General features: G+C 39.0%; 1 protein-coding gene across 1 annotated transcript; it reads right to left on the bottom strand.

Moving 5' to 3' along the window:
- Window positions 1-24,294: 24,294 nt before the first annotated feature.
- RNF182 (ring finger protein 182) lies at window positions 24,295-51,023 on the bottom strand. Its single transcript, XM_005525262.2, has 3 exons — window positions 50,919-51,023; window positions 30,538-30,618; window positions 24,295-25,237 (listed from the first exon to the last, which is right to left on the bottom strand). The coding sequence occupies exon 3, from the start codon at window positions 25,030-25,032 to the stop codon at window positions 24,295-24,297; it is 738 nt and encodes a 245-aa protein (XP_005525319.1). The 5' UTR covers window positions 25,033-25,237; window positions 30,538-30,618; window positions 50,919-51,023.
- Window positions 51,024-70,602: the final 19,579 nt, after the last annotated feature.

Genomic DNA, 70,602 nt, shown 5'->3' with positions numbered 1-70,602 from the left:
ACATTAGCCAATACTGTTAAAAAGCATAATAAAGAAATATGTGAAATAGCAAAATACAACATAAAAGTAACTTTAAAGGAAAATGGGATCAGTGGAAGTGGGCTAATGTGGTTGGATATGATGCCACCCTATTTCTCTTCAGCCAAGTAGGTGGTTGCTCCTATCTGGCTTTCTGTCACAATTTTGGTGCAGCACATCAGAATTAAACCTGGCACATGCAATGGGTATTAATTGCACAGGATTATCTCCAAGGCAATATGACAAGACCTTTATGCTGAGGGTCAGGGCTGCTGAAGTTAGCACTGCTTTTATAAGTGCCCAGCCATGAACTGGGTAGTATGCAGGTACAGTATACACATGAATAGAAAATATTCATGTGAAAAATATGCAGAAATTATAAAGGCAAGAGATGCAATTTCAGCTGCACTAGTCTTCTGCTTGTACTGTTTTTTTTGGAGGATTAGGTTGGGGCAAAGCTGCCAGTTACAACTAAATATTTCCTCTTTTTATTTTTTTCCTTTAAGATATGAGAACTGGAATCAATATTAATCAGTAATTCACAGACATGCTTTTTGTTGGTCTTTGAATCTACATATAATTTTCATTTGGGCTCTAGGGCTTTTTGAAGGTTTCTGCAGACTTTTCCACATTTTCATTTCAGCTAGAAACTCAGTTTACGGAGCAGGGCAAACCTGTGACATGCTCTGTGCAAAATGGCTCAAACTGGGTGTTTGCTTTCAAAATGGGCTTTCAACACCATTAGTTTGTTTCTTTCACTGCCGCTCTCTTTCCAGCCATCTCCATCCTAGAATTATCTTCTATTAGAACTATGGAATTTGTTTGGCTGAATTTAATCTCGTTGTTGGTTTAATGCTATGTTAGTGTTAAACCTTCTCTGTTTCTTATCCCCAACAACGTTTTAAGATGCTTAAAACTAAAAATTATGTATAACTGTAATAATACAATAAATGTAATTATTGTAATATAATCTTGTACCTAAAGACAAAAATGCGGAAGTCCTAAATATCTGCCATGAGTCTGAGTTATAGCAATGACTGATATTGTAGGTAACACTGTTGTTCTTTGGCAACACTGATCAGTGTTCAAAGAGTTTTAATGCTGTGGATAGAGGGAGGAAATTTTGCCAACATAAATCAGAATAAAAACTCATAATCTTGTTTACAAAAACACAGACAAAGGGGAATAAGGAACCTTGTTTTCTTTCATGTAACTCCTCAGTGGGATTTTTTACCCTTTGGCAAGGGCCAATACCTTTGGCTGTAGTTGCAGTTTAGGAAATAGCTTCCCTTATTTTAACTTTGACCTACCTCCTAGCAGCCTCCAGTATTTGCAGATGTCTTTAATTCATCTAGATTAGAGGCTGGCTCTGGACCCAAGGCTCTGTGGTTGGTAATTATTAGTATATTGCAAGATACTGTTAAATGTACTGTCTTGTTGGATACAAATGATTCTTTTTGCCTTCATGGAAAAATGGAAACTCCGTAGTCTGGAAATGAAGAATTTCTCTTTTTGAATTCCATAGGAACTGTTTGTTCTGGGCTGGTTACGGAATCATCTTCTGGACACTGCAATGTTTCAATTCATAAACCTTTAGCTTCTAGACAGATGCCTGTTACCTGACACTGAAGACCCATAAAGACATGGCCAACCCAATGTCCTTGAAGACATGCAATCAAACTTCTTCTGAGCCTGGAACCATTATTTTAAAGGAATGACCAAAGACTCTACAAACTCTGAGAAACACCGATGAGGTCCACAATGTACTTTCTGAAATACCAGTTGCCTTTGTAGAAGTCACACAGATTTAGTGAGGGCTCAGAAAAAACAGTCCACCCAAGGAATGGTGCATAGGCAAGACAGATGCAAGCATAAGTTACTTAAAATACCCTAGAAGTTATCTAATGCTTTGTTTCTTCTAATCATGACTTAAATATGAGACCTGGTCATAGACTCCCTGGGGACGTGACATAAATGCCAGAAACTGACTGTGTGTCTGGGCTGAGACTGGTTGCTCTACAGAGCACTGTAGGCTCATCTAAAAATAGGGAATGTTCCCCTCTACAGCTGACATAAGGAGTGATCTCTGCTGGGGTGCACTTGGGAGTGACTCACAGGAGGACTGAGATAGAATTAACTTAATAACCATAAAAATTGCATAAATAAATGCCTGCATATTTAGGAAAAAACATTGAGGTGTCAACATCACCTAGAGCTTTCCAACAATAAATATTGTGAGGGCAAAAGACCTGGAAGAAGACATCTTTTAACTTGATAGCAGTGATAAATAACTGCTTAACTATTCAGAAAGGGAAAGGAAACTACCAACTAAGAGTGAATCCCCATTTCTTTAGGATTCTGCTAGACCACAGTTCCTTTTTAAATAAAATGCAGATCGCTCAGAAAATAAAACTTCACCCCCTAAGTGCAAGGTATTATGAATTTATACTGTGGCTGGAAAAAGTAACATTTCCTTTTGTTACTGACCAATAGTCTAGGTTATAACATTTTGTTGCATTTCCAAATGAAAGAAAGCAGTCCAAGAAAAGATTTTGCATCAGCAAGGTCATTTGGGGACGTAACTGTGTGTGAAACATGATACATTTTTGGCAATATGTGAAAAGATTTCAGTTCTGGGTGCCTAGTTTTTTTGAGATAGGTCCTGCTTGTGTAGAAACCTTTCTCCCCTGCACTTAAGTGTCAAATTTCATTGCATCAAAAAAAAGTACACAACATAACAGATTGCAAAAATGCCATTGAATAATTTTTAATAATAGCAGAAAGCTAATTGCTTGTCAGCGGAAAATACCTTTTCCAGAATTGACAGAAACCCTACAGAATATCCATGTTGTTGCTGTTAGGTTCAAGATGGTTGATTTTGTAAAAATCTGACAAAAGTAATTTTTGCATTCATCTAAATACATTTAGGTAAGGTGCAGCTGCTGAAATGAGTACCTTATTGATGTGAAATGCTGCTAGAGTGCCAAAATGAAAAAAACAGGTTTTAAAAAGATGAAATTACTTCAGTATGACTTGGCCATCTGATGAAGCAAGGTACTCTGGCTTTTGGAAGAGCTTTGTATGAGTTTATGCACACTGAAGGCTTTCATTTTACATCTTTTCACTGAGAGTATTATGTAGATATGTACTCAGCCTGCACTAACACTAATGAATATCCTTTTTGGAACCACTGTGAGAAATGGCATTATTATAATTCCCGTATTGCAGATGTAAAACCCCTAAATTATAGTTGCTGACTTTTTTTCAAATATTTTCATCAACAAGGAAAAGCCCCTACAATTCATTAAGATGAGTAGAAACTCATTATACATTTAAGTTATCTCACTATTGTTAAGGTTACTGTGAGTGTCTGAAGAAGTTTGACATTTTTTGCTTTATATGCTTTTCTCCTGAAGGAATGGCAAATGATGTATGTGCATTTTTTTAACTAAAACAAGGTAAAAAGTTACTTTGTATTTAAAACAAATGAAGTTAGGTTTAAAACAAAGAAACCCTAAATACTGCTCCTAAGGAAGATCACTCAGCGGGCAGTGCCTGACAAAACTAGTTGGCCCAAATGACTAAATCATTACATCTTTCCAGATGACAGTGCTGTATTGACAAAGAACATTGCCCAGAAGGTGATTTAAAACTTTCAGCAGAGCTAGTTTCATGAAGTATTTAGATTTTGTATAACTCTAATCCAAATAAACACTTTGAAACGCAACAGAAGCTGATAGACATAATTTCTGTCTTAGGAGAGACCCTAACCTAGTGAGGACCCAGCATTTTGTGTTATACCTTTTCTATAGCTCTTGATGGGAAAATTATCTCAATATTTTCTTTCCACTGTGAGTCTTTTTCTTCCTATTTTGAGATAATATTGAATACATGAATAGCTGGAAGAATAGATGTAATTTCTTGATTGATAGAAACACAGAAAATCAGGGGAATCTCTCACACACTGATACCACCCATCTTTACAGTGTCAAGAAAGTCACTTGAAATCTAAAGGCTTTCCATGGAGTTTACATTTGGCCTTTAGGCTCTGGAACTCATTGAGTTCTCAAACTCTGAGACATCTTATCTGTCGACTCTATGGGTTCAGTATAAAGACCCTCATTTTCCCTGAACAGGACTGTGCTTGGGGAAGAATCTCTCTGATATAGAAATGTGATTCCAGCTTTTCGTTTGCCAAGTATATTTTTAACTATTTATTTTTGAGTGGCTGCTCTGCACTTCGCTTTAGTGTTATTTTTATAAAGATAATTTGTAGCTGTGTAAAAGGTGCTGAGGATGCACTTCCAGAACGCTTTTGTACATATGCAAAAATAATGAATAAATAAATAAATGCTCCTTTCACATGACCTCATCAAGAGCAAAGCCAAATTCTAGCAAGAGAAAGCCAGCTGAGCAGAATTTTCCAAGTGCCTGTATTACAACATTATTTCTATTCCCATTGCAGGGCCCTAGTCACAGACTGGGACATTACGATACTAAGTGCCACACAAAAATAAAAAGGATGTCTTTTTTCCAAGGCACTTTTATAACAGCAGTGGTCGAAACAGGGCAGCGTCTGTCAGTAAGACCTAGGAACATTTTTCTGAGTGTGGAAGTGTGTATCAGCAGTTTCTTTTTACATTGGCTTGAGGACAGATGGGGTAGGTGTGATGACATCTGAGGTTCCATTTCAGATGCCGTGTAAAAACTCTTAAATGCTTCAGAAGAACCAAGCTGTATACTTGCTATACTTTGAAGAGGTAAGTTAAAAACCAAATGCTAATCAGCCAGCTATGCAGAGATGAAGTGGGGACAGTCAGCTCAGGTTTTCAAGTCAGCATTGCTGAGGCATTTTGCTTATGTACACATTTGTGATCTTGTTTTCTATGTCTACAACCATCTGAAATTTTGCATAGCTGCAGACTGAACATCTGCATAAATCTGAATGAAAGATTCAAAAAACAAATAAGAAGATTATGTAGCAAAACCACATCTTTGTTGCAGCATTTTCAAGCTCAGACACAAAAAATCAGACATATTATATAAAACAAACAATATAAAATTGTGTTTTCAATATATATAATCCATCTGGACATTAACTTTATCACCTCTATCTTCAGGATTGAACTGAAGGCAGCCTAGTACTAGGAGCAAGGACATCATTATGAATTGTTAAGCTAGTACTGAAGACACTGCATAGTTCCAGTAAATGGACAGTGAGGACACATATTTGTGGAGGTAAAGGCAAATGGACCTCTCTCTCAGATCTCAGAGTTGTGGTGATACATTGCTGGAGCCCCAAAGTTTCACTAGCTTGAAAGTGACAGCTGTGCTTTCATTGAGAGAAAAAGATTTTAGCTTTTGGATCCCTGTGGCAACTGACAGTCCCCAGATTTGCAGGAGTGCAGGAGACTTCAGGGTCCTATACACTGAACTTTTCTTCATGTGGTCATGCCCTGGCCATTTCTGCATCTCAAGTCTTTTGTGATATCCCTCCAGGCTGTGATTGTGCCCTGCCCCTTCCTTGTGTATGCACATGAAGTTAGAGAAATGCACATGACCTGAGGCTGCATGGGAGGAAAGCAGGCACATCTTTTGTTTACCAAGTGGAAAAATAAAAAAATCTCTTATTAGGTGATTTTATGTATTGATTTTCCCTTGGCAAGAAGCACACATTGTTGAAATTACACACACACACACGTCTTGCTTTCTTCATCTGCTATGACTTCGGGGGAGTAACATTAACAGAGAGGCAGAAAAATGGATCTGGGATCTGGGAAACTTAAGATTAGGGAAGAACTAGGGAGAAGAAGGGGAACTGCAGCTTTAAATGGCTGCCTCTTCTCTTTTCATTCCTAGTACGTGGAGTCCTAAGTGACATTGGGCCCCATTTCCAGAAAGTACAACTAAATGCAAGACAGTTTACACAAAATCTCAATTTTTACCTGATTGGGTAAAAAGGAAATAGTTTTGGATTGACCAGAACGAGAATGTTTTTGTCCATCTGAACCAAAGTATTTCATGCTAAATCAGAGGAAAATATATCTGGGCTGCCAATACTGTGTTCTGCATCAGCCAGCTTCTCTCTAGATCGGGATCTTTGCCTTGATTAAACCCTGGTACTATACCATAATGTGCCTGTAGACTGCATGAGCCCTGACAAGTTTGTTAGCTGGAGTGTGTTTGGAGGGCAGGGGATGAGGGGAAGGGGACCCTTGGGCAGTTCAGCTGGGCACTATTCCATTTGGGTAGTGTTGAAACTTTTCAGTTAAATTGAAATGCAGCTGGAATTGGCTTTTTGAATGCTAGAAGTGCAGCTGGGAAGTAACTGGTGGGTTAAAACTGCAGATGAAAAGCCGTGGGCACTTGCGGCAATTAAACAGTCTGGAGTCTTTCAGAGAATGAGCAAAATACTACACATTTTAAATACAGTGAAAATATCAGGCAAATATATCTCTGCAGCTTTTTCCTGGCACTTTATTTCATCAAACATCTAATAATACTAGTGTGCATACCCTATATATAATTTTTTCCCAATTATTTTTCTTTTAAAAGAGTTAATTTTTAAAAATTGTGCTTGAATTTAATAACTCACAAGCCAACATCAGCAGGCCCCTATTTCAGGGTGTCAATTAGATGGCTACTTTTGCACTGCTGGGTAGCTGACAATATGCAGTTAAATTATAACAATGTACAGTTAAAATCACTACTGGCCTCCTTTGCTTCTTCCTCCATTAGCTTCTATTGTCTTTAACATATGCCCTGGTAATTCTTCCACTAATCTGAATAAATAATAATTACAGTTCAGAAATCCTTGTTATAACATTGCCTAATTAGTCTCTGTATATGACTTAAGGTTTAAATCATGAAGATAGAAGTGAATATAGGATAAACAAAACCCTCACACAAAACAGCTTTCTTTCTGACATCATAGAAATGTTTCTCAAGGAATTATGGAAAAAAAAATTTAAAAAAACCCATTTTAACATATTTTCCTGCCATCTCTTAATTTATTGACATTTTTATTTTGCTCTCTTGGGTCTTAAGTGGAAGATGGACCTTGTCTTGAAATGTAGGTAACGTTTTTATCTTTAAGTAATCTCCTACGAATGATGCTGCATGCATAAAACACCCAACATCCAACAGAACAAACAAAACTCTTCTAATGTATTAAAGTCAATGAAGTTACACACAAATGAATTTGGCCCAATGAAGTATTCTGGAGAACAGAGTGAAGCCTATCAGACTACGTACAAGAAAATGGAATACTAGAACCGCACAGTTGGACAATTGAATTCTATTTTCATTTCAGCTCAACAGCTTCTCTCTTGGTATTTTCTATTCTGCATAGCTTTTTATACGACAGCCATCACCACAAGATCTGAGTACCTTCCAATAATGCATTAAATAGTGGGACTAACATCTGGTCCAAGTTTGTTTTCTCATCTTCTCTAATGCTCTGGGAAGTTCTGTTCATAATAAATAATTATCGTGAGGAAAAGCATTTGTCCCTTAAGACACCAAAGAAGAGAAGCAGTATTTTTTACACAGATAATCAAATACTTAGGGGAAAACACACTTCTTTTCTACAATTCAGAAATACAGCCTTATATGCTTAAAAAGGACTTTCCACAGATGTCTCAGGAAGAATATTTTTCAACACTAATGCATTCCTAATGCCCTCTGTACACAGAATTATGTCAAGGCAAAATCTTGGGAGAAGAAGATGTGTTGTCAATTTGGTACAAATCAAAATGGCTCACATCCTTGTGGAAGATGCTTGGCCATTTCTGGGTGGCAAGTTGAGAGCAGAGCAGGAGGGGAGAGTTTAAGGTTTGGATTGTGGCTGATCCAGGGCTAGCTGGAGTAGGCAGCAGGAGTCTCCACATGGCTTCTCTTTCTCCAGAATTGGAAGGAGTTGAGTAAAACATTCACACAAACGGAATCAGAAATAAAGAAGAACTTGGGATTTGAACAATCCCCTTATGAATGAGCAATGTACTTTGCTCATGACACAAAAAGAACTCTTAAAAAAATGGAAAAAAAAAAAGAAGAAGAAAAGATCAGAGAGAGCAGAAATACCATGTTGCACAAAGTGGCTTAAAGCCATGCATGCATTCAAACCCCAGGCTCAGTTCTTTTGATACATCTAACAGATAAATAACGCTGTTGTTTGATCATCTACATTTGAATCTTATACTTCAAATTCAGATGAATCTTAGCAAGCTTAGGAGTTGTTACTCCCTAATTTGAATTCAATTGAGTAACATCTGTGCTGAGAAGCTAATTGCACAGATTTTTCAGTGGTCTTTACATGAAGTATTTCCTCTTTTCCATTCAAGAAATGAAGCTTTTGTTAGCTTTGCAGATAACCATGGTTCAAATTCATGCCTATCATTAGCATCTCCTTTCTGTTTGTTGTTGTTTTTCCATCAGGTGTTTATGGAAGTTTGATTCCATCTTCTTACACAGCAATGCAAGATAACAGCCCCAGTTTCTGTTCCAGCTCTTTCATCACATGTTGCCCCTTCCTGAAGTGTAGGTGCTCCTGCAAGTCCCATCTCTGTTTCTGCAGAAGTTTCTGTTGACTTTGGATTCTCTGTGATAAAATATTTTCCAGTATGATTTTTCAAAAACCAGTAATTTAAACAAAAAATAATAATAAAAAAATAAAGGTAGAACTGGGAATATGAAATACAATCTGAAATACAAGATGAAGTTGCCTCCAAACTGAACTGTCTTGGAAGAGTGTCTGGGTATTGGTCAAAGCTTTGATGAACTGACTTCTTAAAGGGTGAATTGATACAAGTTTTTTCATCAGGCTGTTCACACTGAATAATTGACAGCTCTGAAGGTCTGTGTGTGTGTTCTGCTAACAGGCAGGATAGGTCCAGATTCTGAGAAGGTGGTCAGGGGGTCAGGAATATTGGTGACACAAATAAATGGGAGCTGGAGGAATAACATGAAGGTAGTGAAAGCAATGGCTTTCTACATAGTGCTGAAAAGAAACTGTAAGCTCACCTCAGTTACACTACTGGAACTCCAAAGATGCCACAGAGCACAGGAACTTGCCAGAGACTGGAATCTTGCAGTCAGTAATTTCAAATGATATGTGAAGTATAGTTTAGAGAAGCTGTGATTTATTTCAGTAGATCCCATACCTCTGAATCCTGTATTTTATCACTGTACCCATACACAAGACCAGTCTTTGTAGACATTTGTGATAACTGCTATACATATTGTGTTCAAATGGGATCAGGCCCTGCTGTTTGGTAACGTGAGTCTCCTCCTCTTAACTCCCAAGGGAGCTGCAAACACAGAATAACACCCAGCTCAAAGTTACACACTTTTAGCTTGGTGTGGTTTTCCTGTTTATTATTCTCTCATTTTTTTTTAGAAAAAGACATTCTTCTCCTTTCTCTAAGAAATGTAATCATTATATATTCTAGAAATAAAGAGCCACTGCTGCATCCTGCATTGTTTTTATCTGGGAGTTTTCTGGTAAATGAACCGGACCAAATTCTTGAAATAAACTGTATTCAGAAGTATAGAGCTAAAGGGAGGAGCATTTCAAGAAACAATTAGAACCCATTTTCAAAATGCAAAGACATAAAAATATACAAAGCAGCCAGCCTAAATTGGCTTTGATCCCCTATGCTCCAGCACCGCTTTTTGATCAGTGGCTTTTCAGTGAGGTAGAAGGAAGTTTTTATCAAAAATATTCCTGTAATTTAGGTGCTGTAATGACCAGCAATCTACAGGCTTTCTGGACTCGGAGAGGTTAGATAACCACCTTTTTGTTCAGGTCCTCATTCTCTATATCATTTTCATTCTAAGCATCTAAGACAGAATGTCCCAGAAATCTATGGATTGATTTCTATTTGAGCTGATTTAAACAATGCTAAGTGCTACAAATGTGTCTATTACTATCTTTAAACATCTCCATAATGAGCAGGAGTATATCAGTGATTTACACCTCTTCTGTTACCTTCATCCACACTAAAAAAGGACTCCAAAATCATCTCCATCTCTTGTCAAAAGTGTTTTGTTTTCACATGTTCCATAAAAAATTTGTTGATTATTTGTAAAATGCAAATGAACTGTGGCCAGGTAGATAGATTTATCTTACCATAATATTATGACAATTTACTTAATCATTTTATTGTGTGAACTGTGAAGATTGCTGCTGCTGTGGAAACATAGCAGAAAGCTTCAAGAATGCACAAAGGCAGTCAGCACTTGTGGAAGGTAAAGATGTGATGCTTTGTATTGCTGCTGTAGTCTTAAGGGGGGAAAAAAGGGATAATCTAAAAAAATCCCCCAAAGACTCATTAAGAAGGATTTTATTTGCACATTAGTGTATTGTGCTAAATTTACTTACTAATTTTGATGTCAGCAGTGACCAGTACTAATGAAAAGCTTATGCAACACCAGCAAATTTAGTGAAATAAAAATACAAATAAAACCCCACATTTTAAGGAGTTAGATTACACCAAACTATAATTAGTAATTCAGGATTACACAAGACTATAATTAACAGTTCAGTGTTACAAACACTATCAAAAGGCAACTGATGACACATTTGCAGTATACACAAACACCATTGCTAGCAAAGTTTTGATACCATATGTTTTTTTTTCCTTTTTCTAGTAGTTCAAATGGCTTAGGTAAACTGATGTCAGTAGGGAAATCTAGCTAGGTTAATGCTATCTACTCTGTTCCAGTTCAAGACAGGTTTAACATGCTGTTTAAATTCACCCCTATCTAAAAATAAATTTCCTAAACATATGCTTGACAGTAGCATGTGCTAAGACCCCATTTCTTACAGCAGCACACACATGAATATTTTCCTGACTTAGAGCCACAAGGCTCTAACCAAGGCAAATAAGAATTCAGAGTCACCTCACTAACAGGAATCTTGTAATGTAAACCACACTTCTCTCCAAAACAAATCCAATCAAAGGAGGCCAGTTTTATTCACGTGGAGTCAGGCCTTATGGAGACACAATTGTGAAGATTCAGAGCTGATCTGGTTCTATAAAATTGTGAATTCTCCGCCTTTCATGGATGTTCTAATTGTATTTTAGAAAGATGGCAAGGGATACCAGTCTTAACTGGAAGTTATTAATTATGTAAGCTGAACAACAAATTAGATGCATAAAAGGAGCTAATTAAAGACAGCTGGAGGCCAATGGCAGGATTACCTAATGTAGTAGACTGCGCAAACCCCAAATTCAAATAAATACTCCACAGGGAAATGCTAACCCTGATACCTTTCTAGATTCTGCTGTAGGCTTTCAATACAGCTGACCAATTCATAGCACCATTTACCTGATAGAAGTGGCAGGGCATGTAGACCTACTTAGCAAAGTAACTTAGAAAGATAAAAAACCTCAGTGCTTAACAGGGACCAGCCTTGCTGCAGGAGGACTCACCCATGAAGACTCACCTGACTCAAATCTGTCTCCATGAAGACCCAAACCTGTCTCCACCTCCTTTCCATTTCTCTTTGCTCAGGGTGAGCTGGTTGGAGAGCATAGGCTCAAATATCACCATTATCAGTAAGGTCCATTTTTATCTGTGGGATTGGATCAGGAAAGAGGAATACCTGTGTCAGATGGATCCCATGAGACTGCAGTGGAAGCTTTCAGAGGATCATGCTGTTACAGTGCTGGCCTCACTGATTTACTGCCTCAGCTTGTACAGTACAAGTCTCTGATCCTAATTTGCAATGCAGCATTTGTATGTGTGTGTTGCTGCATCATGCTGCAGCTTTTGTGCTTCCTGTTTTTCCACCACTTCTGGCTCAGAGATGACCCCATTCTGGTGAGCAATGACACAGCTTCAGCCAATCATCCCTGTGCCCATTGAGTTGTAGCTGCCTGATACAGGTGGGGAAAGAGACATCAGAGATTCCCAGATTGGGAAACCTCCATAGGTCACCGTGCTAGAACAGCAGGTCCCCTCAGCAAATCTAAATGAACTCTCTGCTGCCTTCTCTAAGACACTTTCCTGAGTGTTGGATTTCTAGGTTTACCATTCATGCACCCCGTGGTTTGTGGCAAATGGAAGTTTACCCAAGACCAGTTTGTTGAGGCTCCTTTTTCAGCACCATGGAAGTTTTGGGTAAGAGCAGAACTCACCTGTGTGGCAGGCAGAGCTTCCCTTGCACCTCCTTCTGGGATCTAACAAGGTTCTTTGGGAATGCACTTTGCCATCCTCCCATTCATTCTTCACCCCCTGCTGCTGCAGCTGCAAGGTGCATTTCTTTGACTGTGTCACCATAACATGATGTTATGTTTTTAAAGCATGCTGGTGGGTTTTCACTGCCATCCAGTAGACGAAGGAGGCATCCTATACACTCACACCCCTACCCACAGAAAAGAAAGGAGAAAACCCCATCAGTGACTTCAGTAACATCAGGCACTTCATGTACAGGCACATCTTGGTGTGGTGCTGTGCCTGAGGATAGATGGAGTGTACAGCTTTTCACACCTGAGGAAGCTATATGCTCCTCCCTTGGTTTGGGGAAAGGGAGCACTCTTGATACACCATTTTAAATTTTTGTTCTCTCTCTGTTAGCCTGCAGCATTCCCAGAAAGACTTCGCACTGTAACAGAGCTCAGATAGATCACTGGTCCTATCTCTGTCTGTGTTCTTTGAACATGAGCTATCATCTCTGGTTTGCAATTAAGATGCTGTAGTGGGACTAACAGCAGGAGCTTCTGGTACACTGAGCTACTGAAGCTTTTGCCAGCTCGAAGAATTCAAAGGTGAAGTCATACAGCAAAGCAACTGGAAAAAAAACACTCACAAAAATCTCTTTCAACAGTCATGTGTTACAAAAACTAAGTAAAGCTGAAAGAAGAAATTACATACTGGAAGTATATTTAACTTGCTGTTTATATGGAAACATATTGTCTATGTTTATGTACATATTTATATGTTTATTCTGCTATATGCAGTAGATAAATTGTTAACTGGAAAGGATTTTAAATGTATTAATGACACTGCTTTGATCTGTTCTTTTCCCTTTTCTCTAAACCTTCTGGTATTTGATGGTGGGAATACAGGAGTAACTTGTGACTTGCCTGCAGCTAAATTACCTATCAAAATTTTTTGCACAAACACATTGGTGGTTGGGGTATCTGGGTGCAGGGAGAAACACTCATTGCCATTGTAAAGTCTGAGCACTATTCTCTGTGCTAAAAGAATAGATTCATGGATCAAGAAGAGTTTCACTCATATCAAGAACTTAAAAGAGGCAAATGTATTGCTATTCTTTGAATATACCAACGCACCTTCCCTCACTGTGTCCTTTAATGTTTGAGACTCTGCGTGGTGGCTTTAGATTACTTTTGAAATGCAATTTTCACATTCTTGTTTGCTTTTACTGATATCTTAATACAATATAAAGCGCTTGCCAGAAACAATCCTTCTCTGTTAGACAAAGGCACCAAAGTAAACATTCCTTGATTTGTGCTTGGCAGCTGTTGAAGTAAACCCATGTCAATAGGAAACTTCTTTTACTACAGTTTTACTGAAAGAATTGGTTATTAAATGAATCCTAGGTGATTGAGAGGCATGCAATTCCTACAGTGTATTTTTTATAGTAGATTTTTCCCTTTATGCTTTTAGCTTCACCTTGGATTTTTCTTTTACCATAACAAGTATAGAATTTTTCAATCATTCACAGACAATCATGGTGGGAGCAATGGGTAGTCCTGCATCTACCTTCAAGTATAAAAAGTGCTTTGATCAGGGGAACCACAGAGAGTTGCAGAGAGCTGATCAGTCACTAATTCCCTGCTCCTACCCACTCCTTTTTGAAAAATATAAACATATCTGTCTTTTCCCTTCTTCCTGATATTTCTTCTATCCTTCCTGAATTTTTAAAGAGGACTACTGATAGGTCTGAGATATCTTTAACAGGATCTTTAGCCTAGGAAAAACTCATCTGACATGCCTGACTGGAGAGCCTCCAAGCTAACCAGTGACAGTCTCACTTTTTCTTGCCCAGTTTTACCTGTCACTAGCATTAATTTTACAAGCCATTTGCTCAGAGACAAATTTTCCTTAAGGAAGACTGATGCATAAAGAGTCTTTCCAGAAGGCTTTTCAGTTCAGGATGGGGCTTGAGTCTTCATTAGCCTCCATCTCCTGGTTTCACCTCCCCACCACACAGCTGTCCCTACTCATTACACGTCACTGTCCCCTCCGGGGCCCCCGCTCCTGCTCCCCATTTCCCTTTGCTTCCCTACGGATGCTGCCGTACTCTTTCCAAGTACCAAAGCGCTGGAACAGCAGCACCCACATTACCCTGTTTATTCTGTCTGGGTTTAGAAACCACCACTGACCAACATGAAAGGAGGTCTGAGAGAGTTTTGTAGTCTTGTAGTCTGAAGGTGCACTCACAAGCAAGAGTAGCATGTGTGGCACAGGCTGCTGGGACAGCCATCTGCAGAGATGACATGGGACATTTACCTTACTCTTCTCACTTTATGATGTCCAGAAACCTGACGTCTCCATATATGTCAAAATTGCTTTTTTTTTTTCTCTTGAAGAATAATTATTCCCATTTCAGATAAATTTGCTCCAATCCAATACAACCTTAAAGACACCAAGCAACGAGGCAGGTAGGGGCAGCAGAGAGACAGACAAGGAGGGTTATGGTGCTGGCATCTGGAAAAGGAGGGGCTGTGTTCCAGGATTCATATATCTGCAAGCTTAGAGGCTCATGAGATCTGGATATCAGAAAGCTGATCAGTTCTGGGCCATCCCTCAGCTTAACAGAGAAAAAGGAAGCGAAGCACAGCAGGGAAGGTTTTGCAATTTAAAAAATAAAGAAGCACTGCATGAGTTTTATATCTAGCCACCACTAAACCAAAGTCTCATCCATTCAAAATGAAAATTACACCCGTGGCCACATACTGGGTGATGTGAATAAATCTTCCTATTCTACCCACTTCTACAAGGTCACATACCGCGCCCCTGTGAGCTGCACTCCTTTACGGTCTAGCTGCACCTGAAGCCAGCAGAGTTACACAACACACTTAGTCCTTGCAGTCCTGCTAAAAGAAGGAATAATTCATGCTGGGGGAATGTGTGTTCACTGAGCAGCTCCATTTCCCTGTGCACGTGTGTGTGAATCACATCCGTGTCCCTCGCGACCAGGCTCCACCGACACCTCTCTGACAACATGAGGGAAAGCCTGCAGCTGGCAGCCTCCAAAAGCAGCAAACACTGCTGGACTCAGGCTTTAGAGGTGCCTCGACTAAGGGTTTCCAGGCAAGAACATCCTTCTCTAAACCAGGAATCAGCCCCTTTTTAATAACAGTCAGCTGGCAAGGCAAGAAAATGTAGGGCTCCAATGCAAAATACATGCTGCAAACTACTTTCTGGCTGCTACCTGGAATGTTTCCTCATACATGCTGTCATTTTATTTTAAAAATACATGGTTAAGTGATCATCTAGAAATTTGTCTAGCTTTCATTTAGTTTTTTTGCAGTCTTCCTTTGCACAAAAGATTTTACATACTTGTGCAATAAACAAAAATATTCTATTTGTTTAAAACACTGTGAAATACTCACATATACATACATCACATACTCACCTTCAGTCTATTTTTTAAACTGTTCCAATGAATAACAGGGATAAAATCTGAAAGACCTTCAAACCCAGACATTAAGAAACATGCTTATCATGACAAATCTTTACTGAAAAATTAAAGTTTTATTGTGTGAAACAATTGCTTTTACATTAGTACTTCATTATTTCAGATAGGAATGGTTATATTCTTGCCATTTGCTACCATGTCATAGTTTCCGCGTCTGCAAGATTATGGTAGATTTCATCATTCCACTCATGAAATAAACACAAATAAAAAGAAGTTCCCACACTATGACTTTTCCTCATAAACCTGAAAAAGACAGTTATAGATGGCAAAGTTACAGCAGTCAAACTCCTCTTATAAAACTCATGTCACACTTGGTAAGCCTCAATTTGAACTGGAATTTAAAACCTATGGATTTTTGGTGACAAAGTGAAAAGTAAAGTGATATATGATTAAAACTTCCTTTTTTCAGGTTTGTTGGATTGAGAATTTCACTCTACAATGTATCCACAATTCACTGGAGTGCACACAGACATTCTTCACATTCTACCTGTCTTTGTGCATTATTTCTGTAATCTCTTGTAGAAGATCAACAGCTGTTTGCCCTCTCCACCGAAGCCCTACTGTGTGATCAAGTCTTTTTCTCAATTTTCTATTTTTTTTTTAAACCCCTTATCCCTCCCCACATTTTCAGCACCTACTTGTGAAATTTCATCAACTACCTGCAAGATTCATGCAGCCTCACTGACCTGATTTTATTATTGTGTTTAATTACTAAAACAAACAAAAAAAGTCATTAGAGATTTGCAGCTGACCCTGGAAGTGCACTAAAAAGTTTCACCCTCAGAATTTCATTCTTTGGTGAGAAAAAATAAACTGTAACTAGTTTTAATGCAATAATAACATTTCCTTAGATTCATGCAGTTTTTCTAACTAAAAGATGGGACACTGATGTAAAGAGCATCAGCATGAAGACTTCCAGGGGCTGCAAGGAGCCTTCTGTGAGGCCCAGGACAGCCAGATGCTGAAGTCCCAGCTTATATCTGGTAGGGCATCTGAAGGAAGAGACCCCAAACTTTTGCCCTACGTGGCAAAATGAAGAACACAATGTAATGGGCTTACTGTCTAAAAAGCATCATTATTAATAATTTTATCTGAGGCCTCTTCTTGGAATGAAGAAAGAAGGATATGAAAAAGGCCACAGGTTTTAAGGAAATAAAAGATTCAGTAAAAGGTGTTTAAAAGAAAAATGTATAAAAAAAGCTCTGGGCTGTAGTTTGGGATGGCTGCAGCACGTGGGTGAGGTAGGTGCCTCCACTATGGCAGAGAGAGATGATGAGTGGCTGCTCAGTCCAGCAATGGCAAGCCATGTGCTTAATAGACCTAAAATCCATATAGTCTATGCCAAAATTAAATCAAATATTCTCTGGAATCTACTGCCTCCTGCACTCACGTAAATCAATTTAAACAGGCTTATTAGAATGCACAGGATAAATACATGTTAGCGAGTTAATCAATGCACATCCATATAGTATATAAACCAACAATAATCAAATGTAACACCTCATATTGGTGCTGTCAGGGCCAATAAAAATGACAAAGTGCTTTCCATGGCTGTAGGAGTACAGGTGTATTATGTGGTCACATGGCTTATCAACAAATGGCACTAATTAGAATCTATTTCTAAATGCTTCATCCCATCTCAAAGTAAAAAAGAAGAAACAGTAGAAAAGGTGCAGGCAAGTGCAGTGGCTGGTGATGGGCATGGAAAGCCTGCTGCCTAAGGAGAGATCAAATAGACTAGGATGTTCAGCTTGGACAAAAGGCAGCTGAGGAGAAGAATGAGGGATAAAACCATGACGTTAACACCTCCAAGGATAAATGAAGTTCTGAGGGGTGAAGAAAAAGCAATGTGCCATCATACCTCAGAGCTGTTTTCCTTATTGGAATAAGTAGGGCAGATGTAACAAGTATCTCAGGGGTTTTTAAGACAAGCAGACCTTTTCCACCAAGTGTAGAATTAAATTGTGGGACTCTATGCTGTGGGAATTTATTGGTACCAAGACTGTAAGTGGGTTAAACAAAACATTTAAAGGAATCCAAAGAAGTCCATAGGAAAGGATCAAACCCACAGACAGAACCTCTACCTCAAGAGATCTCCAAAGTGTGGATTGTCGTATATTAGGAGGTATATGAGGAGCTCTACATCCATGTGGGCTGTTCATATAGCTTTTTTATGTGCATCCACTACAGCTCTGAGGTTAGAGAGGCTCAACAGACCTCCCGCCTGGCCCAGGGTCAACATAAAGCATAGCATCACATTTTTAAAGTACCTTTTGATTGAAAAATCACATAAAATCTAGCTGCCCACCTAGGATTTCCTTAGTCACACTGCTCCTTCTTGTCCTTTGAGTGAGGCAAAGGATTATCTAATATGTTGTAATTAAATCAGAAATGCAGTTACTGTTGTCAAGACATGAGTCATTTTTCATGCACAGATCAGATTCCAGTGACACAGTTGCGAAGGCATCTTTTCAAACTCTATAACGCTGGAATAATTTTTTCTTCTGAGCTAAGCTGTCAGCAAAAACTGCTTAGCAGTGAGTGGCAATCAATCCAGCCTTGTCTCTCAACAAGTTAAAGAGTTTTGACATAGTGTGGTTCTCATCTAGAGGTTTGCTTATGAAAAGAAAATTCAAATGCTTTTTGAAAGTGTACTTTTAATAAAATCATCCACTTTTAGAAAGAAAAGCTCTATCCAAAGAAGTAGGGTGTTTGCCTCAGCACCTCTTGAAATTTCAGTAATATTGCCGTGCATGCACTTGGGAAGATGCACTTCTTCAGTTTCACTTGACATTCTTGACATTTTTCACTCCCTAATCCAGAAAGCAGTGCCAGCCGGGACCTGCCAGGAAATATACCCGCTGGTACACGGTACACCATCTCAGTGAAGTATTAGCTGTTCAGATCCTGGTTGCTTATCTCTTTTGTTACTTGAACAACAAGGATTATGAATTATTCAGCTACAGTATGAAATTATACATTTCCCAGATTTCATAAAAGTTAAAATAGTGGGCACAGAAGAAAGGGACTACATTATGCAGAAGAAAAAAAAAAATGGGATCAGTATGAGGCAAGTATTTCCTAACAAAGAAGCCTATTAAATGGCTGAAAAATCCCTTGTGGGAAGAGGTGGAGGCCTCATCACTTCAGATATTTAAAACCAGACTAGACAAAGCATTCATCTCTACAGGGGCAGAGGAAATGGATAAAATTACTTATTAGACTTCTTCCTATCCATCTCTGATTTCTACAATTTAATACATTTTTTAAAATAAAAACCACATTTGTATAGCAAAAGGCAGAAAAACAAAAAAAACATTTTCTATTTGTAGTGTTGCCCAGCACAATGAAATTTGATTTAAAATTAAATTTATGCTAGCAATTCAGACTGCAAGATGACTTCTCTTTGTTTAAGGTCTAACACTGAAAGCTTTGCTACTGTCACATGTGTCTCTAAAAAGATGATTTACTGTCCCCAGACTGGGGATTTATACTTTGTGCCAGAATTCTTTGTGAACTATGATGGTTCAAATTTGACAGAGGTGGATAATGCAAAAGGAAGAATGGTGCTTTACAGAAAAGTAAACAGGGTCTGTGCCCAAGGTCTGGCAGACTTATCAACTCCTTTGGGAGTCCCCAGTGCTAAATATTTACTGATGTCACTCAAAGGATAACATCTAGTCTGCTAGTATGAAAGTAAAAAGACTCTCAGTCTCTTTCTATCACTTTGAATATCTTAAAATTATTTAAAAATTCTGTTCTTCTTCCCCACATTTTTTCTTTTCTTCTCTCTTTTTTTTTTTTTTTTAAATCTTTGAAGGCACTACTCTATTTAAAATGAAGTGCACTGTCTCGCTTTGTAGAAATAAATATGAAGGCATGGAAAAAACCCAACCCTGAGAAACCTCAGGATAGTCAAAATGTTTAAGAGTGTAACACTGTGGATCTTTCACTCTACCCGTAATCCATGGAGGAAGAGGAAATAATGTAAAGATGTAGATCTTTAAATCTAAATCTAAATAGAAAATAAAGATGTAGAACTCCTGTACAAGAAATCAAGATTCACAGCTGAAGTGAATCTGAGCTGTCCCAGAGATAATGCAGGGGTGGGTGTTGAGCCATGGTGGCCCTCAGGCTTGGGACAGCCTCTCAATGATTTTGAATCAGCCAAGACAAGGAAGGATATAGCCACATATTTTCCTTGCTTTGACATCAAACCTGTTTTAACAACATGCTGCTGCTTACCCGCTGCACACTGTTCACTCTCGCATCCTGGCTGCAATTTGCCATATTTTCAGTATTAGCCTTGCTGTGCTGGACTGGGCTGCAAACTCAGTGTAGTAGAAAAGATTGCTTCATTTCAAAATGCTGTTTATCTACAGTCTCATGTAGACTGGTTTCATGAGATGGGGCAGAAAAGTAAGAGGAATGGTGAGTTTAATCTACCAGTAGAACTTGTTAAAATTAAGAAAAACAATAGCCCTGTACCCAGCAACAAGGAACTCCCTCAAAAACAACATCCACCTTCCTGTGAACGTCCTCAGTTCCTCTTCCTCAGGTTGAAGTGTAGCCACCTAGGTGGAAAGCTGTGTTTTCCTGTTCTGTGCTTGTCTATCTGGCTGTGTGCTACTAGACTCCACAGAGAATTCTCTGAGTTGGAAGGGACCCATGAGGATCATAGAGTCCAACTTTTAAGGGAATGGTCCACACAGGGATTGAAGCCATGACCTTGGTGTTATCAGCATCATGCGCTGACCAACTTATCTGTATCCTCAGGTAATCAAGTCTGTTTGGAAGAGTCTATTTTTGGGTACATGGTAAAATACTGGCAACCCTGAAGTTTGCCAATAATGTTATCAGGACAAGGGTTTGCCTATTTTAACTGTTTTATATCAGCATATACACTATTGTGGGCCTGTAATCAATATAGCAGTACCTACCAAAGCTCACAATGCAGCTGTCAAAGCCATCAGCCCTTACTTTGGCCACTCCTGTAGCTTTAAATAGTTAACATAACAGTGGGATTATGCCCAGATCTAAGGATCTGATCAATTAGAATGAAGTTCAATACTTTGCCATTTGGAAAGTAAATGTACTCTAATAACAGTAGTGAATTAATTTAATTACCAAATGAATTTTAAATCCCAGAAGGGCCAGTATGAAAAACATCCAACTGTTTGCAGCAGCTCTACCCCAAAATATTTATTCAAAATACAGCGCCTTTGTCCCAGGCATAGACAAAACCCCCTCTCTGCTTTGCTCAGCTTCTCTGTCAGCCTCACATCCTATATAAGAACCCACAGACTCTGTTAATTGCCCTTTGGGCTCTGGGCTCAAGCCACACCTGCAGAGCTTCATCCCTCACCGAGTCCTGCTCACAGGGTGGTCCAGATCAGCACATCCTTCCTAAGCTGTGCCCAGCAGCTGCTCCTGCATCATCCTGCCCCAGCCCTCAGGGGCTGATATCATGCTGTAAATGAGCAGCTGGTAAGGATACAGTCTGCATCCATAGGATAAGCAGGAATTAAAAACAAAACAAAACAAAAATCTCATTTGGACTAAATTAATCCTGTAGTAATGAATTTCTAGCACTCTGTACTTGGCTGAGTCATGTCTGGGCATAGCAGGAACAAATCCCATCGAAAGGGAATTGCCTTGGTGTGCAGGCAGTATTTTACAACCCCAGGAGCCATTACTTTCCAAGGAGAGAAAAACAGTCAGAGAAAAGGAAGGAAAAGCAAGCAGAGGAGTATGCAAGTCTTGATTTTAGCCCCATTTACATTGATTTTAGCACAGTTATTCCACTGCAGAGGACACAAGAGTTTTCAGTTCAAAGTCTAAAGGATGGTAGAGAATAAAAGTAAGGAAAGCATAATATCTGAAGTTCTTCTAGTCTCAGTCACACAGTAAAAATTCTTTTCCACAAATAATTGAGATTTATCTCCCAGCAATTCTCAATGGCCGTATTGTAAGTCATATAGGTAATTTATGACCCCAAAGCTGCAATAGCATGCTCTGGCTGAGTGGCAGCATAGCTGTACAATCAATAATGCTTTTGCATGCTTGCATCTTTGAGTGGGTTTGTATTGCAGCACAGCCTGAAACAGCAGCATAAATTTAATGGGCTGGCAGTCTGAAAAGTATAGAAGTATAACAACAGGTGTATTAATTTGTGCTGTGATGTGTAACTGATACCACTGTAATTTTGCTACAATTAGGCTCTGTTTTAAAACAGAGTATTTTAAAATACCTGGTGCTGGAGCTAAGATAATCAGCTGAAAATCAAAAGGAAAAGACAACAGGTAGCACTGTAGAGCATGTTGTGCAGAGGTAATTCATATATATAACACACATGCAAAACCTATATCCTCTGTTAGCCCTTTATTAGAGACACTATATTCAGACAAATTGAACAAATCCTAAAACATAGAAACCCCTAACACTACAAATACATCTTTCCAGAAGTTATTAAATTCTATAAAACCACACAGGTTTCTGTTTTTCTTTCTTTTTGACATGATTGTTGTTGGGTACTTAAAATTTTTGAGTTCATAGATGAGTCAAACCTTGACTGGAGATGATTCCTCTTCTAACTACATGTGCTTTACCACAAACATTAAAAACAATTACTTAGGAACAGTATTTGCTAGGATTTCTGAAATATTTTAGGTATAATTATTGTCATTACAGAAAAGTCTGAAACATTTCCTTTAATCATTCAGTACATAGCTCCATAACTCCATACACTTGGAAACTATAATTTCTCTGTAAGTTTTCTTCTTACATATGTGTCTATATGTACATACACACACATATATACACACTATTATAAAATGAGTGTCAAGAAAAGCAGGACCTTTACATTTCCACATTTTCTCTGTTTGCAATAGGAATAAAACTGCAGATACCGCCTGTGCCATCTAGAAAAATTGAACCAGCTTAACTTCAAATCCTCTTGACAGGCTCTGCTTTTCCCACTGTCATTTTTTCATTCTTACCAAAGTCTGTTTGCTCTAAGAGTATATTGTTAGGCCATACATTCAGTTTTCATGCAACAAACCCCTCTCCCTTTTACACTGCCCTGAAATGACTAAATCTTGTGGCAGACCCAAAAACCAGGCTTGCACTGCTCAACTCCATTCTGCTGTGCACAAGAAAACCAGTTTGCAGCTGTGGTGTTGCTAGACCTAGTTATACACATAAACATTAAATACTACTTATTTTTGTGTTTTTCCAGTAGTTCAAAAAGTAGCCTAAACCATGCAACATACAAGAAAGCCTTACAGGGCCTGATTCCATTTGTGGAATGGTAAAGTATCAGTAATTTCTCTGAGCTCCACTAACGGAGACATGCTAATTGCCACATCGAGATTGCTGTCAACTCACAGTGGTGACTGGGGGAGTTCAGAGTAGTAAACATTTTGAAGGACTATGCCTTAAACAGAAACCTTCCCAAAGTCACAGTATCTCCTTACAATGCTCATTCTGTGAACTCAGAACAAAAACAAACAAACAAACAAACAAACAAAACTCCAAACCGAAAAAACCAACCAAACAAAACCCCAGTTAACCCCCAGATGGATTTTTTTTCTCGAATTTATATTAATGATTGAAGATCTGTTTCCAAAAGGTTGGGAAAACAAGTCTGTCTTGAGATCTAAAGTCACATAAGCCAAATTCCCCAGCACAGCTACAGCAGAGTACATGTGCCTGAGGTTGGTCATCCATTAAGAAAGGACTGGTGGCTTGGGAATGTCACTAGTGGTGGTGGAAATGCTGGAGGGGAAGGTAAACATAACAGAGCATAGCTAGAGAAATCTGCAGAGCCCTGAACCCTCAAAGGGAAGCCTAAGGTGCGTACACTGAAGTAAGTGCACCTGGAGAACAGCAAACATGTGGCTGGGTCCCCAGAAGTACTCATTAGCAGGAGTATTTCACAGTGAGCTGCAACTGTATGACAAGAAAAAATGGGATTCTCTTTGGGGAAAGTGTTCTGGAGAAAAGTTTTTAACATTCAAAAAAAATGTTGGCTTCCCACAAATATTTTTGCTATAACAAGAACAAAAAAAAATTAGTAGTTTGTTTTATTCTTCTTACAGTATTAAATAATAAAGGGATTTAATTTGCTATAAATTATGATGGATTATAAATAACAGATATTTCAGAGTATGAGAAGCTTTGAGTGAAGAGATGCAGTACTTGTATCTGGAAGGTGTCTGCTACAGTAATTTCTTCCTGGGTGAATCCTACAGCCTGAACTGACTTGATCTAGCCAATACAAAGAAAATGTCCTACTCATTTGAACAGTGGCAGCAGCAGAAGCAGCAGGCACCAAGTCTGGCAATTTTGCTTTATCCCTTTCTAAAATTCAGCCCTTCAAAATCAACATGTAATTTTTATTTCCAATTCTTAGCTCAAGAAAAGCTTGGGGTGGGGGGGGTCAAATTCAGTTGGAAAAAAAGGGACCATGTAACTGGGGCCACTGCTTCCATTTAGTGGGATGGACAGTAAAAATAAATAAGAATACAAAGAATACAAAAACAGGATAAATCAACTATGCTACACATCTGGTAATACACCTTATTTTACTGTATTTGTTATCAAGATGACATGCAGTCTAGAACTTCATGGCAAACACACTGGCAAAAGCCATAAATCATGAGAATAACAAGGCTCGAAGGAACAAGGCTTACAAAGACAACCCCGAGGGTGACTTTCTTGGATACCAGTAAATAAATCCCTAAAGGCAAGGAGCTAAAGTACAACAACCCTAGCAACCACACTAGCACCCGAATCGAGGTCTGGAAGAGCAAAGATGTGCAGTTCCACACTGTCCAGTTGTGGGACACAGTTGCAACAGAGTCAAAACTTGTAGGCCTGTAAAATTCCACCACGGGGGTTGAGTTCAGAGTCTGGGGACTTTCTCTTTGTACTTCCATGATTGTTATAACCAGGCAATTAGAAGAGGTGTGAGAAGGGCTAACCAGAGACGCCAACCTTTTGGGAGTCAGCAACAGTTCTGTTGGGTTGTCTGGTAGGCACTTCTTTCCCTTTCCCCCACAAGCTAAATTCAGAAGGATGTTGTTGTCATCAGGAAGACTACTGACCTCATCATCTGGCAGGCATGTTTCAAACCTGCAAAACGGGCACACTATGACTCCTTGTGGGGAATCACCAAAGTCTATGATCTTGCAAAGGCATTTGGCACACACTCTGTGACAACACTCCAGCACTTTTGGTTTTCTCTGTCGCAGGTTATAGCGGTTGTAGCAGATCTTGCACTCAAGCTCATCTGAGCTCTGGGTCTCCACAGACTCCTCTGGTAGTTGAGTGGTCATTTCTTCAGGTGGTTTTTAGACTTGTGGAAAGAGAAGTCAAGGGATGAAGAGGTCACAGTCTAATTTTAGAACATTTTCCTATCACCCATCTCAAACAGAAAAAGAGGAGATGACTTCATCGAAAGGCATCAGTAGACATCATCCATTCTCAACTTCTGCTAGGGATTGTGCAGTGCATGTCCTTTACTCTGAGCCAGGCATCCATCTGAAAAAGCCAAAGTACAATTTCTGTTGAAAGCAAAGGCAAAAGCAGGAAAAGAAAGGGGAAGGGGAAAAGAAAAGGGAAAGAGGAAAATAAGAGGGAAAGCTTTAGCAAATGAAATACGCCAGTTCTGCTTTTTATAAGCTCAGCTTCCTTTGCTAAAACTACCTCTATAAGGTTGCTTTTTTCTGTGGCATACGAGGCCTATGTAACAGTCATGCTGATGAAACTTAGCATCATGCTGCACAGATTTATTTTAGAGTTGAAGCTCTGAGTGGCTCAGCCCATGAAGTTCTCAGCAGAAGCTGCAATCTAATCACTGATCTGTGACCATTTATTTAAACTCTGGTTTCTCAAGGAAATGAGACTTGACACCTGGAGCTTTTGGTCTTCCCTGCTAACTTGTGAACCTGCTGTCCAATTTCAAACAAATCAGCAGAGGGGCCACAGTACCAAAGATAATTAAGTTGCTAAAAAGAAATGAACACTGGCAGTTGGGTAGAGGAGAGATATTTATAATAAGTACCATTTATCCTGGAGGGCAGTGGGTAGTCAGCACACCCCAACCTCTGCTCTGAATGGGCAGCATGCTGCCTGTAGGTCAGCCAGAGAGGAGGGCAACCCAGGGCAAGCTGGTGATACTCTGGGGAAATAAAAAGTTTGGGGGAGTGGAATGGGTATGAAAGAGGTCCAGAGTTATTGCAAAGAATTATGTGGGGACCTAGGTCAAATCTGGATTAGGCGTTGTTAATTTTTCTCTTTGTGGAGCAGCCCATTTCTTTTTCTCCACCCAGCTGCTGGACATATGAGTACAAAAAGAAATATTCTTTAGCTTGCAAGAAATGTCTCCTTCAATATGTGGCTGCGGTTTTGCCGCCAGACACATCTGCCTCACTTAAAGAGATGTCTTGTCATATTTTGTAACATGACTTCAGGAAACACTGCGTTTATTATAAACAAAGCATTAACCAGGACTATGTGCTCTGGGGATCAATAATCACCAGCATTTAAAAAAACAGCTCTTATCTGCCAGAAGATGAAAACTTCTCCCATATTCAGGCACATGCTCACAGAAATAAGGGCAGAATTGCATTTTGCCAGTTTTCAAACTCATCCCTTCATTTCTATAGTAAGGAATTGGCCACAGTCAAATGATGGGCAAAGTCAGCACTTGTGTCCAGCTGCCTCTTGCATTATCAGTATTAGGCACAATGAATATGAAAAAGTGGCCTATTTCAAGAAACTTATTTCTTGACTATTTGTTTTAGTAAATATGTGATTTCTTTCCCTTTCCACTAGGAAGTTATTACTCACTCCTAGCATTCAGATTTTTGTTCTTTTTTTTTTTTTTGAGGTCAAGGCAGGAAGCAACTCTTTTAAGCAACATGCTTCTTCTATCAATACATTTTACTTGCTGACCATCAGTGAAGTCTCTTTCGTGGGCCTCTTGCTCTTACTGCCCTTTAAATATTTTCCATTGCTGCATATCCAGCAGAAGATATGAGAGACGTGGATATATAATTTCTATAAGCAACATAATTTGTAAAACTCACCTCCAGCATTTTAAAACAAAGATGTAAACATCAGACAATGTGGTAATGAAAAAATCATGACAACGTAGTGAAAAAACCACACACATTTCTCTAAGAATTGTTACAGACATGGCCCCCTTCCCATTCAATTGCTTCAATAACTCCTTGCTTGCCTCTTCCAATTTATGTCTTTAGTGCTCTAAAGGTTTTCATCTCTGCCTTACTGTTGTTTTTTATTATTTGTACTGTGGATAATTTTGTGGCATGTTGTATCAGGCAAAGTAAACATAAGACCATCCACAATTTTCAAAGTGTACAAGCTAGACATCTTCTAAGACTCAAAAAGGACATCTTTTACAGAACTTACAATTTATCCTTTATCCTTCGTTACACTGTGTGCTTCCTTATTAATTTCTACTACTCTTTTTACTTCATTCCAAATATCATCTTCTAGATGACTTTTAGGTAGATATAAATGTCACGAGATGCTAACTTTCCAAAGGATGAACAAACCACAAAAAAAGTGAAATGTCAGCCTACAGGAAGGCAAAGAACTGCTGTATAATTAAGAAGCCAAACAAAAAAAAGTGATGGTTTTGGACTTTCACTTCTTGGGTATCATTTACCTTCTGTATCTGAGGTGAATTAGGATTACTAACAAGGTACTGTTAGTAATCTGCTGGCAAACGTTGTCCTACAACATAAAACTAGATTCCTGATTAACCAAAAATCTTCTAAAATATGTGTCTGCTTCTCATGGAAAATTATGACCTTTCTCTGAAAATTTCCTTGAAAAACCTTGATATTTTAGTGTTTATCCTTGTAATTAATATTTCCAGGCTTTTTACAGAACCCAACCCATTTTCCAACCAATTCTATTCAGACATGGACCACCTCTATTTGAAGCAGTTTTCAAATTGAATGTGTTTTCCTGATTTTACCACCTTTAAGTGCCAGAATTTGACATTAATACAAGGAATAACAAGTCTCTGGGACTAGCAATGTCCCAGTTGCTAAACTGCGATAATTAGCTCAATTTCCAGATCACAGTGAACCTCCTATTGTAGTTTGTGTCATAAGCTACTGTACAATTTTTTTTCAATCTGTTTTTTAAATCTAATGTACTATACAAGAAAGTGTGACTTTCATCATCTTTCTCACTTCACAGAGTCTCTAAAAAAATATCCACCTGATAAAAGATTATTGATTGTTTTTTCTTCAGCTAACTTTAGATGTTTGGCTTCTCCTTACATGTTTTAGTGTGATACTGCTTATTACTATTTGTTATTTATACATCTTTTCCTTTGAAAATTAAAATGTAATCACTAGCTCCTCTTAATGCTTTTCATGCATTTTTTACCCTCTCAGCTCTATGGTTGTTTCAGATGCTTCCTCTCTCTTTTTTGCTTTCCTGATTTCTTATGGAAATTTTTCCTTCTCAATATCCACTTTCCTGCTCTTCTTTTTTCTCTCTTGGGAACTGCCAGGAGTTTATCTTTTTTGGGTTTAATTAATGCTGCCCTGCTATTATATACATCACATACACTAAAAAGTTCTCTGATCAGAGACTTATTAAAAATATATGGAAACTGAAGCTTTTAAAGAAATTTGGCTTCAAATTATTCCTACTTCTTGAGAAGATGAAGCATGTCTTGGGAAATATGGCCAGCTACTCCTTCAAGCAAATTCTGCTCTATATCAAAGATTTTCTAGCTGGTCTTTTGCATGCTTCCCAGATGAAAATTTACTGGCAGCAGGCAGGATAAGGAATTAAAGAAAGGAAGAGGTTAACTACTGCCCCTGTGAATCCTATTCCCTCACCAAAAATGTCACAATTTACATACTTCTACTTGTTGAGTGTTAAAAGCAATATTATGCAGGGAAAAAGAAAAAAAAAAAAAAAAAAAGAAAAGATCATGTCTATGTGTTCATGTTTTATCCTCCTCTTTGAGACACTTTTTTATGATGCCACAAGAAGGTATGTCCCTGTTATGTGCTCCATTAATATTTGAGCTATTTTAAATATTGAGCTACAACCTGCATGTTCTTTTTGACCTTGAAATCCAGGGGCAGTCATGATGAATCTAATCTCTTTCACATCAAGTATGAAAATTCTAAAGCACTGTGTTTATTTTTATTAATTCTGGTATTTGTCATGATTTTAAGCTGCTTCTTACATACAGTTTTTCACCTGAACTTAGACTTGTCTCACCTGCTTGTTTGATACCAAGAGACACAAGTTATAACTAGGGAAATTTCAATTACAGATTAGAAAAAAAGAAAAGTACACAAGGTATTTAAACACTGAACACATGTTAAGACTGATGTAAATGAAATCTGCAACCTTACAGATATCCTTGTCTGGATACAACTCTGGTCAGGCCACTCTGCCTTGGAACTGAGCCCTGCTTTGAGCAAAGGGAACTGGATTTTCCTGGAGATTCTTTCTAAAACAAATTATTCTATGATTCAATGTTTTGCTATCCTGAACTCACTCTATGTGATGTGTTTGAAAAGCTTTATCTCTTCCTGAATAAAGAATCAGGCTGACAATTGTTTACATAGATAAACAGCTCTCCTAGATAATAATTCTTTCATTTAACATATGAATTCATTTTTACAAAACCTAGAGTCCTTCTGCTATCCTGTCTTCCACAGAATCTATCTGATGGGATCAACACAATGCAATTGCAGAACATTTCATTCCCGTGAGTATTATGTAGCACACAGCAGCTTTCTGAACAAAATATAAACTACTAGACATGTCCAATGATGACAGTATCCACTGCAATTTATTCAAGAACAAGCACATCCTATGACAAGCAAGAGTCCTGACTAAGCACCACAAGAGTGAATCCATCATTCCTGCTGCTGCTTGAGCTCTGACTCCCTCTCTTTCCATCGCAATGCCACCCATCCTGTACCTTATGAACTCCTCTACTTGAAATTTTCACTAAAAAGGGAGAAAAGCTGAAGACAGAGAGGCGTCTTCTGGATGGCAGAAGTCCCAAGCAGTCCCTACAGTGCTCCATGTGCCTGCTGGGGGGCAGTCCCAGAATCAGGGGGAATTACTTCCATTGAGGATGAGAGGAGGTGACCCACAGAACCAGACTGAATCAATAACAGCAAGCCCTTATGCATGACCCCACACATGGCCAGACAGAGTGCAGTGGATCATCAGCCCAAACCGGCCACTGGACTTTGATTGGCTTTGTCCTAATCACTGCTCTGGATCTGCAGACTTTCTTCCCAGGCATGGAAAGAAAGGTGAATGGGCTGTGCAACATGTTATGGCCCTTCTTTGCACTCATCTATCAAACACTGCATAGACAAAGTGCTCTTACGAGTGTCTGCATAGACAAAGTGCTCTTACGAGAGGCCAGAAGCAATTACTTGTAGATGAAACTCTCAGTATTGGAGCTCAGTCATGCTGACAGGGCAAATTAGATTGGAAACTTGTGCCTCCCCTCCCTAATGGAAGATCATCTTTGCCCAGTTCATCAAACCAATCTTTTATCATTCATCTCTCACACTCTTTTTTTTTTTTTTTTTTTTTTTTTTTGTGTGAAGGGGATTTGCCAATATTTCACATATGACCTAAAACAAATATATGAGCTCAGCAACTTCTGTAAGATATCATCCATGGACCTACTCAACATGTGACATTTTCAAAGGTTTAAAAAGTTTCCTTTAAATACAAGCTGAGCATATTTAGGAAAGAAGAGAAGGAAAAAAAAATATAGATAGATAAATAAATACAGCGAAACTTACTTTCCACAGAAAAGAACTTCTTGCAAAGGTTCACTTGCAGGGAACACAATAAATGCCTTTTCTTCTCCACATGGGCAAAAGCTGGTAGAAAGGAGGGAGACAAAATTAGAAGAGCAGGGATACAGCTGGGAGACTTTTCAGTATATTTTCTCTAAAAGAGAGGAAGGAGTCCAACTTCTCTAGTTTGGTTAGAAATAGCCATATGTTGAGATTTCTGTTTAGAGAAATATATTGGGTAAATCTCATTTACTAAAATTATTTCTGTAACATAATCCAGTTTTCTTTACAGATCTGTTGTTGATTTTAAGTCTCTTTCAATATTATGTGCTAAACACTCTGAAGTGCTATCTCTTCTAGCAACCACATATTCACAAGTGTTAGCAATTCACTAAAAAAAAAAACCCAACCTAAAGGCAGAGCATCCGAAGAGATAAACTCTGAAAGAAGAGTTTTAAAAACATATTGAAATACTTTCCTTCACAAATGTCACAGAAGCTCTTTGATCACTTCTACTTTTCCAAACATAGTTCAGTCTCTTCTCCAGCAAAGACCAGAAAGCAACCATCTCCTGTGGGCCACTGCATTCATGTTGGAGGAGCTTTGCTGCATTCTGACTCAGCAGGAAATGCCCATCACACTAGATTTTTCCAGCTTGTGCTAAGCACAATGCAAAAAAAAAAAAACAAAAAACAAACACACCAGACTGCTTTACTAATCTGACATTTGAATGGACAATGTTCAAAGTGCCAGCAGCTATCACATGTTCAACCTGTTTCATGCCACATTTCTGCTAACAGTGGATGGGTTTTAACAATGGGCATTTCCCTGTCAACTCAAATCAATGCGAGACTTTGCACAGGAGTTACAGAATGTGATGTACTGATCCATGCTTGGCTTATGGTCAGCTGTGTAAACTGCTATGAAAAATGCCTCCATTCTTTTCACAAAAGCTTCGTTTTCAATGGCATAGGTAATGAGGTTATTCCTCCAACAAGTATGCGTAAAAGAGAAACCCCACAACATATACAGCAAAAAATTGTGTATTATTGACTGCTGAGACTAATATAAAAAAGCATTCTTATCAGAAGTTATTGTTACAATATTTAGACTATTTGCTCAATCTCTCTCAATCCTCTACAATAATGTCACAAAAATGCAAAACACACAAAATTACAGTTTTTCATAGTTGAAGTGGAATTCATGGGTCTCTAATTATTTAGTATGAGAAGTCATGTAACATTAATGCGCCATCTCATACTAAAAAAAAAAAAAGTACAAGTCTCTTTAAAAATTATTATTCCTCCTCCCCATCCTGTTAAGTAAGCAAGGAGATTTTAGTGTAACAGGGTTCACTTAATTCAGTGTTCAACACAGGCTCTTAGGGTACTTTTTACATCCTTTGCCTGTACATACTCAAAATCATCAGACGCTTATTTCCTATTAACAATATAATTTGTAATTCTTCTTTGTTATTCCAATAACTCACATTATGTGTCAGGTAGTAGTGGAAAATGGTCTTAATACACAATAAAACCCTTATTGAAACCCTACTATTCTCAATTACTTACTTTCATGCTACAGGCTGCTACAGTTTTGATATGAATCCTGCAACTGTGGTGTAGAAAAAAATGTTTTATTATTTAGGCTTGTAGGCAAAAACAAAACCTCTTCCAATATTTCTTAAGAAGAAATTTTCCCTCATATAGAATTCATGAGCTATTTATATAGTAATATGCCAAGTGACTACTCAATGTGACATACGGTTGTGGGTTGCTTTGTAGCTGTTTAAGAATAAAACTAATAAAGGACAAAGGATCTGAGCTTTCATTAGCTGTCTTGATTTAAACTGGCTTAATTAGATTAAATCGATAAGTAAAAAGAGATGGCTTGAAATTTCTATCTAAAGCAGTAACATTTAATTTTGGAAATATGCTAGTTAAACAGAATTAATTCCTTTAAAATTATTTTTGATTCTTTCACAACCTACTTACTTGGGCCATTTAGGCATTTTCTCCTGCACAGTTTTCTCCCTGCCAATGGCTTTTTCTTTATGACTCTGAAACCGGTAAGTGATCTGCTCCAGTTAATATATATTTCACAAAAGACCTTACTACTATTTCAGGGAAAGGTTAGACATTCTACTCTTTGGTAGAGAGGGTGGGTTTTGGTAGCTTTATCAAATAAGATAGAGTTGTGCTTTTTGCTTCAGCGCTTGTGCCCTTTAGGAGCTCTTCTGAGAGCTGAACAGACTGTAGGACATTGGTTCTAGAATATGACTTGAAAAGACACAAAATTATAAATAAATAAAAAGCTTCCCAGTATTTCTTAATATAGGCATAAATATTTAATCATATGGCCTACAGATATGTCTAGCATTTATCTTTATATTAGACACTATTAAAAGCCAATATGATTTTGTATTAGGTTTCGGAACACATGATGAGAGCACCACAGAATTTTAGATCCTTGCTTTGCTTGCTACTGTATGCTTGAATGTAAGTAATTAAAGTAACTCCAGAAATACAAGAAAATAACTTCTGCTTTTTAAATACAAATTACTTCTAATATAAGATATTGATATACTCAAAATGTAACATCCCCAGAATATAACAGAATTCTCTCTCTTCGGACATATTTTCTAGGTTAATTTGGGAGAGACCAGATGAGACAAAATGACAGAAAATTTATCTTGATTGCATCATTCAGTGAGAAATTCCACTCCACACAGGGGAATCATTTTATTGCATTATAGTAAGTTCCAATTAACCTTCAAAAGAGGATTTAATAGAAAGTAAGTTTGGTATTAGCTTCGTCCTAATGGAGCTGAAAACAATCCCAGAATAGGCTAGAAAAGAAGCTGTACTTCTTGCTTTTTCTATTGTCATTAAGAAAAATCCACCTAATACAAGTATGTTTAACTTAGTACATTTTGTTTCAGACATTTTTGAGGATATGACTATATATAAATATTTTACTATATTACCTATTTTATGGTGATAGTGCACACAGGAAATAAAAAGGGTGGACATTACACAAGGCAGTACTGCTACTGAATTTTATGTATTCTTTACATAAATTTGGTAACTCTGCTTTAACTACTTTTGCTCAGTAGCTTTAACTACTGCTCAGAATTTGCACCTTATCCTGCGCAGAAAGGAAATGATAAAAAACAACTGCAGTTACTTCAGTCACAAGAATATTTGAAAACTCTACACCAAAATAATCCAACTCCAATACAGATTTCCACTTACAAAACACATTTTCAGACCTGGTCTTCTATCATATCCTTTTTGAAACACCAGCAGCTGATGCTGCAAATAGTCCCAATAGCCTGAAAAGTGAGAGGGGTCTGAGGAAACAATACTCTAACCTGGATTCAGTAAAGTGTAATTTAAATATTTAATTTAGTTCTCCTAAAGCACACACCTAAAAATAGTTATTTCTGGGATAAAGATTATTCTTATTTTAGCAATACAGCAAAATTGGCATATAATCCCTCCTCAATTGACATCATTATATCTACTATTATTACATCATTATCAGCACTAGAATTTCAATGTAACCAACAATTTTTTTAAAAAAATCTTACTGATGTATTTAAAAAAAGAGCAAACATAAAACACTCAGATGCTATAAAAAATACTATATTAGTAGACGTGGTTGACATGCAATAAACTTGTGTGTCTTCAACTGCATTCACGGGAAATGAATGGTCCTAACAGACAAGTGTCAGTGAGGAGATGTTAACTTTGACAGCAACATGTACTGCCCTCTTACAGAAGGTTTGCAGAAAAATTCCATTTGGCCTGACTGATACACAATATGCAAACAACAGTAACTGCACGCACATCATTCTAGACACAGGTACGTGAAATAAAATTGCAGGCATTGAAAAAGCAGATGGAAGGAGTGAAATTAATTTGTGACATATGATATGCAGAGCTTTTATTCTATTCCTTTAAGGAATACAGGAATCATGTGAAACAAGAGCAGCTTTAAATATTAGTCTGGAAGTATCTTTGAAGCTACTGGTGATGATCTGGGACTGTCAGAGCTCCATAAATTGCTAGACCACTAATGTCAGAATCACTGGAGTGTTCTGCTGGTGAGACTTGCTTAACTCAGATTAATGCTTGTAAAGCAATTAAACTTCAGGGGGACTGATATGAATTGCTCAGCTTTAACATGTTATTTAGCAGTGAAATGTGGTATTATTTTTACCCATTCTGAACTGTCAGTGAAAGAGTTGAAGTGCTACTCAATGGAATATTTCAAGCAAAGGGCAGAACCCTTACGGGCTGAGACTCTATATACAGTCCCCTTTGGACTGGATAAGAAGAGCAGAAAGAGGCTGCAATTTATTCATAGGAGGTATCAGAATCCAGTTAAGAATGCAGTGTATCTCCCTCCCATGTGCTTCTGATAGAAATATACTGCCACACCAGGAGATAATCCAATCAGGTCTAAGTCGGATCAATATGAACCTGCAAAACATCGGAAAATCTGCACTTAGGAAATGTGTTTCAGCAAGAGCTGCATAATTCTATTCTGGGACAAGGGCAGCCTGGACTTGACAAATTTTCCATCATTCAAAAGAGTTATACTGCTCAAGTCTCACAGACTCAATGAAGGGTATGAAACTGCCTTTTCTTTGAGCAGAGCTACAGCATTTTGATGTCACTTGCAGCTACAATGGTTCAAAGATGAAATGAAATTAACATGTTTGAAGCCTGCCAGTCGAACATATTCAAAGTACAAAATGCATGAGAGGAAAGCATTGCTTCAGAAATACTGGAAGTAATAAAGGCAGATTCAGAAACACAGCTTGTATATTAAACTAATTAGAAAACAAACCACTCCAACCAATACACAAAACAGAGAGAAAGTACATAAAATGGAATTCTAAAGGTTTAAAAAGCAACACAGTCCATAGAGAGCCATTACACTTCCCTTTTAACCTATAAATTTAGTTTAGTGTAAATTAATAAGTGAGACCAGGTATTGGTATTTTCTTAACTGATTAAAATCAATGGGGATTTTAGTTTTAAGTATTTTGCAACATCTACTACAAGACTAGAAAAAAGAACACTAACAGGTTATGAATGTCACTTAGTGTAATAAAAATCCCAACATCACCACAGCAGCTCTTCAGCAAGTATTCCCAAGGATATCAGGTTTTCTATACAATATCACAAATGAGCTTGGCTAAGGCTTATGTACTAAAGCAGGAAATTAAAAACATTTCTTGCCTTCCATTAAGTAAGAAAAGATTTTTTTGATCGAACAGAAACATAACCAGGAACATTTTAAAATACCAGATGTTTTAAGTGACAGCTTTCTTTAAACTATTTTAAACAACTAATATCCTCTGCTCTGCTTTCACTTAAGCAAGTGACTATAAGGCTTCTGAATGTTCCACTGTGTAAGTCTCTTTTCCAAAAGGTGATAATAGAAAGATGTGCTAGGAAGTGAACTCATTACCTAGACATTAGGGCATAACATATATTTCATTTCCGGTGTGCTGAATGCATATAACCTGCAAAGACTGAAGATCTAGGGAAAAAAATCCTATATAGATGTTTTCTCTATTCAAAAGCTAAGAAGCATCAGCCATCTTCTATGCTACTACTTTTTCATGGAAAGCTCCATGTTTGAAGCACCAGGATAGCACACTGCTGTTTGTTAGCCTACTAAACCAAAGTTTATGAAAGTTAACAACTGATGCACTAATAATCAGTGCAAAAGGCAGCATCCACTGTGAATCTGACTTTTGCACATCTCTGCAAACATCAACCACATAATTTGCAGCAAGTTAAAATATACCTTTTTCCTTGGGCTTGGTCTCTTGACAGAAAGAATGCTCCGTGAAATTGATTAAAATCCAATTCTGCTCCAGAGTCAAATGACTGCAATATTACTTGAGAGCTTCTGAGCTCATATTTGTCCTTCTCTGTTTCTGGATGGCTCTTTCAGAAAGTGCACCCAAAGAAAGGGCACTCTGAGGGGAATTTCTCAGTAATTGTGGTGGATATATTTTGCAACAGTGAGTACATCCACACTTCAAGCTGCAGCACAGCGTTGATATAAGTGAGCTGGATTCATACTGGAACCAACCTAGCTATAATAACATGTAGTTCTGGAGGAGCTAAATGAATCTGGCTTGTAGGAGAATCAGCCAACCTTATGTACCATTTCCCATTCTATCATCCTGTGTTAATCTGCTGAGCCTTGTCTACAACCAGTGCCAATATATCTTGCCTATCTGTAATCTATCGCTGTAGAGCATTAAGCTACAGAAGACTGCACTTTGACATGTGATAGGAGATACCCTAAAAGACAGCAAAAGTTGTACCTGTCATTCTAAGATATGTCTGTTTGAACTGGATATCTGAGGATCAGTAACCATGGAAAACGGAGACTTTCTTCTCCCGTTACTAAAAAGTTTATGCAAATGTTGCTATTCACACAATGTCTGTCAGTGCTCCTCCATACAGATGCCTTCCAAAGTTTTTTCCCGCCCATAAACACCTTGTGTGTTTGAAGAGACAAGACTTGCAGTAGAAGGCTTGAGAAACTTGAATTTTCATGATTTTCCTCCTGAGACACTCCTGTTTCTGAGTGGGCTTCACAGAACACATATGGACAGGAATATGTCATATGTCAGAAGTGGACTGAGGGGGAAGTAGCGGCTTCAACAGTGAATTTTATGTTAAGTAGATTCACTAGACAGCCCCAGTGTCCATTTTGTCTTACTAATGAAGCATTCCTTGTCCACAGCAAAAGGTGATAGTATATCATGCTGTCTATGCCAAAATCTCTAGCTTTCAATGATCCCACTGAACTGCAAAAAATCAAAAGCACTGCACAGCATTTTCAGAGATGCATTTATGGTAATAAAAGCATTCTCTCCTTTTTGCTCAGAGTGGTCACAAGTCTTTTGACAAGAAAAACGACAACACGGCATATGGATAACTCATTAGACAAAGATCCTCTTGCATAAATCAAAAGTGATTCAACCAAACAAGATGCAACGCTTACAAATATGTCAACAAATCACATTGGCTTGTCTTAAAAATCCCTTTGTTTGAGAAAAAAGTAGTTTTCCACTTGCTTTCCTTATGGTAGCCTGTAGCTCTAAAGATGTGTTAAGAAAAACTTTACTTGAGGGATTTGTTTGTCAAAACTTGTCACCAAGTTTAGCTTGTAAAGTGACAGCAGGAATTAAATCTTGGATGGAAACATTTTCTTAGGATGCACATGCAGGCCTTTCTCAGGCAAAATGCTTATTTATTTGGGTAACAGGGAGAAAGCTGGCAGAATTATACTACTGTATGCTTTTCTTGATTGCTATTTCATAGGATACCTTTTTGACATTTTTAATATTTGTTACTGCCTCATTTATTGCCTCCTAAATCTGTAATCCCTGCTAAGGCAAAAGTCATACTGAATTGACTAGAGAACTGACACAAACAACCATTAATTTCTCCTTGGCTCTGCTACTGACGAAGAAAATAAATTTGTCACATTATTAAATCTTGGAAACAACTGTGCTTCATAATATATAACTCCAACCAGGGAACATCATCAGTAAACAACTATGATGGCATCTAGTCATTCATAAAAACCACAGGATACTGTTCCCTTCCCCAAAAAGATAAGTTCTTTTAATACACTGGGTTGTGCAGAAAGGAGCAGACAAGATCTCAAGGGCACTGTTTATGAATACACGAATTGTGGCAGCCCCATTGGCAGGATATCAAGTCTGAAGGACTTACTGATCGAACATTATGTGAATGAAGTATTTGATACACTCACACAGATTCAGTATCACGTCCAAAGGAGACACTGCAGGCTCAGATGTGTCTCATAGTCTATGAGCATACCAGGTGAAACCACTGGCTTATTACACCAGGGGTTATGAAAGAACTTGAAATCCCACTCACCATCCATAGCAATCCTTAAGGATTTCACACGGTAAGATTTTAACTCGGCTTCTCAGGAGAAACAACCTAAAGCACTACACATTATATTTGTCTTTAAAGCCTATAAAGGCATCTTACAGCAACACCTTAATAACCACATCATTAAGCATAAGATCTGAATGGAGCAAAAAAGGACCTTCAAAGTAAATGCTCACTATCTTTTCTCTCTTGCTTATACTTGTACAAAGCCACTGGGCTCAACTCCATTGTGTTATTGATGTTGCCTGAGTGCAACTGATCACAGAACACAATTTATAAGATTGTTACCTGAGAGTCTTGGGATCCTTACAGAGGAGAGTTGTGAATCAGAGAAAAGAGAGCAGCAGTATGATGAACTGGAAAGACTTTGCTGTAGGGAGTGGACAGAGAGGGCTAAGTGCAAGCAAAGAAAATTTAGGAAAAAGCTTTCTAAATCAGCACACTAAGGAAACACAGCAGGAAGCACGTACAGGGGGAGAAGGACTGAGTGGAATAAAACCAAGTTTGGTGAATTTGTGGGGGATTTCAAAGAAGCAAAATTATACACTTTAGGAAGATGGCCAGAAAAAGGGACAAGGGGGTTAGGTAAGAGGAAGTGAAGCAATGGAAGTGTCAAGGCGTCTAGGAAAGTGTAGGTTACAAGGCATATGTTACAAGTGACAGAAATCAAATTTTAAAAGTATTAAGGCACAGACAGAGGTGGGAGGTGAGGAAAATGTGTGTTATACAAGAACAGATGATATAAAAATTTGGTAGTAATCTGAATATGAAAAGAAATGGAGTAATGGAATATACCTTCTGTTGTCCACCACACTGATGAGAATGAATGGGATAAATAGTAATAGAATGATAGAACACAAAAGTATTTGGGATCAAAATGTAGCACTCATTTTGATACTGAAAACAGTAAAATAGCTACAGTGAAATAGCAAAGTTCAGGAGAAAGCTGTTTTATTGTCACAACCGTGACAAATGGCTCTGTTCATTTAACAGAGGATCCTACTAAAGGTTAAGTTTGGTGGGGTTCACAACAGATCCTTGGTATTTTTAAAGAAACTGTGTTTTGTCAGACAAGTAGCCAACCAAAAGCACAACTCTTGGCCTGAGCTAGAGCTGACAGATATGCATGATTTTGAGCAACATGCCTTCATTCTGTATGTCCAGCAACATTGCAGCAGAGCTGAATGAGAGAGATTACTTGTGGCTCCAGCCTCATACAATCAGCTTAGCACCATAAAGAATGCGACAAGATGAGGTCTGCAAATTGGACAGTTCAGTCTGGGCACTGTATTTTTTTTTTTAAGTGGATACATAATCCTCATTGTTTGTGATTGATCCTGTCTCAGCCAACAACTGAGATGACATTTCAATCCCAGGTCCCTGAAGTTCAGAGGTTTACAGCCTTCTGATCAGAAAGATACACTGAATGAATTTTTTTTTTCAAGTGCAGGATTATTTAAAACTATTTTTTATGCTCAGAAATGCCTTTTTTTTTCTTTTTTTTTTTACCTAGGGGACTTAAAGCCATTTTTAAAAAACAAAACATGGGTAGTTCAAATAAATGAAGATAAAAGTGTAAGATTTAAGAAATTACCACAAACCTATACCATACTAATCTTAGCACCTGTGCAGTGAAGTTCATAGAACATATGCCTGCTTTCAAGTGACAGATTTACAGAACAATTTACATTGGAAGGAACCTCTGGAAATCACATGGTTTAAGCCTCACATCCTGGAAGACAATATTGCAGCACTGTGTACCAAGAACTTAGAAGAGCTCAGTGTGAGATCTTACCTAATGGGAGGCTGCTGATTGCAGTCCAATCCATGCACTCACAAGCACTGAGACACAGGGAACCAAAAGTCTGTTCAGCATTGATAATGGAAATACAATCCTTGCAATGACATGGTGACCAGGACATGCCTCATCCTCATTTCTTTTTAGGCTGGCAAACACCTGCTGCTGCTGGATGTGCTTTTCTGTTGTCTTTAGGCAACAGCAAACACTCTATTCTTGCCACCCACTTCTGTGAGTCATCAGGCTTTACTCATTGACCTGTCTCCTGAAGTGGGTGTCCTTGGAAGGTCACTAGATGTGCGCTGTTATCTTGATGACCTCCTCTGGGTGCCATTCTCACGGTCCTTCTTGCATGGTTATTTTGGTGCTTCTACACCCATTCAATCCCATATTCACCAAGGTGCCCACTATAATTCTCAGCAAAAGCAGAGACATGTCTGGAGGGCTTTGCCCATCTGAGCATTATGAACCCTCCTGATGCTGGAGAGTTCACAAACCCCCAGGCAATGACTCACAGTGAGGAATGTACTTTTATTTCAACCACCCGTGAACTGCACTACCAAATAAAGATAACATTTATATGCATATATTTTAACAGGAAAGTTCACATTTTCAGGTATTTTTCCTTATAACATATTACATCTTTGATTATTCTCATTTTCAAAAGCAGGTCTAACACACAGTGCATTTTCCAGCAAGTGTTACAAAGGAGAGAGTGAGTTGTTTTACACACTATGCTTCCATACTTATAAATCCATTCTATATGTATTCAGGAAAATGCATAGATAAAAGCTGAAATTGCAATTTTGACATTGAAAATGAGCACTACTATCTCTTCATAAAAGAAACCACATCAGACAGAATATTGCTGCTGGTAACTGTTGTTCAACTGGAATAAAACACTGCATTTCTGAAAATGCAGAAAAAAAAGAAGTGGAAATTCAGTGCCAGGTTGGATGGGTCTTTGAACAACCTGGTCTAGTGGACAATGTCCCTGACCGTGGCAGGAGGGTTGGAGCCAGATCATCTCTGAAGTCCCCTCCAATCCAAACCATTCTATGATTCCATGAAAAGTAGCTCAATATATTTCTTGTATCTTCTTATATTTCCTCTATCACATTAATAGATTAATGCTTTAATCTACATATATACGTATACATAATTTACACATGTACAGTATAAAATACATCATACATATACAATATGTGTACAATAATGTTTAGCTGGATAATTTTATCTGATATTTGAAGAAAATAATTCAGTCATAGCTGTGCTCTACAATAAGTACTTGAAAGGGAGTGACACACATACAAACACCTGGCTTTAAGCCCACTTCACCAGAGGATACAAGATGTCTCTATTGAAAAGTTGATTCAAGACTGAAGAAAAGAAAGATTTAACAGAATTATCAGGGAGTTACTTAAATAAAAGAGAAGCTTCGTTTAAACAATTTATAGCTGGGACACAATGGCATTATCACAATGCTGAGTATTAATTATTATGTTTGCTCTTTCTGGCCTGCCACAATGATGAACAATGCGAGATATTCACCATTTAGCTAATTCACTCAGTCTAGGCAGGGGATCAAAGATGTTTCTATACTGTCTATTCCTTAACAACAGCCTTTTCTGCTTCCAGTGTAACTGAAAGAAACCCAAAATTTATTGTGACCTGTGCATATCTTGCCTTGTCATATCCCAGAGCCTAAAAGCCAGCTGCAGGAACACAACAACTTAACTTCAGTCTGTCCAGGGCAGCTGGCACTCTCGAGAGGCAGAGCAGAGACCAAGGACTTCAGTTCCCTTTCTCTCAGACTTGCAGCAGACAGAAAAATGAGAGAAAAAAAAAAAAACCAACAAATTTCACAGACATCTGGAGCTGCATGCAAGATGTGAGCTTTGTCAAGTGTCCTCCCTGGAACAAGAGAGTTGAGCTGAACAGACCCCCAATATTTATCCATTTCCTATCAACACAATTCTCTCTGGCTTCCCCATTATCACTTTGCTCATCAGTGAACGTATGATGCTTGCTGTTTGCTGCCTAGCACACTGCATTTCTTTTTGCAGATGGGTGAATAACTATTCATATCTCTGACTAGAGTCTTTCTTTTGCTAGAGATATGCAACTGGATTTGTGTGAGGCAGCTGCTCAGTATTTGTGTGCCAGTCTGAGTGGTCCAGTATGTCATGGTGGACAGATGACGTCAGTTCTGGAGCTGGCAGCACAGGAACTGGGCCACTGCTTAGTGCTATGAATGCTGATGAAATTGCTTTAACCAAGATTTGTTTCTTCTCTCAGAACAATATGATCTTGCAATATATGGGCTCAGTTTGATTTCTTTTTCCTACAAGTCTTTCAGGCTTTTCCTATTGTCTGAGCACTCCACACTCCTCCAGTGTATTCTCTAGAAAATTTGATATAAGCATTGCAGTGTGTCTGGTAATGCAAAATTAGGTATTTTAACAGGCATACTGCCAGGGCAGAAATTTCCTCTCATCCACATGCCAGTGCAGAAATCCCACTCATAATTAATATTTCTTCCTGAAAGACCCTTAGCATCCATCTTCCCCACCATAAAAAAGCACAAGCCAAAACAAACAAAAACCCCCGCAAAACACAGCAAACCACTCCAAAACTGATGCCAAATACTATTATCTCCTTCTTTGGAATTTTCTGACATACCCTACTTGTTGCATTTCTGTCTGTTTAGACACTATGTTTTGCACAGAAAAATCTGTGTTACTGTGTCTCGTCCATGAAAGTTGTTGCTAATGTTTTAACAGCAAATAATGAATCCAATCCATCAGCTATCTGCATTACTATAAAACACACATACACATTTGAATTTTAAATTTTATGAATATACAAACATAAAAGCAATGTTGATTGAAGCCCACCCATATCAACCCTTCAAACATTCCCAGACCAATGCAACTCATCAAACATGATCAAAGGAGCTCTGGGCCAGCAGAGATGGAGCGATATGAGCCTTACTTTTCAATACAGACAGCCATGTGCTGATCATTGTAGATTTTTTCATTTCCCAGTATTTACTATTTCTCCTAGCATTATTTCATGCCTCTTTTTGCTCTTTATCTGTGCTTTGACTGACATTGCAAATGTGTAAGCAGCAAAATAAAACATATAGGGTAACTCTCTGAAACAACTTTAAAAAGAAAAATCTCTGTTCCAATGAGGTTGGCTTTCTTGCTTGTAGACAGATAAGATTGTAAGCGAAATAAAAGAGGGAAAAAGCTAAGCATGAAGACGTAACACTGCTAATGAACGAAGTGCAGAGTAATACAGTAAAAAGGAGGAGGAGGCATCAAATATGCAGGGGGATTGTTTATTACAAGTTATTATTTTATAGTCAGTGGACAGATAATTCTGGTTTGGACACCTGCATAGAATTATGTCCACACCTGCACTTCACTGATCATACTGTGTGAAATTGTTTCTCTTCCTTGAGCAAAAGACAAACAAAAGGTTACATGGATGAACGTGTCTGTAAAGTAATCTGCATTACTGAATGCAGAAAATTTACACACCTGTATCTATTATGTCAATTTATAGGCTTGTTCTGTCTGGCAAATATAAATATACATGTCCATAGATATGCATAATTTAAAATACTGTACCTACCTTGAGAAGGTACCGTGTATAAATGTGTGTGAATGCACGTGTGTTCTAGAACTAGAGAAAAGCTGTTACCCTCTCAAGATACCTACAGAATTTCAAATACACACACATGCACTATATGAGTTATCTGTATAAATCACAAACAGTGAGTGAAGCATCCTGTCAATGTCATTAAAACTGAAAATTAATTATAAGACTGACACAACTGACATTTCTCTTAATGAATAATTTTACTTTACTGAAACAGAAAATAGGAAGGCCGCTCATTTTTTAAAAGGGCGTAAAGTTCAGAAGGCTGTTCAATCTATTCATAGCCATATCTGACTATCAAAACTGCACTTAAAAGAGCCACCTCAGAAAGTTTCTATGTATTTTTTTGCCATTCCTCCCTCCTCTCAGTCACAAAGTCAATGAGAATTCATATTTTAATGAATCTCTGTCAATATGCATTACTGAAGCCTTACATTTACACTGATGAACACACAGAGAACTATCCTTAGAGTCTAAAAACCACACTTCAGCATAAAGCATATGTTATGGCCATGTTACAATAAATTCATAAAAAGAATCTTAATGCAAATGTTGCCATTAGCACAGCACACTGCTTTGGAACAAGCTGTCTTGGGAGGTATACCGGGGAAGGAAGGGAGACACCACTGCACTCAGTGCTTCTCCACTCCAGGCTTATAAAATGTTTTTAACTTCCCTGCCAGGTGGCATAGTTGGGCAAAGCAGTCATCATGTAAGAAAGTTTCATTACTCCTTAAGAAGCAAATGACAAAATTTACTGGAAACTTAGTTCACTTGGGATTTTTGTGGGTTTATCAATATGCAAAATTATTACTTCACCTTTACATCACACTCACCCCATTCATTTTCAGTTCTGACTTGCTCTTTCCAAGTCTTGTAAGACTGTTTCTCTGTTTCCCTATCCAAAAAAGCATCCTTCTTCAGAGCCCTACCAGATTGTACCTACAGGTACAATCTCTTCATGCTTAAGTTTTACTGCAAGTAGATGTATGGTTAAGTGTGATCCTATTGTGTCAAGAGGATATTTATATTCTAGGATATGATTTGGCTAATTACAACAAGTCAAACAGAAGTGTGGTGCTTGAGAAGGCATTTTGGTGAGCTTCCAGGGACTTACCTGCCAGCTGCCAAGCTGGCTTACAGCTCTAGGCTCAATCTATTCACCCATCCATCACCAAAGGGTCTGAATGACTGATAACAAAAACAGATGATTCATCGTTGGTATGCTTTCTGTTCTCTCTTTGTCCTATGGAAGACATGGCATTTTAAGATTAAGGTTGATATTTCAGGCTAAGAAAAACTTAGAATATAAAGAGGGCAGTTTTTATATTACTGGATAGATACTTGTTCCTAATTTTTAGAAGACAGGGAGAGCCAGAAATGAAATTTTTCATTGTTAGCTGATCTTTAAATTAGCAGTGACCCATTCCTATAATCTTGACTGTAAATACTGTCAGAAGACGCTCTCCCTGTTTGTCTTTATAGATAGATCTGACTAGTAAGATCATATTTCATTTCCATTTACTTAAGAGGTGTTATTCAAGGTGTCAACCTTTAATTTAATAGCACAAACATCAGGGACTTAACTCAGAGGCCTATTAGAAGGAAAAGACAACTTTAGGTCTGGCATGGTGATGGCAGAGAAGAACGGAGAAATACATTAGAATCTTGAAAAGCACAGAGAGCATTTCCACCTAACTTTGCTCAAGTGATACAAATAAAATGAGAAATTAACACAAAAAAAAGCGCTCTTCTCTTAAATACTGAAGTACTTGCTAGTTGTATTATTAGTGTATCAGATTACTGTAGAAAAAGCTGTGACTACTCAGGTAAACTGGATACCTAATTCACACTGTGAATACATAATCATTGATTGGAACAGTTTTGGTTGGAATGAACTTTTAAAGGTTGGACTACCTCTAGTCCAACCCCCCTGTAATGAGCAGAGACACAGAGAAGTCACAGAGACAAATAATAATCTGAGTGAGATCTTTGCAACGTGAATTTAGCAATATGGGATAGGTAAGGAGGAAAACACAGCTGAGATACCATTACCTGAGTAATGTGGTGTGGACTGTGGTGAGACTCAAACTAAGATATGCTGCACAGTCACTATGTTCACAATCTATATAGGATTTTGAACGGTTTGCACAGTTTCTCACAGGAACAATGAGATAGTCACAAAAAAAATATTCAGGAGGTGAATAAATCTCCTTCAAGGGAAAGCTTAAAAGAGCTCAATCTGTTTAGTTTGTCAAAGAATGAGAGGCAACTTGATTATAAAGAATAAGCATCAGCTACAAAAGTGCTCTTTGATTCAGTGGATACAGTAAAATGTCTGTAATATAGTGAAAGCAAATCCAAGTATTAGAGCATTACAAAACTTCAGCATTCCACTGAATATATACATTACAATACAGTTTTAGTCATACAGTAACTCATGATCTTCTTCCACAGGAAGCTTCACTGAGTTCACAGTATAGTTGGCAGTTATTTAGTGAAATTTTTGGTCTATTCTCATTGTATAATTTGTGGCCCTGCAATTCACTCATTGTGCCATTTGAACCTAGCACCAAACACAGCACTGTTTATTTTTTTGACTTTCATTTAGCTGTCACTTTAACAGCATAGAAATGTAATTCAGTGAACTGAAAGATACAGGAAGATAAAAGCCCTCATTACACACACGTTATACAACGTTCCACCTGGTGATTCAAACAGTACTCGAAATTTCTGCTTAAGATGTTTATAAAATTCTAGCTAAATAAAAACTAAATATTTTCAATATTGGTAGAAGCACTGGTAAGCCTTTTAAAGCTTTTTTTTTGAGACTTACTCATAGAATTGTTTAAAGAGTGGAAAGCCAGTATCAGCTTGAGTTTTGAGCTTACTGGTTTTTCACAGAGAATACTTCTGAGGAAATATTCCAGGTCCCCCATCATGTATTGGGAGGCAAATGGCATCTGCAGGTTCTTGGTAAACACTTGCAGTGTAGCTCCTCAGTGGTCAAGCCATACTTTCACATAAAGCTGTTCCACAGCAGAAGCTTCAAGGTCAGATGCTTTTTCAAGCAGACTCTGATCAGGTCACTGCTTGTGAGTCACCAAGGAGGGAATATTTTCTTTCTGTTCACAGGAGAACATCTCCTGCCTGAGTACAGACTGGCTATCCATCTGAAATGGGAGTCTTCTTTCTTTGCCATGCGCTGCCTGCCAAGATCAGTTCCCCTGCCTGGAACAACACCTGCCCTGAAACTATTATGGAAAGGTTTGGGTTTCCTGACCAACACCTTCTGCCATGGATATTGCCAATACAGCCTTGAAGGCTTACAAAAGGGGGTCTAAAAGAAGCCTTCAGGCCTGAGAACACAGTCTAATATCAGATTTTCCTGGCTGGGTCTCCACCACCCTGTCCCACTCTGAGTCCCGTCTCAACCTGACTCCTTGTACCAGTCCCAGATAACTTCCCACCATGCCCATTGACTCCAGGGCTATGTCTGCACCATGGGCTGCACATCAGCCCCCACCTTCTTTCTCACTACAGCCCCATACACAGCCAGGTTTCCTTACAGTTATTCTCAAAACCAGATTGTTACAACCCTTTCTTTCTAGGCCACCTTTCTGAAAATAACTTGGGCAATTCCAAGTTGAAGTAGGAAAGCTGAGAGATAAGACAATCTGTCCCGATACCTTTCTCCAATTTCTGAACTACCACCAGTGGTGGTAATCTTTATAGATGTTACCTTCAAAATTAAAAATATATCTACAAAACATTTGTGAACCTGAGTCTTTTAGAGAACTACAGCTTTGTAACACTTTGGCTAAATTTCTTGCAAATGGCAAGAGAGAACAGACAGAACCTAAATGGATTTGAAGTCTCTGCTCAATGCTTTAGAGATCATCTAAACATCTCAGGTTTTCATGCTATCTGGACTAAACTTAAAGTGCTGCTAAGTTATTTCAGCTTGTACTGAATGTTTGTGTCCACTCTTTGATGGTGGAAAAGATAAAATGGGAAAAGGAAAGGTACGTGAGCTGTGTCACTTATTGTGCCTAAAATGCTGTGCTGCATCATCTCTACAGGAAAAAACAATCTGAACGAAACACACAGGATTTGATTTTAAAAAGTGTAGAGCTGTAGTAGGTTAAAAGCTTCACATCTTGTACTTCTTGATTTGTCTTTGCAAATTAATTTTAAACCTAAGATGCATTTTGAAGAGGCCTGAGCTCTTTGCAGCTTATCACAGCACTTTCACGCTTGCAGATGTTTTGTTTTCAGTAGAAAGTCACAATTATCTTATGTTACAGCGTGATGCATAAGGTACACATCTGGCCATACTATATTACTGTCAGAACAGTAGTTTATATTGGACAGGCAATGCTTCAGCACACAATTTGTGCAAAGGCCACAGGAGAATTTCCTGAGCTTTGCTCTCCAAGGATCCCTAGTACTCCTTAGCAACCTTGCAGGAAGGACTGAAATCACAGCCTCCAGGCAGCAGGTGATAAGTGTCCCTGTATACTTTAAAAAGTTGCTGGCTACAGCAAGCACATGTACATCTCCAGGAAAAAATATTTAATGGCAAGTCATCAAACTAGGATATAGATAAAAATGTTAAGACTGAACACTGCAAGAGGAATAATGGCAAGCAGGCTGCTGCAGTGGCCTTATATCAACACACAGAGTGCACAGCTTTAGATGATGCTTTAAAAAAAAATTTGCCAACAGGTTTTCTATAAACCTAGTCTGGACTGAGGAGCACCAGAAAGAGGTGAAATGACAGTCTGAGAGACTGTGATCTAATTGCTCGAACTGTTGACCACGAGTAGCTCTTATGCATGTCAGGCTATATTATGGGGTGTATTACCTATACTGAACTACTGCATTCTTTCCTGGTACTGCCTCAACTACTACATTTTGTCCCTCGATAAACTTTGGCTAGCAGAGTTTGTAATTGTTCCACAAGGAACAATTTCGGGACTGAAATGTCACAAGGCAGCAAAACCATAAATATTTTGCTTATCCCTTTCACTTTTAAGGCAAGATATTGAGTTCTATTGCTTCTCATTCTCTGCCATGGAGTTAAGGGGGTAGAAGTGTCTAAGCCCTTATTATGCACAGCCCATCAAAGTACATTCAATTTCAGATCGCCCACAGTGTGGTCTTGAAATGCTATTTTCCATCACACTAAACTAATCTGAGGTCTACATTTTTACACATTTTATGAACTCAAGAGTTTGCTTTCCAGCGTTGCATGAAAAACAGAGGTCATTCAGAAGGTTATAACTCTTTCAACAAAACAACTGTTGTGACACTTTTGAAAGAGAAGGACAAGCACTTAGAAACACTGGGCAAATCACTGCAATCAACATATCTAAGAAATTCCACTCTTTTTTTTTTTTTCTCTGTTTCTAAAAAAAATAGAATTCCACGTCACATGTTGTTATGATACTACTGATTTAAATGTTATATTGAGGAAAGTTGAAACTTGATCAACACTCATTTAAAACTTCATTTTATTTATATATCTCTTACAAGAGAAGTCTGTCTCCATTTTCTTTTCTGCTTGTATTCATGATTGCTGAAGAACTGTATCTTCTCTTTACACTGTTTTCACATCATTTGCTTAATGGTAGCTCCACTTTTCACTCAGCATTTCATTTATATACACTTCTCAAACTTCTTCCAATCAATGCTTAGCCTTTGAGTTTTGAAACCCTGATATTACATTATGTATACTGTTTTCAATCTCAAATGATCTGATATTTAGATGACATCTTTCTTAAAATGTCAGTTCTTGTCCACCGACTCAATAACTATGTCCTCAGTCAGTGTCCTCCTCTCAGGTACTATTTCCCTTTTTCCCCTTGTTCACAGCCAGGAAGATTCCCATCTTGAACGTGCTGCGGGCTGCATACATGTCACAGCACAATTTTGCTTTGGCCCAGGATCTCGTTTATTTCCTAAATCACTCAGCAATGAAGCACAATGACTGCTCCCTAGGACCTCACCATGCGGGGTCAGCCTTCTCTTATCATCAGGAAGTTCCTTTGAATTTTAAACTTCTGCAGAAATCCATGTCTATTCACACAGCCACTACCATTCGGATGTTATTGATTACAGCCACCACAAGCATTGCTCAGGCTAATGACCTGCTAATGACCTTCCCATCCACTCACTGACATTAGTATCTCAGGAGGTGAGGACGACTTATTCTTGCCTAACCTTGGCAGCCCGAGATAAGCAAACGTTTATCACCTCTACCATCTTAGCCTTCCGACTTGGAAAGCTAGACTCATTTTACCTAAAATCTTTCGGTACACTTACTCCTGAAAACAAGCAGTAATTGTCTTGTTTACCCTGCAACACCAATCCTTTAGATTTTTATATTTTAAAAAGAAAGTAGCGCATTTTAAGGCTATTACCCTATCCATCATTACTTTATAAAGCTGAAGAAACGAAACTCTGTAACCCCAAAATTTCCAGGGGGTCATATTTTTTATAACAACAGCGAAATTATTAGTATTACTGTGAAGGGGTACCCGTAAGGGACGAGGAGCAGCGCTGTGCCCGGCGGAGAGGGGCCAGCCGAGCTCACCGGTTGCCGCCCGGGGCGCGGAGCCCGCCCGTGCCGCCGCCCCGGCAGACGGGGGGAACGAAGGCGGGGGGAACGCGGAGTGAAGGCGGGGGCAGCCGCCCCGTCCCGGTGCCCGCGGCCGTGCCGGGGACAGGTCGGGAAGGGGCACCCTGAGCGCACCTGCAGCCCGCAGCCCTCCCCGCTGTGCATCGGCTGCCCCAGGGGCGAGCGCACGGAAGGACGGACGGACGGACGGACGGACGGGCGGGCGGGCGGACGGACGGACGCCTCCCCCTTTCCCCGCGGCCCGCGGGGAGCCCCTGTCCCCCGGCAGCAGCACCCCCCGGCCGGGGGCGGGCATGGCCTCGCTCCGTACCTGTCCGGGTGTCCTCGGCAGCCGCTTCCCCCCGCAGCCCCGGCGCGGCAGCGGGCGGCCGGCTTTGTTACTACTCGGAAGAGCCGCGGCTCAGCGCCGTCGCTATAGAAACTGGCTGCGCCTCGAAGAGACACCGGCGAGTGGCGGGAGGGAGGCGGGAGCCGGGCGGAGGTGTGGGGTGAGGAGCGAGCCGTTCATTCAGGAATATCCCGGCCTTTTCCTCCTCCTCCCCCCGCAGCCAGCCCCCGGCACCGCCCAGCCCGGCCGGAGGTTTGGGAGGGCGCCTCGTCGCCCTCACCTCGACCGCATCTTCGGACTAGGATGTGGTCTCTCGGCTCAGAGCATCCCCGTCCCAGCCCTCCTCAGGGAGACTTGTCCCCAAAACACACACACACACACAGATAAGTGTGTATTTCACACTCCGGGAAGGGAGCCCTGGACAGCAGGGACCCAGGGAGCACCCACGACATGAAACAACCATGGGAGCTGACCTACATTCTCGCTCCTGCCCTCCTGCCTTTGCAGCTTGTTTGGTCCCAGAACATTACCACAAAAGCCTCACAAATTCGGGACCAATTTTTTTAGCAAGAGTTTTTCATTTCCTGAAAGTGGTTTAGCTCCGCATCCTCAGGTGATGAACTGCTTTTGTGTGGGAACTTGCTGCTGGGACCCCTCATGGTCCAAGGGTGCCGCGGGGTTTTTCTGCTGAGCATTTAGTATGATGCAGCAGGCCCTAAGGGTTGAGGAGCTGGAGGGCTCGTCCTGTGTGCCGTAAACAGGAAGGGAAGCATGTGTGATTGGAAGGAAGAGGAGGGAAAGGCTGAGAATGCATTAGAGTAAAGCAGCCAGGTGTGTGGGAGATATTGTGTCCTGACATGTTTGAGATTTAGGGTTATCCTGAGTCTGGGGAGTGGTATGTTTCCCTACAGCAACAGCCTATGGACGCCCATCTTCACATCCTTCTCTCTGCTTGACATGACTGACAAAAGCTGAGGCAGTTCCTCCGTTCTTCCTTTCCTCCTGCGCTGAAGGCTCAGTGGTATCAGCTTGTTGGATCTATCCTCTTCTCTGCCTGAAACATTCTTATTCTCTCAATAGTAGTGAAGTTGGTAAAACATCCTTTGAAGTGCGAGATGGATCTCCCCTTTTCTCTTTCCCTGGTTTATATTGATTAAATTGGAGTTTCCAAGTTGGCCACGCAGAAGAAACCTAACATGCAAGGAGCAACTTGGAGGCTGCATTATCCAGCTCAGCTACTGCCAAGCTACAGGGGATGACTATTAAGTATCCGCACTGCAAGTCACTGTGAGCTGATGAATCTGTGCCAAGAGCTGCTGGCACACTGCAGAAAATACTCTTTAGGAAGAGTTTGCCAAAGACAAGAAAGACCCCCACAGGAGCTCTTCTCAAAGCAGCCCAGCTTACAGCAGAGCTGCTGGCAGGCCATCACACAGCCAAATGACAATGGTGGCACAAATGAGGGAGAGAGAAGGTTGGGTATGAAAGACAGGGGCTCACTACATATTTATCTGCCTAATTTACATGCTAACTACAAATTCAAGAGTTAAAAAAAGAAGAAAAAAAGTAATATAAATCCAGTCAGAGCATAGCAGACCTTATTTTTTTGTTTGTTCTACCTTATTTGCTTGCTTTGAGGAGGAAGGAGTAACATCAGAGAACTGAAAGATCTGCAGCATCCTGGATATCAGCATAGGAGAAATTCTGCCTGTTTTATCTGATCTAAAAGAATGCTCACATCCTTTTAATCAAATGGAGGATCGATATTCATAATAGATATAATTTACAAAAACCCTCAAATCCCAAAAAATGTCTAAAAGCTGGAAAGCATTTCATATTCAAAAGTCTTTTGGAAGACTAAGCATGCTTTTTAACTTAAGATGCATTTAGAAAAGAAAGCTGAACAATGAAAACGTTGCTCAAAGAAATGGTCATTATTTGGACAGCAAGAAACCAATTCTGTTGCTATAATGCCCATTCATTTTTCTTAAAAAATTCGTAACACTTTCTCCCAGGTGGGAACACAGGAAGGGACAGAAAAATGATAGGAAAGGCATGCTTACCATCTGGTCTTCACTAATACAAAGCACATGAGTACTGATATAATTTCATGTGTTCCTGGGGCTTTTAATCTTCAATGCAGTTTTACACATGGGCTTCTAAACACTTCTCTCCCCAGGCTGAAGGTAAAGAAAAGCATTTCCAGAAGGGAGCAGTTGAGACAATTGGGTGATATTTTAAAGGACTTGTAGGAAAACTCAATTGAACATGTCTTAGCATTGTGCAGATATCCATGCCTTCTAGATTACTTTTTCTATCAAGGTTGCAACAATATTTTACTCACAGAAATGAGCCATTTTTGTAGATAGATATCACCTGTATCTTTAGGACAGAACTTTAGCCAGTTCACTGTTCTAGTGCTTGTAAAGTGTTTTACTGTGGTTTTTTGTTCTTTGTGTGGGTTTTTTTTTTTTTGGCGTTTTGTTGGTTTTTTTTTTTAAACTCTGCTTGAAATTTTAACTGGCTTAATGTCATTTGGAACCTAACTTTTGCAGTAGCATTTACAGAGTAGGGCACTAACTGCAACCATGCCAAGTTGTTGCTTGGCAGTCATAATAATCCTATACTCACAGAGAGGAGAATGAAACATACAAATATTAAACCCTTGCATTGCAGTAATAAATCAGCGCTAAATCAGCAATTGCAGTTTGTAACATTTTAACACTAAGCTGTCCTGCCTTTGCATTTTGACATTTTTTCCCTATATCTCCCAGTTTGGCTTAAGAACAATATGTTTAAAATCTACACCTGGCAGCAATTTTTAACAAGCATCTACTTCTTTGGGGTAGGGTGACAAACCCCCTAAAAACAAACACTGAAAAGAAATGTGTGCTGATATGACCATGGCCATCTTGGGACTCAGCAGTGACGTGTGCGGCTTTCTCAGTGCAGCGGATTTTTTTCCAGTAACTCGGTGTACTGAAGGAATTCATCGTGGAACATTGATCAAGTGTTAACATTCACATGGAGCGGACCAGCTTTTGATGGTGTCCCCTCTCTTCACCATTTGTCCTCACTCCTAACACCATTCATCCCACCAAACACTTATTCTATTGGCCTATTTGTTCCCTGGAAGCAGAGCAAAGTATCTTTAACCAGCACCAAAACCTTGAATAATTAATTCTTCAGCTGAAGGAATGAAACACATTCTTATCACATCATATGAAAACAAAAGATAGGAGTAAGCTGTGATAAAACTGAAGTAACAACATTAAATACTAATATTAATTATCATTAATACTGATTATCATTACTGCTATTATTATTAGGATTGTGGTGCAGCCTCTAGACTGTACCAACACCAGGCACTGCTTTCCCACAGAACAAAAATGTGGGTAATTTCTGCCCTGAGGAGTTTACCTTAGAATTAAATATTTTTCCTGAGGGTCTGAAATGCCATTAGTTACACATTTGGTTAATGGCAAGTGCAGTGGGACCTAATTTAATTGCAGCCTTTTAGATATGTGTAATATAAATTTTAAATAATGTAATAATTGTAATAATAATTCTGACAGGAGACAGTGCAAAACCATTTTTCTGTGTCTATAGGCTAGCAGTCCTTTTGGAAATTAGAGACTTTGGAACATGGAAAATGAGATGAAGTGATAATTGAAGGAAGCAATAAAACATGAATATGCTAAAATAGGGGATGAACCCGTAGGCTCTGTCTTTTGTAAAAGGAAAATATGCTTTCTCCAGAGCTTTTTTTTTTTTTTTTTTTTTTTTTTTTTACCTTGGGAAGAAATGCATATTTTAAACTATTGCTTGAGATGTCCTGAGGAGACAAGACTACAGCAGTACAAAAGGACTGGAGTGCCAAAAGGACACAGACCTTTCCCAGCTCTGCTGGCTGCTTCTCAGAGGCAGCTCCGGATGGGCAGAGCCGCTGTGGCAGCGGCTCAAAGCGGCTTTCACGGATGAGGGACACAAAAAGTTTCTTGAGGTGAGGAGGGCTTGAGAGGGAGCACTGTGGTTACCAGGTATGTGGTATCTGGGGCATGCTCACATTCACAACCTTCCTATTTATATATACATACATATATATATATATATATATATATATTTATTTTTTTTTTAAGCCACCTTGCAAAGATGCTGGTGTAAGGTGTCAGAAAGAAAATATGGCTATAGTGGGGTTGACTTCCAGCATGGCCAGGCTCATGCCCACCCTTCACCATGTACTGCTGTGCTGAGATAGCACAGCCACTGAAAACAAAGCAGTGGAGGAGCCTGCTGAGAAAAGAGACAATCCGTGGGTTGGGCCATTACAGACATGCTCGACTGTATTTGTATTCACTGTGTGGGGCAGTTTAGATGCATCCCAAATCTAAACTATTGGCCTCCTGTGACTACATGCCATCTAGAGGAAACACCCGAGTTAAAAGGGCTTGTTAAGAATATCCTGAAAGGGGTGACATGATTTGGCAACAGAATGCACACTGTTGTTTAACGTTGCTTACTGTTGAAAAGCCTCAGAGACAGCAAAGGGAAGCCTAACCTAAGGAACAGAATAAACACCACAGCAGACAAAGGGATTAATGATGGGTTAGCATAACACTGGATGGCATATTTTGGGTTACTCACACAGCCTACTGGGGCCTTGATTGAGTACAACTACTCTGGAAAAAAACAAATCCTGGCATTACTGTGGAAAGCTCAGTGGACGTCACTGTTAAACAAAATGCTAGTGGGAAATTAAAAATCAGTCTAGAAATACTGTAATTCCCAAAGGTTGGTTATTTGAGACAGCACGAGTGCTTTGTTCAGTTCTGGGAACTCAGCTGCAAAATAGATACAGAAGACACAGAGATCATCTGGAGACAGGCAATGCAGATGATTAGAGGCTGAGAGAGAAAATTTTGTATCTGGGTGGCATGAAGAAAGAACATGATAGAGATTTATAGAAAATAATGAATGGCACAAAGAAGATAAATCCTGCATTTCTAGGCACCTTTTTTTCATAATTTAAGAACAAGAGTTCATCCAGTGAAATTAAAAAGATATAAATTTGAAAGTGATGAAAGGAAATACCAGCTAATAAAGTGAAGGCATTCACTGTTACATGAGATTAAATTTGGAGAAAGAACTAGATTGTGTAAAAGGGATAAAAATGTTAATATTTCAATGCATAAGCCTGTCATAAAGCCAGAGGGACAGGGAAAAAAATCATTAACAGAAATTCATCTTTAGGCAAATTACTGAATTTCTTGAAGCTTCTTGTGAAGCATTTACTGCTGATGGTTAAAGGGAGAAGCTATGACAACAAATTATACTACTTTTCATTTGAGATGCAGATTCATTTTTTTATCCAGGAAGGACTAATGTCTCACAGCCACAGCCACCCATTTGTGCACGAGTGAACATCCTCTCCAGCTGCACACTTGGGTGTTTCTTTTTCCACAGTTTGCTGAGGACAACATTGCTGGGAAACTGCAAAATTCTCTTTTTTAACTCATTTGCATTAAACTCATTCCCTCCAGGTACTGTGACAAATCTGTATTTGTATGATCCATGATCTAACTAATCCTGCAAACCACCCTTCCATTTGAAAATCTCTCGATTATTGGTGCTAGTAATGTCCTCTGTGGTTCATACTCAGCCCAGATATGGGATGGATTGAATATGTGACCCATTAGTGTTTCTTCAAATAGATGCAAACTTACTAGGTGAAAACCAACAGAAGCTAGGTTCTTCAGAGGCAGAATGTTTCCATTTTTAAAAATATGTTACAATCCCCAGTCAACGAAATATTCACTTCAAGCCTTGCAGTCATTAGTAACATGAAACTCCCAGCTGGAGACATTGAGTTTTTTTTTCCCCTATAATAATATAGATTCACCCATTTTAGATGCATATTTTTCATATTCAGTACAACAACATGCTAAATGTGCCTGGCAAAAAGAGTAGGGACTTCATATATCTTGGGAAAGATGACAATGTGACAAGAACACTCATATCCCAAGATGTTCAGCCAACTGAAAACTACTTCTACCTCACAGAGATTTACTTATAAATAAACCTGAATTATGCTTAAATTTGATAGTGAATTATGATGCAATACAGAGCTCTACTACACCTGTGACATTCTGTCTTAGTTTCAGCCAGGACAGGGTTAATTTTTTTCAGTAGCCTGGAGGGTGGCATGGCCAGACCCTAATATTATTTGGTTCCACCTCACATCATTGCCATCATTGCCGGGGCCTGGGGGAAGGGAATCTCTTTTGCTTCCAAGAAGGGTGTCCTTTTCCAGCTGGGTGAGAAACCTGATCAGGAAGAGCTGTCAGTATTTACTGTGGTTTTCCATGTAAAAAGTTTCATTGTCTTATAACTTTTGTTATTAATATTGTTGCTGTTACTGTTTTCTTTTCTCATTGCTGTTTCCGGTAAATTGTTCTTACCTCAATCCATGATCTCTGACTTCTGTGCTTTCATTTGGAGGCAGAGGAAGGGAGAGTGAGAGGCAGCGTGGCTTTAGGGAATACTAAATTGGAGAATACATTCCTAAACCACGACACCTTCTCACTCTTTTATAAGCTACGTCATCCAAACAAATCCTCAGGCTCAATCTCTCTGTTTAGTACATGGGAATCAGTTTTTTCAATGCTTATTTGTGTGTTAGACCGGTCTGTATTGTTCAAGTAGATTCACCAAATTATACTACACTTCAACAGATTCAAAATGTGCCTATCTTTTCTTGCCTCACATAAAAAACCCAATTGCTGTTCACAGATGGAGTCTGTACAGCAATTTGGTACCAGCAATGGCTGGTCCCCTTCACATTTCTCATCCACGTCACAAAATGTGATGGCACAGCTAAAGCAAAGGCAGAGAACTGTAACAATTGCATTTCAATAGTCTTTTGCCATCAACACTATCTATATAATGTTTTGTTCTTTGTAGTCTTTTAGAGTCAGGATGAATTTTCATTAAAATGTTGATGAACCATTTCATACCCCACCCCTGCCCCAAGCAACAATAAGGAAGAAAACAGCAACCTAATGGTAGCTCAGCTTTCTCTGGGATGTGGTTCTGTGCCTATCAGTGGCATTATTAGTGTGAGTGCTAGCATTCACATTATGTTAGGTCACAGGTTGGACTCGATGATCTCAAAGCTCTTTTCTATCCTTGTTGATTCTGTGATTTTGTAAAGTTTGAAAAAATCAAACCAAGAAAACCATACTAAGAAAATAAAACCCTGCAGCTTCTTGGTTTAAAGCCCCACAAAATGAAAAGCCAAAGGAAGACACTACAGCTTTTCCTTTCAATTTCCTCTTCACTTTGAATATATTATTTTCTTGTTTGTTGGATAACTGCACACGAAGGAATTAATGATGCATATAGTAAGAAGGCCACTGCAGGCAGAATGGGTTGAATTAATGTTCCTGCATCACTAAGATCTGTAAGCCTCAATAGTAACTTCAATATCTGAATCAATGATTTACCAGTAATTAATGATTACTGTCCTAAAACCAATTTTGCATATAATAAATATAAATCCTATGTCAAATGTTGCTTGCCTTGTAGAAAAAATGCAAACCCCAAACCTTAAATTATCTTATAGTCAAAGTCAATTGGAAAGCCAAAGTGAAAAATTAAAACAGAATAAAATTTTTGAAGAAAAAGTAACTCCAGGATTTCAAGGGAACTTGAGTAAAAGAGAAACAATTCAGAAAGACAGGCTTTCATCAGGGACAAAAAGACTTCAAATATTATTTATCATTGAAAGAAGTCAACTGGTGCAATCTACATTTAATTTGGAGTTTTGCTTCACTCCAAATTACCTGATATGCACAAAAGAGAAAATCCATTTTTATTTGTATAATCAAAAGTCTAAGACTGTTTTAGGTCTTCACTCTTCTACAGGTTATGGTGAGAGTTTAGTACAGATCAGTCATAGAGAAGTTTTACTTTCCAACTCATCTTCAGTAACTAGGGTTGTATTTAGACTATTGTAAATCACAGTGGAGGCATGTAATGTGGAAGGAAGAAGAGAGTAGCTGTTTGAAATAGAACCACATGCAAACAGCCAAATATCTCCTAGAACTTGTGCTATTGCCACTGACAGCTATTCTATTCCATGCTAGTGGTGCTCTACCAAATAAAATATGGGTAAACCTGGTAGAAGGCAAACTCCTGAAAAGGTGACAACTCTTTTGTCAAACAAAACTTATTTTGAAATTGATAGAGCTGTTGAGAATAAACAGGGAATGGAGTGCTTCCTTTAGGTGGGTCAAAAATAAGGAATCTACATTTATGGAACACCTGGACATTTGGTTTTGTTTTGAATCTAGTATTCTTTCCCCTGTGGAATCTCCGGAACTGCTGGTAGGGAATGACATTCCATATTGCACCCAAACTGTTGCATTGTAAACATGAAACAGTTTAATGTAGAAAATAGAATGCTTTAATCTATACAAAGCAATGTCTGAGCCTATTTGAGAAAAAAATCCAACAAACTACAACAACAGCAAGTTCGGAGAACTATTTATTGTAGGATGGCTCATCTTAAAACATAATTTGGCATCTGACATTTTATTTATGGGTTTGATGTTTCACTGGTGGGTTGGAGAGACAAGGCTATTTTTTATGACTTCATGCATGGCACTTTCAGCTTAGGTGGATGATAAACTTTGATTAGTGCACTGCTTTGCAAGTTTAAGGGAACATTTCAATCATCAGTGGGAAGGTTTCACTGATGTGGATGACAACCAAGGTGAAGGGATGCCCATAGGGTAAAGGAATGGTGAAACAGACCCCTGTACAATTTTATACCGAAGAGTAAGAGAACACATTATTTAATACCTATCAGTTCCTACACTTGAATTGTCCCCGCCTGTAGTCACATTGATTTTGCCTGTATCAATACTGGGTAAAACTGTGGCATATGTCCTACCCAGCTCCAGCTGGAAACACACTGGGCTCTCAGCAAGCAACACATTTCCCCATTTTTGCTCTAGGGATAGTTGGCATTGACAATACACTTCCTAAGCTTCCAAAGAGCCTAGCTGGTGGCAGAAAAACATGTTGGTCCCAATACACCACTCTTTTTATTTTGGCCTTATATGCCAGGTGCATCTCAAAAGAGAAAGAAGTAAGAAGCAGGAGGGACAATATGTCATAGACATAATCAATTTTTCAAACTGCATTTCCACCACTTTTGCCATCATGTACTCACTTTTTGAAAAATGTATAATAAAATTACTGTTTAATTGAAAGGAATTAAAACTAATAAAAACAGGCATTACATAAAGTACCTTGACATAAAGTACCTAAAAGGCTTAGAGAATTCTATTTTTCCTTTTTAGGGCACTCTTATCCAAGATAGGATAGTATATATATATATATATATATATATATATATATATATATATATATATTCCTAGTAAGAATAAATCCTGATTAATTTATAAATATATATTTTCAAAAATCAGCCTACAGGGTTATAGAGTATTATAAGGATTTAGAATACTGTGAATCTGGAAATATGATTCAGCATTATTTAAAGGGAAATTCCACAGTTTGGTAAGAAAGGAAGAAATTGCTTTCAGGAGGTGCATTTTAACATTTTAAAGGACTGTTCCTATCATTGCAAGCAGCTTAGAGGATTGAAATACTAGAGGTAGCTCCAGTGGAGATTAATTGACAGCATGCAGGTGAATGGGTCAATTACACAAACAATCTGATTTAATCACAGGGGTTTACAGCTTTGTCGCTTTGACAGAGTAATAAAGAAGTTTATCATATCCTGTAGGTGCCATCAGACACTTTGGCCTGCTACAAGTGTGTTATAATCACACTTGAAAGATTTTCTATGGGCATTATTAGTACATAGAGGGGTTACAATGACAGGTTTTTTCTGCAAGGGATAATCAAAGCTAATATCTTTTTCTCTGCTTTCTCCCTTTGCCCGTGAACACATCAATAACAGATTTAAATGTTTCAAGGTCAGTAGAGTTCAGCTGACTTTGGAGAAAGATGTGATAATGCTGCAGGCTGTCGTAAGAATTTTTATATTGTTCAAGTGTTTGCTTAGTTACTCCTGAGCCCAGGAGCCTGGATACGTAGTGAAGATGGAATGCCATAGGGCATTACAAATCTCTTGGCAGATAATACAGTGTTTTACGCAGAATATGTGTCAAGGATTTCATAGGTATCTGTGTGGCTGTTTTCTTGACGAGGTGGTGAAGTGGCATTTCAGGAACATCCTTAGTGAATGCTACTGAACTGCAGTTGTACATATCCATCTGTGCACTTTTTACAGGCATCATTGCAAATCAGGATGATACATACGCTTCCTGAAATTGCCCATCCAAGCAAGATAACCGAAAGATAATAATTTGCTAGTTTTCATCTCCACACCTGCAGTATTATGGCTACAAAATGAAACATGCAGCATCTTATTCAAAATACGTGTTGAAAACCAAGTCCTCTATTACAATAAAAACTGGCAGAATCTGGAAATGTTTCTAGCAATGAACAGCTGGTGTGATCAGCTGTAAAATTTTCTAGAAGCAGTACTGAAAATGTTATATTTTTTTTCTCTGTAAGCAGCATTAGTCTTTGCCTGACTAGCCTCTAGTAAGGCTACACAGGGTGTTGTTGCCACCTAGAGTCAGTTCATCGAAACAGAAGTTCTGCATGTCTGTTTTTCCCCTCCGCTTAAAGCAGAAGCAATCCTCCAACATACCCAGATATTTCCTATCACTCTGCCACTTGGCCCTGTTTTTTTCCCAGAACAAAAAAAAAGCCACCCAGAAAATCCCCAAATTCAAAACGTATAAACCATAGAGATGCGTTTCCTACAAGTTGCCTACTACCTCTATGTGGATTTGTGTAGAATGCAAGGCTGCCTGTAGCCTTACTTTCATCAGGGTCTGCAGAGAGAACACTTGCACCTGTCAGTGATCTTGACCTTTGAAGATGGAAGCACAGCTCTGGCCTCTTCAATTAACGTGGACTAAAACTAAACCAACTAACTCAGGAGTGACAAGTGCATGGGATGGTGTGCCAAGGCTAAATGTGGAGCTGCTGGGCTGCTTTGCTGGTGTACATTCAGGAGCTAGGACCCCCATCCTATCATCCCATCCCTCTCCCCTTCTTTTTCTTCAAACCCAACAGCTCACGTATCACTGCTTTTGGTCACACAGAGATACATAGAGTCAGGAATGAAATGAAATGTGGACATGAAAACTGGTGGAAAATAAAGTCCAGGTGAAGGTTCAACAACAGGGGCACATTCACAACTCTTATGTACATAAAGTATCCACTTTTACACTGGACAATAAAACTTTTACTTCTGAAACAAAATCAGTTTATTCACTTCTTTATTTTATTCCATTTTATTCCCAGAATAACCGGAAAACAGAAACTAAATAAAATTTTGACGAAGATCCCAGTATTATTCTCACTGCTCTCTCTTATTTTAGTCTTCTTATTTTGAATAATCTTTACTAGAAAAAGAGCTCCAAACATGAGCTTTGTGCTTGACCAGACATTTCACAAAGATAACTCCTTGACTCAAAACCTTAGAAAGGTAAAATATCAGGACAGATAAGTAATGAAGGTGAAGTTGTGGTAGAAAAAGTTAGGAAGTCATCTCAGGAGAAATTCGCATTTTCCAAATGTGTGGGAAAAAACATTACAGATCTGTACTGAGAAACTGTAGATAAAAGTAGAAATCCAAGTGCTTATGAAAAATATTAGTTCTATCAATTTCATCAGGCTGAATATGCTTTTCAGAGCAGATTTAGAATTCTGCCAGCTGGGATCACTTTTAATTGACATTTATCACTCAGAGCCATCAAGAATAATTTATAATATAAATATTCTACTTCCACCACCAGTAAGAAATATCTCAGTCATGGCATGTGAAGCTATGTACTGAAATATTTACGATTTTTTTAAATTCATGTAATTCTGCTTTTTTGCTGAGGGAAGTTGACATTTTCACCAACCACTGTAGACAAGCACTCTGTTCTCTCCTGGAAATAGGGCCAGGCTTCCTATGACTTGTAATTCCCCATGTTCATTTAAGAAAACCACTCACACTGACTAGCTAACTGTTGCTCAATCTTTCAAAGAATAAAACTCTTCCTGGAAAAAAAAGAAAAAAAGTATTTTGTTTTCTTTCTCCCTTCATTCCCCTCAAACTGCCCATTCCCTTTCTGGACGTAAACAAACTAGAATTTTTAGTCTAGGATACAGTTTATGGAATAATCTGTAAGGAGAGATCATCACAAGCAACACATCCATTGCTTGTTAGGGTGGCTTTGTCATTTTGAACACTTGTGAGACATGCATTTCTCTTCTGCTTTTGAAATACACAGAGTAAATTGTAACACCCAGACCAGTTCAGAGGGTAAGGAGGGAGGGAGCACAAGGAGCTTTTCAGTATTCCTCCTAGCCATACAAAATGACAGATCACAGCCTTTATTTCACTGATCTGTTTTTACTACTCTGCTCAGGGCCAGCATGGAGCATTACGAAGGGAGGATTTTTTACTGACATAATTGGCACAACTCCCTGAGGTAACCAAGCCTCCCAAGAAAGAAATAGAGTTCTTGTCCTTGTCATGAACACCATAATTTTAAAGTCAATGGCAATGAGATTAGTTAAATGAGGTGTTTTACAATATGAGTGCAGTGACCCACAGATATGACAAAGCCATTTCAGACTTTAATTGGAAAGAATCTTAAGTCTTGTGAGAAATGTACTTCTTAGAAGGGCAGAACTGTAGGCATGGCTGGTACTGAAAACCACTCAGCTTGTAATTCTGTATTGAAAACTGCCACACCAATTTATTGGAAGACTTGGAATTTTCCAAATTATAGAGTACTGTATGGAGAAAACCAGCTGCTATCCTCCAGAGACCACCAAAGAAAAATTTTTCAAAACTTGTATTTCAGTAGTTTGTAAAATTTAAATTAAAATAAGTATAATTACTTTACAGTTCATTTTATAAGCCTTCATTACCAAAACTGAGACCTCATGGAGTAGTTTGTTTGGCTGGTTTGCTGAAGAAAATTGACCTTTGGCTCAGGTGTGCTCTCTGGAGTGTGTTTAATCTGCCTCATAGGAAATATTCAAGAAGCATCTGTTCTTTCTCAAAAATGCATGAACAAGTAAACCAAAACTCAAATAAATATAAAATGTAGATCTCATTACATTTTAAATAGTCCTAAGGAGAAATTACTCACAAATGTTTGTATCTATACCTTGAACTTGCCTGAGAAACAAATATTTTCATCAAACAATAAGGCTTTTTTTCTATTGAGAAGCTCAGCATGAATAAGAGCAGCAACCTCTGCATGTTCAAATTTCAAAGTAAAAGAAGGGAAAAAGGGACAGAGTGAGAGGGAATTTAATTTATAAAATGTTGGAGAAGAGAAAGATGATAATTGCAGCTTTGAAAGAGCTACAATTGGATGTGTAAAGCAAAACCCTTAGTCTCCAAAGAATATTTATATAAGTCCTCCTGCCAAATACTGACCCTTCCATCATTCCTTCACAGAGAAGAGCATTGAGGCATGAAGTCTAAGCAATGGCCACTTCCTTCTGAGCTCCTTTACCTTCTCAGGCTGTTAGTGAGGCAGACTTGTGCAGAAATGAAACATAATCCTCATAATACCCATACCTCATAATAGTACCCGTTTCCCTGATTTAATGTGATTTAAAAATCTGTGTTTTTATAAACTCAAGTGCTTTCTTAATAGGATAACGCTTTGTGTCTGTCCCTGTCAACATTTGTACAACCAACTAACTATTCCTAATAACTTCTGAATCCACTGGGCAATTTCAGCTGAGATTAACAGAGGAAGAGTGGTTTCAAAAACACGGAGTTCCTACCAGTTTTGTGGAAATAAGTGGCTAAGGAGGGGAAAAGAATGTGTTAATGCTCCCTATGGAAGTGCAAGAGAGAAGCTCACTCTTTATTAAATGGGTGATTATCTCACTAAGCAGCAGCCATTAGCTGTGATTCTCATGGGACTATTTGCCATTTATTGGCTGCTCCTCCTAGCAGATGCAGGGATTGCTGTAGTCAGAAGAAAAGCAGATTTTCAGAAGCAGTCCAAAGCTGGCACCAGGTGTAAGGCTGACACCTTTTTATGCTCTGCAGTGGTCATTTGCTTTGTGGATATTCAGAGAACATGACCATAGTAACAACGAGGAATTTGATTACAGGGAATTAAGCTTAGTTTTGCAACTCATTTGCTGGAGTAGGTTTTTGTCCAGTTCCTTATTGATAATGAGCAGAGATGATCAAAAGTGTCAGACTTGGCCAATGACATTGTCAGGATCCCAAGGGAATCACCAGCCCTGCTTGTGCTCCAACTGCCCTGGGGCTCCCCCAGCTCTGACCAGGGCCCCATTTCAGCTCCTCCAGGGCTCTACCCCACCATGGCTGGGGACCAGGACCCTGAACTGTGACTCTCTGCCCCAGAAATGTCACAGCAGGACCAGTCTCTAGCTCCCCACAGCTTTGTCCTGCCTGGCCACAGGTCCATTTCCATCCCCATGGAAATGCTGGGTGCCTGGGGCCAGGGCTGGAGCTTCCTGGGGCTGAGGCTGCCTCTCCTCAGGCTACCCTGCTGCTGCCACCCTGGGATTTCTCCCCACCCTCCCCTTGTTGCACTGTGACAGCCACTCTATAAAACTAGCAGTGCTCTTCTCTGAACCATGTCATGGGATCACTTCCCACCTGTACCACTCTGTCTGGCGTTCAGCTCCCTAGAGGAAAGGAGACACCAGAAGAACAATGTGATAAATGTAACCTTGGATAAAAATTCGTGAAAGAATAAATAAGTATATAACTGTATTTGTAACAATGTAAAAATTATATAAAATATAGTGTGGCCTAAGGATTTCTCCCCAGACCCAGCAGTAACTACCCATTCAGGCGGTAACGACCCTAGGCGAAGTTCATCAGCCTGAAAGAAAGAGCAGGACACGGACAATCAGGCTAAACAATGAGAGGAGCCAGCCTGAGATGCCCATCGGCTCCACACCGCACCTGGACACTCCACCCTGCAAGCCCCGACTGAAGATGCAATCAGGCCAAACAATGAGAGAAGCCCAGCCAAGATACGCATCTGCTCCGCACTGGACCTGGACACTTCACCCTGAGAGTCCAACCGAGGATACAATCAGGAAGCACTCAGAACCTTTCACATGCGAGCGGACTCTGCCCAGTCGTCTATTGATTCAGTTCCACGGTTCCAGGAAATTCATTCAACCAACCATCTAGACTCTTTGTTGAACAGCAACTGCTCTGAGTTTTGGCCTCAGGACACAAAATCCCTATAAAAACCCCGGACAGTCTACCCTCCTTTGTGGATTTGGGTAAATCTGTACCTCTGGGTATAGACCCTGTCCACCCAGCGCTGCGCTGATTTATTTTATTGTGGTTTTTTTCTCTCGTTGTTTGTGATTGAAATTGTTTTATAATAAATCGCTTTTTATATTAACCCTATTTTGCCATTGCATTTATAACAAACAACCTTACAGGGTTCCTGAAAACCTTCTCCAATGCATTCTGCAAGCTAGAGAGCAAGAAAGGAGTCAGTGAAAAGGAAAGAGAAGGAGGTCAAAAGACAAGAAAATTGGATAAATTGGTATCAAGGCTCTCCTGTTGATTTCTTGGCCACTTTTGGTGGGTGTCTGGTTAGGCTGTGGTGTCTCAGGAAGTTTCTGACCTCAGCTGGTCACCTATTCAACTAAACCTGGTAGGGATCAAGAAAAAGATGCCTTGGCCACCTCCTAGTAAACTGAATTAGCCACAGACACCTCAGTTATGTGAATATATCAGTCTGGTGCCTATGGTGTGGGCACATCACTACTTCTGACAAGTCAGTGACAGACCAACTTGTGGTAATATGTGACCAACTTGCATTAGGAGCTCCTTAAATCACCTCAGCATGAACCCCCAGAGCCTGAGAGTCAGGGCTCCCAGGACATAGGCCACTTTAGTATCTTCACATATTTGTCACTCCTTCCTCTTCTAAAAGGCCGTCAAGTTGTCTCTGCCCACTGTGCAATCTAGTTCTATTAGAGGAGTTATATTTGTCACAGTTCTAGTGAAAACTTTCCATTTTTCATTTCTCCATTTCTCACTGCTCATCCTCCCACGACATGTCGTCACCTGTTTCCTCAGCCTCCCCCTCAAGAAACAGTGGTTCCCCTTTCCATCCCTTATGTACATCAGCAGGGTTGCAATAGTTTTGCTGATGACAGCTTGTGAGCAGAGCCCTAGGCTGAAGGAATTAGGGAGTCTGTAGGAGCTGAGTGTCTGGGAGAGTGTCCTACTATTTTGAAGAAAGAGATTTCCAGAGACTTTATGGAAACTTTCATCAGTATGAGTGTGCTCCCTTGTCTGGATGTCCTTGTCCCTCACCTCCAGGGAAGCTAGGCTCCATTCTAGGCTACCTCCCATGAAGCTGCTGTTCCAGTGGCAACTACACACATTGTGTATCACAGTCTTTGTTGTCTTTTGCTGCTCTCCATTTTGCTGGGTCTTGTTTTCTTCTATGAGTGTGGACCTCTGAGGCAGAAGAGACTTTTCTTTGAAAGCTGAAACAGAATAAAGGAACAGCTGTCAGTATATAGAATAAATGTAACCAAAAGGAATGAACATATTTCAACCCCAGCAGTGTTTATAGTATAAGGTTTCTTGTTTCTAAGTCACCATTTCTGACTCCTGTGGAATGCTTCTGCTCAGGGCGGTTGAATGAAAATGTTTGCAAGAATGACCATCTAAGCTAAAAAAATGAAGATCCAAAATCTACTAGTGGGCAAAGCAATGTAGCAATATATTCCAGCATCCCTTGTACTTTTGCCTCTATAGATGTCAGTGACAAGGAGTAAGAGAGAAACCAAAGACTCACCATGGGATCACAGCAAGTCCAAACCAGTGGTGCTGGGTGCCATAAAAGGAGATCTGCCAGAGGACGAGTTTTGCCTGTCTCCTTTGCTTAGGCATTTGAATGGCTCCTCACTCAGGGATCTGTTTCTAGAGGTGGGTATGGAGCCCATCAAACCCCTTCCAAAGTAAATCAGCAGTGGCTGTTTACAGAACGAGAGGGCAAGGAGTTCTCAGTTTGCTCCACTGACCACTGTGGATCATTTCTGTGCATAGGTAACTGTTGGAGTCTGGAATACAGAGTGTGTGCTCTTGTTTCTGATATTTAGTTATAAGACCCAGAAAAACACTGAATTTCATATAATATGAAATTCATGAGCATGTTTTCATGGTGATACATAAAAACAAATGTTAAAGTTAGATGGAAAAAGCTAAAAGTGCAAGTGTGTAGGTTAGAAAGTTTTTTAAATCACTGGATGAAAAAGTTAGAGAACAAGAGACAAGATGGAGGATTTAGGGTGTTGTCTCTTGTCCCTTCTTCTTTCTTCTTCATGTTCTTCTCCTAGAGATTTTTGGGTAGTAGTAAGTGAACAGAAAATGCCGCAGTGCATCACAGAGGTGATGGGTCATTGGGTCATTAAGAAAAATAATATATGTGTCTATTGTTAATTGGGTAAAAATAGGTATAAAGATAAAAGAACTGTGTATTTCGGGGCCATTTTGTGCATCAGACACCAAGTGTGCCACAAGGCCTTGTTTGTACCATCAGAAGAAAGAAATGTACCAGATTGCAAACATATAACCTTGTGTAGCCAGCCTGGAGAGACCTGTTAAGTTTTGTGATGACCTTTTAATGAACACGAGAAACAAGATTCTAATGAGCTCAGGAGTTTTCTTCAAATCATAAGAACTGAGATAAGCAGGGCTCCCCACGAGGGAGGATCCCAAAAGAATTCAGTCCAAAGGACGCTGAGAATCCAAGAATAAAAAGAAAAATACAGAAGAGATGCAGCAGAAATAGAGAAACAGAAAAAGGATTTTTTAGAGAAAAGTTACACTAACGGCAATGTGCATCCAGTGCAATTAGCCCAGCATCCCGGTCCTTTAGGCCATGACACCTGAACCAAAAGATTTCAGGGTAACACACAGATGCACTGACAATCTCTTTATGATCATCACTCAACAGACCTGTCTCCAGGCTGATCCCAAGCTGCTGAGGTGGGGGAAGGCTCTGTGAGTGGCAGTCTTATCTGGGGGAGGGACAGAAATGATCTCATATCTTGAGGCCACATTCACTTTTGCAGTGAGTTTTTAGGAAGATACAGTAGTAGAGGTCCCCTGATGCTCTGTCAGGCATACTTTCATGTGATTTTGTGATACCAAAAAGAACTGCATGGTGATTAGACTACTGGGTGCAATATCTGCTCGCTGGATGATGTGGAAAATCTGAGTAGGCTTTTAGAAGAGCCTTGAGAGAGTCTCTAGACACAGTGCATGGAGCAAAAACCTCAAGTAGGGAGGAGACAGTTTTGGGGGCAAAATGGGTGCAGTCAGATGGTAATTTGGAGGCCAGGAGCTCCACAGTAGCTTCATCTGAAATTATTCCAATACCATAAGCAGAGTTGAACTGGGAGAAGCAGAGACAAGCTGCCAATGACTGGCTAGGAACTAGCTGAAGACAAACAATTTGAACTTGTTAGAAAAAGGGGAAACTTTCATTATGCATGAGTCAGATTCAGGTAAACTAAAATAAAACCAGTGGTGGCACCAAAAAAGATATTAGGAGTTTTTTTTAAGATTGAAGGATGGAAGAATCTGACAAGTGATAAAACATGATTCAGGATGGCACATATCCAGAGCAGGAACTCAGGAAAACTTTATCCTCCACTGAATAACAGTAATTTGGTGAAACTTTAAAAGGGAGAATGAAGAATAATCAAACAAGAAGAATCTTGTAGATACAAGAAGTATCTAATAGCAAGAGAAAAAGAAAAAATGCATTTTTTATGAAAGCTAGAGGTCTAACAAATAAGATGACTTTAAACAACAGAAATGTCATGGGAAGAAGGGAATTGATCAGATGCTTTAGAACTGGGGTACAAAGCATAAAAAAAGAAGCAGAAGAGGCAGAAGCACTAGAGAGGTGGCAACATATATTAGAGAAACCTTTGTGCCAAAGCAAAGTAACATGCTAATTTTGTTTACAAGCAGCTCAAAACCTATATAGCCTGACATTCCTGGCCTAAGTCAGAAATATGCCATATCATATCAGTATTAAATCAAACATCTGTATCTATTACATGCTGAGGAATATCGGAGTTGCTGACAGCAAGAAATGCAACAATAGCAGCAGGTATCAATTTCCTACTTGTATATTGGATAAATGTCACACAGGCGATTGATGCTGCATAAAATGAAAATATTGTTTCTGTATGAAAGAGCATACAAAAGAAGAAGGTACTTTTATATTAGCCTGGAGCAACATGCAGAACCTGGTTCAAAATGCCCCTGCTCAACATACTTGGGGAACAAAACAAACAAACAAAACCAACCAACCAAACAAAAAAAAAACCCAACAAAGCAAAATACCAAAACAAAAAACCCACCAAAAAAACAGACCAAACCAAATAAAAAAGCCCCCAAAAACCCCTAACAAACAAAACAAACAAACAAACAAAACCCTCAAAACACCAAAAAAAACCCACCCAAACTTCAATAGAATTATGTAAGAACAAGGAACTTTGTTAAAAA

The sequence above is a fragment of the Pseudopodoces humilis genome, chromosome 1 (genome assembly GCF_049639895.1).
Source record: "Pseudopodoces humilis isolate 2021_Gansu_Grassland_sample_001 chromosome 1, ASM4963989v1, whole genome shotgun sequence".
Taxonomy (NCBI): domain Eukaryota; kingdom Metazoa; phylum Chordata; class Aves; order Passeriformes; family Paridae; genus Pseudopodoces; species Pseudopodoces humilis.
The sequence above is the reverse complement of the archived record's forward strand: the minus strand, read 5'-3'. Positions and strand labels throughout refer to the sequence as shown.

Excerpts from the sequence above, each read along its gene's own strand:
- RNF182 (XM_005525262.2), bottom strand. The coding sequence starts at position 25,032 with ATGACCACTCAACTACCAGAGGAGTCTGTGGAGACCCAGAGCTCAGAT.